The 69,142-nt window shown below is 36.8% G+C and overlaps 1 protein-coding gene across 2 annotated transcripts; it reads left to right on the top strand.

Annotated features, from left to right (window-relative positions):
- The first annotated feature begins 28,754 nt into the window (after positions 1–28,754).
- On the top strand, positions 28,755–68,772 carry LOC150085051 (sphingosine-1-phosphate phosphatase 2-like). 2 transcript variants are annotated; one of them, XM_090375737.1, is made up of 4 exons: positions 28,755–29,443; positions 43,412–43,501; positions 58,364–58,807; positions 68,701–68,772. In XM_090375737.1, exons 1-4 carry the CDS (start codon positions 28,778–28,780, stop codon positions 68,752–68,754), a joined length of 1,254 nt encoding a protein of 417 aa, XP_090231863.1. In that variant the 5' UTR covers positions 28,755–28,777; the 3' UTR covers positions 68,755–68,772. The 2 variants fall into 2 exon arrangements, with proteins under 2 accessions (XP_090231863.1, XP_090231862.1); XM_090375736.1 differs by lacking the exon at positions 68,701–68,772 and having other exon boundaries at positions 58,364–58,933.
- Positions 68,773–69,142: the final 370 nt, after the last annotated feature.

Raw genomic sequence — 69,142 nt, 5'->3', positions numbered from 1 at the left:
GAAGAGAGAAATCCCTAGAGCGACAAACAGGTGGCCACGTCCAGCTGAGGCGTCCCCTCAACAACACTGCCTTTTAAGCTTATGCAGAGAAGCCGAAGATAGCAAACGGGCCAAGCAGGACTCCGCCCGCTCTTCCAACTCCTTGCGCGAATTTCTCCCCCCACCACAAGAAGAACAAGATCATCTGTATAAGCTATCGCAGTAGTATCCTCAACGTCGTACAAGGCAAGGCATTCATCTAGAACAAAGTTCCAGACAGCAGATCTGAGGACAGAACCCTGCGGACAGCCTCTCTCCACAGATCTTTCAATATGGGCATAATTTGATCTCACAATAACCGTTCTCTGTTGAAAGTAGTCCTTCAAAAGACGGCAAAGCACACCGGGACAGCGGGAGGCTCTGATCCCGCGGAGGACGCTACCCCACCACGTACCGCCCCTCAAACTCATTGGTCCAAATAATCACCTTATATCCTCCGAAGAGGAGCCTTTCTTAAACCCATATTGATTAGGAGAAGAAAGACCCCGCGCGTCACAGTACTTGGCCAGGCGCGCCAGAATCAACCTCTCCAGAACCTTCCCCAATACAGTCAAATCGAGACTCATCCAAAGGCCTTTCTGGGCTGTTGAGAATCATTCTCAAAACCGCCTTCTTCCAGACCGAGGTACATACACCCTCAATGAGTTCATTATGTCTTGAACATAATGCTGATATTGTATTAACTGATTTGCATTTCTGGGCACAAAACTATAAGTTAACTATTAATCAGTGTAAAACTAAAATGATGCTTTTTAAAAGCAAATTGGACCCTGGTCGACCTCCACAAATAAAGTTAAATGGTATTCAGCTACCAATCACATCTGAAGCTAAATATCTAGGAATAGTAATAGATTATTTTTCCACATCTAACATATTTAGGAGCTAAAGTGAAAAAGTTCTCTGGTGCAGTTATTCGTGTTTCTAAGTCTGACTGGGGTTTATCCCGCAAGACTCTCTCATTATATTATAAGGCAGTATTTCTCCCCATGACAATATATGCAGCGGGCGCTTGGTTTCATCGTGCTGTGTTGGTAAGGTTCCAAGCAAAACTCAACTCTATACAATGATCAATGCTTCTCAGCATGTTGAGAGTGTGTAGGACCGTATCTACTGCAGCAATTCAGATGTTGGCCGGGGCTATTCCTTTGGACTTGTTCCTGATATACCGAGGACTATGTTATCAGGTTAAGAAGAAGATATTTGCTACGTTTCATAACATTACAATTGATACTCAAATAGATATTACAAGGGAAAAGAAGAGGTGTATAAAGGAAGATAATTAACCTATGGAAAACGAGATGGGACACTGGAACTGCGAGAAGAGTGACAAATTTATTTCTTCCAGAGGTGACGTTTCTCCTAGATAAAAGGGTAGCTGAATGGTTTACGCTGGGTTGGAGTAGCTATATAATAACAGGCCATGGCTCATTGAATGAGAAACTATGTTTCTCATTCAGTTATTATGTTTTTGTGGGGCCAAAGAAAATTGGTTTCACATTTTGTATGAAGGTAATATTTATGATAGTGCGCGATCAATAATTAGTGATCTCCTGGTGAATGTGATTCCTGGACAGCAATTTCATCTCTTGATGGAACGAGATAAACTTCAACTATTACAAACCTTTGCTAAAGCTGCATTTGATTTAAGAAAAAGTATGTTTCCACAGTTAAGAATTGGTTTAACTTTGGGTAATTAACTGGGACTAACATGGTGTTTGTAGTTACAGTTGGCGAGGTTTTTTTATTTATTTATTATTATTTATTTTATTTTATTTGTGGACGAGTATCTGGAAGCAGCCTTCCCGGCGATCGCTACTTCCAGGTAGCCAAGAGGTCAGCACATCACAACAACACCACATACATAAAATACACAAACATCACACTACTCCAAGTCTGGTCAAATGGTGCGTAAATAACTTCGGTCTGTAAGGTCCTGTAGAGAGAATGACGCGAATTAAAGAAATTAACAGAAGGTAATTTCTCTTCTAAGCCTTTGGTTACTTTTCTTTAGCCCCCGTGAGTAGCACAAATTCAAATTATTATATTAGGGCCACCCGTAATCTCTTACACATACCCATATATGTATTATGACCGTAAATTGCGTGTGTTCTCTGGTCGATTTGCCTGTTTTTCTGGACGAAAAAACCCCAGTTTCCGGGAAAAAAAACTTTCTATCTACGCCTGAGACCGACTAACTCAGCCACGCAGTGAAAAAAGACCACTCAAGTTCCCCGCGTCATCGACGGGATTCGAACCCGGGCCTTTTCCACCCGGTATGGAGAGAACGGTGACGATATCACTGTGCTACCCGCGCAGACCGTGATACAAGTGGAAGAATCACCGTCCTCTCCACACCGAGTGTGAAAAGACCTGAGTTCGAGTCCCATTTCATTGATGACGTTAGGAAGTTTAATAGTCTTTTCACAACGTGGCTGAGTTAGTCGATTTGGTTTTAACATCTCTTAGAAATTATAATACTATATTATATATGGAGCTCGCTATAAATCGCAGTAGAAATCACTTGGCACTCGCCCCTCCCTCCCTCACTAAGTCAATCGTTCTTGCTATTTTTGTAAGATCATCAGCAATCCGAAAAATTCCTCGCGTCATTGAAGGGATTCGAACTGAAGTCTTTTCCACCCGGTATGGGAAGAACGGTTAATAATACCAACTGTGACCCTGTTAATTAGTTTCCGGTTCGGCCACCATTTATTAGTGACATCAAACTTCCAACCGTTAGATCAATAATCAATATAGTCTGTAACTAAGGTTACAGACTATATTGAGGCTTGACGTAACCGACTAACTCAGCCACGTTGTGAAAAGGAGCCATTAAAATTCCTCGCGTCATTGAACGGTTTCGAACTCAGGTCTTTTCCACCCAGTGTGGGTAGGACGATCTCAGGGGAGGGTAGCATGACTTTTCTCCCAAAACTCTGGTTTTTCGTCCAACAAACAGCAAATTAACCACAGAACACACGCAATTTATAGGTCTATGGTGCAATATGGCCTAAGTTGCTGATTGTCTTAAAACTACAACAACCAGCTGGTACAAGACAGAGACGTATCCTAGAACCTCACGTGCAATCGAATTGTACATCCCAAAAGTGGAACTAGAGCATCTTGTAGCAGAACTACACTACACACCTTTCTTCAGCGATGTACAGTGGCGCCTTCCTTTGGCAGTATTTCGTACTGAGATCAAAAGCACCGTTCTGCAGACCTTGAGAGCTGTTAGTGGCTACAAATTAAATTAGTTAACATTAGTTTAGCAAAACCGAGGTCTCGAGTGACAGTTTGGCCTTAATGGACAAAACTGACTTCGTTGAATGTTTTCGCTATTACAAACTAGGTTGATTGTGGATATGTGAACGTCTGCAATGAATCTAGAAACTCAGATAACACACTTTCCAGAACTGACCGCTTATTTCTGGAGTTCAGAAATCTAACATCGTGGTTATTATCTAACAAGAAGCAATGTATGGACTTCGATATCGTGTAATACAAGACAAACTGTGACGCATTATTTGGGTTTGAAAGCTAGCTAATAATCCCTTGTGCACGTAATTTTAACGATGCAAACACTGTTGCTATGGAAACGACCCAAATCGTTCGTTACCTAAAGGAGCAAGACGCCAGTCAGGCGAGCCCTGAACCAAACACGAACAACGACAACTCCCTTGACACTGGCAAGTTGAAACAAGCTCTGCTTCGAGCTAATTTTGAACCCATTTATTCGAGCGTCAGAACCCGGTTCGCGGATAAGAGTACAGTACTTAATTACAAAAAAGTAAATAAATAAATAAAAGATGTTCGGTCTAATCGATTGAGAGAAAGATGGCTTTCAACGTTTCAGGGACAGTCAATCTTCTTCAGGGTGTAAATTGCTGAAATTTGCTGAAATTAACAAATTCTCTAGAACGCTACACCTTTAATTTCAGCAATTTTACGAATAGTGACCACAAAGGAAATGCAAATAAGATAATTCAAAGCTGTGTTTATCCTTAATAATAAATTGTAGACATAGGAGTAATAAATAATCCACCAACAGCACGTAGGACAATATCTTTAGCAATCAAATCCAAACTAAATCCGACAAATAGTCTTCAGCTATTCGCGACATGTCCCAAGGATACCAGCCTAGATCCACTTGGGGAGGTCTAAGTTCAAATCCTATCAGAGACTGATGGAATTCTAAAAGACCTCTTCATTCGGGACTGTAGTTACCAAACTTTTAATCAAAGCAACTTAGTTGCTTTGATGAAATAACGCAGAAACGGGAATCGATACTTCACGATTCAACATCAGTGTGGTACTTCTACAGTGAGTTGCCACTTTATTAGTTACACCTACCAAATAACCGGTCCCTTTGGTCCTCAGACCAGGTACACTAGAAATACCATGGTTTCACATGGCTAATTTCCAGTCTGAGGTAGTTTGAAATCAAGTTGCCTAAAGAGATTTTTTCTTATATCCCACTCTTACTGCCATCTTCTGCAGTCGCCTCACGTCAGACAGACTCAACGTCCATCGGAACTTGATCTGATTCTGGGAAATCTGTCACTGTCAGGTAACTTTTATTGATACAAAGAAAAAGCAATCCATATGTTTGGGGGGTAAATACAACCATCAATATACTAACCCATTATACGTAGGAGGTGTGGCAATAAAGTTCCCGGACTGGTGCTGTTGAGGTCATGTTCCATGAGTTTGAAAATAAACGGAAGTAGTATGTTGTAGTCCAGACTTCCTCCAACATATAGTGGTGCAGAGATTGTCCAATAGGATGACAGGTTGAAAGTAACAACCAGTTTCATTAGTAGCGTTGACATTCCGAGTAGCGATCTGCAATGGAACAACGAACGAGTATCAAATTTTGCTTTAAACTGGGAAAATCTGCAACAGAAATATATGAAATGTTAAACACTGTCTTGAAGCACAGATTCTTAAAAGACTATTGAAGCACATTTCCAGGGTGGCTGCAATCTGAAGACATTTCCGATGAAACATAGCATTGTACAGATCAACCATCCACGCTATTCTCCCGATCAAGTACCAGCGAACTTTTTTCTCTTTCCCAAGGTGAAAATTGTCCTCAAAGGAAAGAGATTCAGGACGGTTAGGATATGAAGAAAAACGTAACCGGCGAAGTGAACATCATCTCTGTGGATGCCTTCTTTTCAAAAACTTTTAAAACAGTGTAATATGTGGCATTCAGTAAGGTGGTGATTACTTTGAATAAAAATAAAACCATTTTTAGATCCTTCACTGTGTTCTTTTTATTGCATCAATCCGAGAACTTTATTGCCACACCTCGTATATCAACTAATTTAAATGGCATAAATAACTTTCCTTTTTTTGACGTGATGATGGGATTCCACGTGGAATGCAGAAACACCATTTCATAATTTGAATGTTTATTTAAGAGCCAGTACTTGGGTTACGATCTTACATTAATTTGATTGGGGTATCTATACCTAAGTACCATTAATAAACTCAATACTAATTAGCAGCACACAGCATATCATCTATACCGATTCTTTAAGCTCTATCAACTCAATGCAGAATGAAAAGCACAATTACCATCCCCTTCTGAAACAAATCAGGTCCAAACTGATCCAACTACAAGACAAACAATACAGTGGTATTCTGCTGGATCCCATTTCATTGTGGAATACCCGGAAATGAAAACGCAGATCAGGCAGAAAAACAACCAATAAATTCAAATCTAATTGAGAACATAGCAATAATAAACTTATGGAAATTAAAATCTAGCCATCCTTCTGGACTTCCATGCAGTAGGAAAACAAGAAAAGAAGAATTGGTTCTTGCATGAGCATTGAACACTCTCATATAACTCATCTTTACATTTCAGAAGCCAAGGTTCCCCGGTATACTCATTGCCATAACGTTCTCACAAAATATTTTACTCACTAAAGTTTACAGAAGTCTATAAATGAAGCACATCTTGGGAACTAAAGCAAACCTATATGAATTTTTCTCCTTTCTGAAGAAGATAAGGATGTTTTCTCACCTCTAAACACTTATAAACCTGAAACATTTTGAAAGGCACAATATGGCCGCTGTAGTCCTTGTGCCAAAACCTTCAACAACTAATAATTTTTCTTCTTTATCTGTAATAAATCAATCCCATAAACAATAACAAATATCAAACTATTATTACTAATAATCTCTTACTATTACTAACCTTGTTTCTTATGATGACGTTAATAGCCTCTTTTTAAATATCTTTATGAATATTCAGTCTATTACTCCATAAATATTTTAAATATTATTATTTATTATTAACTTTTCCAACCATTGCACGTTCTACTATGATCTTCTGAACATTGCTTATATCTTCTGTTCGACTGGCCCTCTAGTGGACGGTAAGGTACACTCTTCATACTGATAAGAAATTAATATTTCATTAATTTATTCATTAACTATTATTACTTTATTTATAATATTTTTATTAATTATTTATAAAATAATTAATAAAAATTTGATATTTAAAATATATTTATAATAATAATTAAAATACAGTATTAATATTTTTGAATGAAATATTAATATTTATTTATATATTATTCTGCATAGAAATAAGTGACATTTGTTACTCGACTGTATATGTTGATTAGCAATAAAGATTGGATATCTTGTACGCAAACCCTCGTTTAAACATTTGTATAAGTCAACAAGTTGTTGAAAAGTGATAGATTAATATTCTACCATTTATATAACAAAACTATCCCTAGATTGGAGAATGACGTGACAGAGGATTGTATTGACCAGACGCCTTTCCAGTCATCCTACAAATACTCAATAGAATTGAGGTCCAAAGATTGGAAGGGCCAGGACAGATGCTTGAAAGTCTTTCCCTTGTTTCTTCGACCACCCTTTTACAGATCTAGCCCAGTGGATGGTTGCATTGCCATCTTGAAAGTGTCTTCCTTCATGGCGGTAAACAGACAGCATTTTGGAATGCATCTGATCTGCAACGATGTTCAGATATGCTCTGGTATTCGTGGTGACCTTAGGTGGGATACCACAACATCTTAAGTGAGATACCACAACATCCTTTGCCTCCCTCTCTTCTCCTGGTGGGGCCTATCCCCATTGATAGGGACGCCTTCCCTATCGTCCCCTAATCTACTCAGTGTCGGCCACAAGCATGTTCAACCGGTTCTGTCGAACAGAACCCGGCACTCAAATGGTCAAAACAATATTGTTGATTAATGTAATAAATATTATTCGTATTTAAAATTTTTGTTCATTTATAATATAAAATTGTTTAATTATGTCTTAGTTACTGTAAAATTTGAAAAATTAAAAATAATCATTATTACAAAAATATCCCGCATAAATTTTGCACAGGACCCTAGGACCCCGCAAGTAATTCTTTAACAGAGTCCAGCAAATTTTGGGGTCGGCTCTGCCCGGCCCTACTCAACTTAGGTAGGGACTACCAGAGTACTTAAAAATTTTACTGTGGGAACCAAAGGCTAAATGGTCAAAATAACAACAAAACATAACACTACACGACATTCCACTCTCCACACGCTTTTAAATCTCTGGTCTCCACAGAGTACTGTGATACACAAACAGAGTATACAACGCGGAGGCGCCTCCGTAGCCAGGTGGGAAGGAGCAGCAGTGCGTAGCACACGCTTCTTGATTAGACCGGGGTTCGAGCCCGTCACCACCAAATACGGAGCATGCGGAAAGGTCAGGGAATGACCACCGCACCGGAGCAATATGGCCTTAGTTGCTAATGCTCCTAAAAACCAAAATAACAACGCGGAGATGGAGGAAATCCCTGGTACCGTCAGACAGCTAACACACTTTACACTTTTCTTTTACCACAATATCTCCCACAGCTATTTTCAACACATAACAGGATGCCTCTAGTGTCTCACATATAAATTAACACATGACACAGAAGCCTATGATAGATACAAGTTGATATGCAACCAAGTTACAAAGGAGGTTAGGCAGGCGAAGGCAGATTACGAGAAATCCTTGGCAAGGGATGCAAAGAAAAATAGCAAAGAGTTCTTTACTTATGTAAACTCTAGAAGGAAGGGGATGAATCAGATTGGTCCACTTGATATTGATGGGTCAACTGTTGATGATCCTGCTCAGGTAGCTAACAAACTAAATGAATATTTTGCATCGACATTCACACATGAGGAGTTATTCAGCGAGGGGAATGCCAGAGGTGTATTCAACTCTAGCAGTAAGCTACAGAATCTTGAAATAACTGGGAGTAAAGTGGAGGAGAAACTGTTGAAGATAAACACAAGAAAGGCACCCGGGGTGGATGGGATCTATCCAGTTATATTAAAGGAGGCAGCAAAGGAAGTAAGCAAACCCTTAGCCATAATTATGAGAGCTTCCTTGGACTCAGGGGAGGTACCCATAGACTGGAAATGTGCAAATGTGACCCCAATTCACAAAGGAGGATCAAAGGCTGACACAAGTAATTATAGACCTGTGAGCTTAACTTCTGTTCCAGGAAAATTAATGGAGGCACTGGTTAAAGAAGCACTGCAGGATCATTTAGACAAGACTTCAGATATAGCTCAGACACAGCATGGTTTTGTTAAGGGGAAGTCTTGCCTGACCAACTTGATTGGATACTATGATGCAGTCACAAAAGAACTGGATGCAGGGAATAACTTTGATATTATATACTTGGATCTTAGAAAGGCTTTTGATACTGTTGCACATGGAAGACTGCTACACAAATTGGAGCAGTGTGACATTGGAGGCAAATTGCTGCTATGGATAAAGGGGTGGTTGAGGGGGAGAAGACAGAGAGTGGTAATCAATGGACACTGCTCATCGTGGACTGATGTTATTAGTGGAGTCCCTCAGGGCTCAGTGTTGGGTCCATTATTGTTTTCTGTATTTATAAATGATATTGATCATGGTATATCAAGCTTAATGTCCAAGTTTGCAGATGATACAAAGGTTGGCAGGGTTGTCAAGGACACTACTGACACTATGCTGCTGCAACAGGATCTGGAAAGGTTGAGCAGATGGGCTGAGAGGTGGCAAATGAAGTTTAACATTGACAAATGTAAAGTACTACACATGGGAAACAGCAACCCCAGAGCAACGTATCAACTCTGTGGTACTACACTGACAGTGGTAGAGAATGAAAGGGACTTGGGGGTGGTTGTACAGGCAGATATGAAGTTCTCTGAGCAGTGCAGACGGGCTGCAAGAGTAGCTCATGGAGTATTGTCAATGATATACAGGAATTTTTCCAGCAGGGATAAGGAGGTGATTATTCCATTGTATAAGGCAATGGTCAGGCCACACCTAGAGTACTGTATACAGGTCTGGAGGCCTCATTTCAAGAAGGATGTAGAGCTGCTGGAACGAGTACAGAGAAGGGCAACAAGATTAGTGAATGGAACAAAGGGGTGCTCTTACGAAGAAAGGCTTAAGTTTTGCAAATTACAGTGTCTGGAGACTAGGCACCAGCGAGGTGATCTGATAGAGGTGTATAAAGCCTTGAATGGTTTAAGCATGCTCAATGCTGATGGGATTCTTCCTCTAGCTCAGAAAAATCACCTGAGAGGGCATAAATTCAAATTGAGGAATTTGCCTTTAGCCAGCGGGTGGTTGGTTGGTGGAACAGACTGCCATCCCTTGTGGTGGAGGTTGATAGCCTAAATAAGTTTAAGGCTCAGCTGGACAGGTATTTTAAACGAACAGAGGGGTGAAGTGGAAGTGGGGTTTTTTTTTTTTTTTTGGCTGATGCTGCATAAGCTTGCTTTCTTGCATCAAATGCCTCTACTAATGCTAATGCTAATGTGGTTTCCTCCATATGCGCACTCTTCTATTGGTCCTGTAAAGCGTAGATGAGGACTCGTGCGAGTTATGAGTAGTAGCAAAATTTGAACAGTATTCATTTGATTAAAATTAGAAGTTCAGTTATATACATGAGCTGAGTTAGGGTTACAAAGAGGAAAAACACGCGCACGGATACTTGCTTTAACACCAGTTCCGGGAGTAGAGTAAACAAATTTTATGAGTATTTGAAAAACCAAATAGCCACAAAAGAACATAAATGTTCCGCAAATATATTGGAAGATAAAACGTCTTCCATAAACGGTGGGTTAAGTCATCGCATGAGGACATTGTAGTGATATCGGAAATATGTGCCACTCGGACACAGGAGATGAAAAATTTAAACATGGTAAGTACAGTGCGTATACAAAGGATAGACAGGACAGTTGACAAAGCTGGAAAATATTGAATTCCTCTGGTGTGACATAAACACTAGAAAACAACAAAGAGATTAGGGGTGTGTTATAGGCCTAACGAATGTGGTGAGTATAACGAAGAGCTGTACAGGCAACTAGTACACACAACTCAGAATGTCTTATAATCGGGGACTTTAACTTTACAGATATTGACTGGACCCTGTAGGTTAGTTACTCACACTGTAGAAAGAGTTTTGCTGATTTATTGGATGAAGGTTTTCTAATGTTTCTCGTGACTCTTCAATGCCAGTTCTTGAGTACTGCATACTGGTCCGGAAGCCTCATTTTAAGAAAGATGGAGCTTTTGGAACTGGTTCAGAGAAAAGTAACCTGATTAGTCAGGGACACAAAAGGATAATCTTAACACGAAATACTTAATTTCTGCAAACTGTAGCATCTGGAGATTAGACAGCTGCATGGAGACATTGAGTAAACCGATGATAGCATCAGACAACGCACAGAAGGGAACCTAAATTGAAAAAGGATGACTAAAGGACAGATGTGCGCAAATATTTGCTTTTAGCTAGAGAGTAATTGGCTGTTGGATCAAACTTCCATCTGGTGTTGCAGAAGTGGGTAGTTTGAACAAATTTAAGGAAGAATTAGACAAATTATTACAGATGGTCGTGTTTTTTTGTCTCCTTCCGTCATTTGCCACTAATAATACTTATACTGTACTAATACATGACTTCTAGTTCTCCTACGACCATCCTTTGCGTTCCTGTCACCAATGTAGTTGTATTTTCCGGTTGGTGTCTGAGATCAGTGGGTGGCCTCCTTGAAAGTCTCCTACTCCCGTAGTCCATTCCTTGTAGAGTCTGTTGGGGTGTACTGAGAAAGAAACTTTTCCTTTTATCTTTATGGTTCTTTTTTATAGATTTTTATTGCTGTCTGTACCCTCGTTACTTTAATATTGTTCTTAGACGATAATTGTCAACTTTTATGGCAATTCATTTTTTTATTTGCAGCACTGAATGAAGTAAAATATCAAATGTATAAAGTGGAATACAGATCAATGATTTGGCTCCTCTTTCTGCAAGGAAAAACACCCAAAACAATCCACGAAGACATAGTCGCTGTTTATGGAGCAGACGGTTAGAGTGTTGTTGTGCATTGGTATAAGCAATTCAAATGTGAAAGAACCTCAGTGCATTTGAAGAAATCCCAACATCTGCTGTGACAGGCGAGAGTGTTGCAAAAATTGAGGCATTAATCCTAGAAGATACTGTATTAGCCTCAAAGAACTAGCTGCAAAGCTCTAAATTAGTGTAAGGTTTATGGAGAACAATTTCCACAACTGCCTTTTTCCCCAACATTATAAATTTGTCTATTCAATATTAACTATGAAAATTTTCCTTTCATTAATAAACACTGTTTTGTATTTTTTTTCTTTACCTAAGCAAGGCTGTCCTGTCCTAGACAAGATATGCACATTTTAAATCATAACTTTTTTAAAATTACATCATCGCCCTTCAAAATCAAATTGCCACACCACTTGGGTTCTGCAGACCAATTTCTACAGCAAGATTTGCATACATCTTTTTTTTTTTTTTTTTGTTAATTTAACAACTCCTCTTTACCCAATAGGAAACTGTTACTCTTGAGCGGCTGCCTTTTCCTATTCGTCTAAAACTTCAGTTTTATAAATATTCAAATTTCAGAGGAGTAGAAGGAAATCACCAAGAAAGAGAAGAATGATGATATTCAGCTCAGGACCCTGTGTGTGTGTCAAGGGGCACAACCCCTGGTTATGCTTTACATAATCCCAGGGGCTCCTGGGGTTATGTAACAGAAACAAAAAGGAAACAAAACAAAATGTAAGATAAAAAAATTATATTTACAATACATTATTGAAAGTAATTTATATTTGATTAATACATTATTTTAAAAAGAAGTTTTAGATTTTGTACTCTTCTGGTGTTTAGACATCAAGACAATCATAAAATGAGGCATTTCTTCCCGATGAGACTTCGAGGTTTATTTAAGAGCGTAAGCATAGCTCAGAGCACCTGCAGCACGTACTTACACTTTTCTGAACATGGCGCAACAGTTACAATCACCGTCCTCCCACACCTCCGGATGGAAAAGGCCTTTCCGCCCTAAAATTCGGTTGTTTCGTCCAACAAACAGCATGCTGACCAAAGAATACATAGTTACAGACAGATATACTGACACCTCATAGCCTTTGTCTCTTTGGCACTTAATACATGCCTATCACACAATGCCATGTCGTCTTTATATGCTCTAACATTACGTGATTCCTTCTCACCCAGTAGGTAAACACAGCAGTGTTGCCACTACTTCAGTACTGTATACAGGTCTGGAGGCCTCACTTTAGGAAGAATGTAGATTTGCTGGAAGGGGTGCAGAAAGGGTAAACAGACTGGTGGAGGGAACAAAAGGGTGCACTTACCTAGAAAGGCTTCAGTTCTGCAAATTACAGCGTCTCGGGACTAGGCATCTGTGGGGAAATCTGATTGAGGTGTTTAAATCCTTGAATGGATTGCGCAAGCTAAATGTTAATGGCATTCTTCTACTTGCTGAGCCTACACACATAAGGGGGCATAAATTCAAGTTCGGGAAGGATGGTTGCAGGATAGATGTGCGAAAGTTTGCATTCAGCCGGTGGGTAGTTGATTGTTGGAACAGACTTCCATCTGTTGTTGTGGAAGTGAATGGGTTGAATAAATTCAAGGAAGAACTAGACAAATCCTTGAAGGGTACAAATGGGTGAACCGTGTAGGTTTTTTTTTTGGCTGTGCTATGTAAGTTTGCTTTCTTGCATCGTTTGCCATTACTATTATTGCTTTTTAAACGACCCTCGTGCTAAATAAATTTCACCAGATGTCTGCGAGTTAATTAGCGCGGTCATTGGACCTTAACAGGGCTGCATATTCGTAATCAAACAAGCTAGGTAATTAGTTACGCATTGCATCACATTTCAGGGGCGTTTCAATTATCAAATAATCGGACCTTAGGTTTAATAGTTTCTGAACTGCATTCAAGAAATATTTACTAAAATCTTCATCAGGTGTCACTTGATGGCCTTGAAGTGAAATTTATGTAGCAATTCTTTTGGGCGAAAGAGTTGTAGGGAAAATGGATTAATCTATCAACATGAAATTTGGTACAAAGTCTTAGAAGCACATTTTAAATAAGTTCTGAATTTTGAAAACAAGATCACATATACACTTCATAAGTACTCAGCAATCAAAGGACTCTACACTTGCCTCTTCCTTGTCCTATTTACATCATTAGCTTTCTCAATAAATGTCCTACTTACATCATTATCTTACTCAATCATTCCCTCTTTTTAAACAGCTCACTGCAGTGTATGAATCAGATCCTATTATTCTTAACAACAAATTTCGCGATTCTACATATCTAGGACAGTACCTCATCACACGTTCAACGTCCTCTATTGTCCACAGGAACATAATGATTCGTTTTCTATCCCAAGTTCGAACACTCTCTTCTTCATGCCATGGCTTGTTACCGGCATCATTACAAATACACCCAGACCTGGCTAATTTCTATTTTCTTGGACTGTATTCATCCCCAGGCAAAAAGGCATAGGTGACATGACCCCATTGCAGAACCGTTTCATCTCTTCTACCACATTTTACTAATATCTTCTTGAAGTCTTTTCTTCTCAATATTCAAGTCTCGTCTACGATAAATCTTTCCCTCAATTGGACACTTGTAGAGCATCACTTAAAACGGTTCTGCAGGCACGTATCACCACCAGAAGGGCAAACCTCTGAGCCGAAAGAAGACTCCTCCTAACGTGACTATTAGTCACCCGATTCCCCCACGTCCCACGTGCATATGTAACAATAGGTACAAAAATACACTTATAGAGGAGACCCAGGACTTTGCCCTTCACTCCCCATTCGACTCTTGTGACCTTTCTAATCTTCGAATATATCATTTCTTGCTTTCTCTTTCAATTTTTGCACTTGAAGATAAAAGGACATCCTCTCACACACATAAACTCCCAGATATTTGCCCAAGGTGGCATATATTATCGAACTTTCAAAAATCTTTGTGGTAGGTCTCCTGCCTTCACTCATTTTTCATCTGAGCAAAATCATATGAGTTTTATTCAACGATACTTCCATCTTATGGAACTCTGCCCATTCTTCTACATGCCCCAAAGCTTTCCGTGATCTTTCCTCAATTTCTTTCTTAGACTTTCCATATACCATTATCAACTAATCATCTGCATACGCTATTGGTTCACCCCCTACTCCTTTACCAATAGTTCCTCTAGTATTATATTCCAGCTATAGGGGCCAATTATACACCCTTGTGGGCTCCTCTGCCTACCTCATGTGTAATCTTTCCATACTTAGTCAAGATAGTAACTTTTCTGTAGCTGAAATAATCTTAAAAACTCCATAAAACTGTCAGTACACCTCATTATTCTAATTCAGACAAGTAAACTCAGCCAACACATCCAATCAAATTCTGATCAAGTCAGTAAATATACGCAGTGCATACTTTTCAGGAGTCCCTGTACAAAAGATGTCATTCTCTTTATGGCATCCACACCTCCAGAAGCCATACTGTCTGGGCTACTCATTCCACTTTCCGCATAATACTTTTCGAGCCTGTTTATTAACAGACTTTCATACACTTTTACCATAACTGGCAAAGTACCACAGGCCTCTGCGGGCTTGGATCTGTTAAAATTTCATTCCTGCTGTAAAGAAGAATTCTAATATGAGCATCTTTCCAACGCTTTGGAAATACTTTCTCTTTGAAACAACTATTATATAATTCTAATAACATTTCCTCGTGCATTTTTTCGCTAAATCTTTTAATGACTTCTGGCAACAGGCCATCCTTTCCTGGTGCTCTCTTGACCTTAACCTTATCTAATGCCACTTTTAATTCATGTGAACAAAACGCTACCTCTTTCTCACCCTCTCCTACACATTCTTAATTTTTTTTCTCCTAATCTCTCTCTTCGCTCTCTACTTTCAAGATTCGCACGATCCTTAAGAAACAAAGAGGAGAACATCCCTTGCACTGAGGATTCCCAATATAACGTTCCTTGATTATTAACCACTATTGTGTGAAATATTTACTCCACGCATTTTTATTCCTTCTGAATCTTTCCAATCTCTTCTCTCCTCTTCTCTTCTCATCTGTAGATATTGTTCTTCAAAACTTCCACTTCCTCATCAATTCTCCTCCTCTAGCTCTCCTCTTTGCACGAAGGACATCACAATCTTTTTCATCCATATTCTGGCTCAATTGCAGAGCCACATTATATGAGTTTTGCCCATTTACTTGAATAATCTTGAGCTTACTAGTTTCATTATTTCTTCTGTCCATAATTTGTTCTATTGGACATTAAAACCCAATTCTCTACAGATAGTTTACACTGAGTGGACAAAAGTCATGGGATACCTACCTAGTGATGGGCAGGCCCACCTTCCGCCCAGATAAGAGCAGTAACACAGCGAGTCATTAAGTCCACTACTTCACGAAAGCGTTCCACAGGTATTTCAATCTATGCTTGCTGCATCGCTGTCCATAATTCTGTGGCATTCCTGGGTGGAGGATTCAAAACTCGAACGTACCTTTCCTCAGCATCACAAAGATGCTCCACAGGGTTCATGTCTCCTGAACGGGGAGGCCATTCCACGATGGTAAAATCTTCGAACCATGTTCTAGTCACCATGGCTCTGTGGGGAGGCGCATTGTTCTGTTGGAAGAGTCCATTACCCTGTGGGTGCACAATGACTATGAAGGAATGCAGAAGGCTGATGGTCTGTAAGGTTGGACGCATAACCTGGACCTTTCAGAAATGCGTCTAGACGTACCAGAGGTTCCAACGTGCGCCAGTTGAACAGTCCCCAGACCATTACCGACCACCCACCTGCCTGAACAGTTCCTTGTTAACATGACGGATGCAGAGATTCGTGCGGTTTCTGCCAGATATGCACCCTCCCGTCCGCTGGAAATAACTGGAAACGGGACTCATTGGACCATGAGACCCGGCTCTAATTATCCAAGGTCCAGTGCTGATGTTATTTTCTCCCAGATGAGGTGTACAGTCCTGTGTCGTAGTGTTAGCAATGGGACTCTGGTGGGTCGGAGGCTTCCATAACCTATTGCGGCTAATGATCACTCGATGGTCTTGGTGGAGACATTTCTGGCACCTCCTTCGTTGAGGTCGGCGGTGATTTGTGCCACTAATATAATATTGCGAGACAGACGTCGATGGCCACGTTCATCCATCACCTTTCTCCGCCCACAGCGCTGTCCACGATAAGATGAGATGATATTCCGGAAGTGGCGTATTTCCGATACATCTCTTGATACTGTCGAAGAGTGATCCATGGGTAGGGCACCCACTATCATTCCTCTTTCAAAGTCGGTTAACTCACGACGTTTATCCATACTGACATCGAATTATCATCTACGTGAATGCAATGTACCTATTGCATCGGTTAGTGTTATTACTGCAGTTTCTCGTGGTCGAAAATAAACTGAGTGCCCCTACGAGAGCAAATTAAACTGATTGGAGGGTACCTGTTACAGTTCCTATTTCCTCAGCGGACTGTGCTGCTTTAAACCTATTTTTTTTTTCTTTTTTTTTTATCGCCATCAAAGATAAGCAATATGTCTGAGGAGAAGAACAAATTGTGCAACCCTGTAGTCGTGCTGTTGAAGGCAGCTGAACTGGGACCTTCGGATGAGGAACTTAAAAAAAGAAGAATCACTGCTCTACCCCCAAACGCACATTACAAAGTCTATGGCAAAGAAAAAACAAAACAGGCCTGTTTTTCAAATATCTCCATCCAAGGAAGAAATATTGGAACAGCACGAGAACGACTCTACCCAACAAGTAGAAGAGACTGACCAGCCCTGCAAACCGACCTTTCGAGCGCGCATTGATACAGACACTAGATATCCTAGTGTCCTTAAGAAGGTACTAAGGGCTACAATGAATCACCACCACCAGAGACAACCCAACCATTAGAGGCCAATTTACCTGGCATCATCTTTGATATGTCCACCCACCCCGAGGGATCCATTATGGATCAAGTTTTTGCCCTAAGGTCAGAGATAGAAACACTAATGGCGAAATCGGACAATCAAATCATCATTACTGTTAGAGGAGAAATAATTCAAATCTGGGGTAAGATGGAACTCGTTTTACTAAATTCCCACATTGAAAACGAGAAGGCTCAGGGCAAGTTAGAGGCCTATCAAGTAGAGCGGAAATCAAAAAACCAGCAGCGCTCCTGCTCTTATGCTAATGCGCTGAGGAATTCAAAACCCAGTTCACCTAACATAAATAGGGCACTAATAACAAGAAAGAAGACTCTCATAAAGGAACCACACTTGGTTGTTCTCAGGCCCACACACCCAGAATCTACAAAACCCAGTGAGGAAGTAAAACAGACAGTAATTACAGAATTGATCACAGACTTAAAAAACACTAGGATCAAGTCAATTAGAAAGACCCGAAATGTGGGGGTAATCATAGAAACTGAATCTGGCCAAGAAGCTGCTGATATTATGAACAACCCGAAGATACCAATGATTGGGTTCATCGCTGCGCCACCAAAGAAAAGAGGACCCTCCATTATCGTCTTTGACGTTGACAAAGATCTCACCCCTACTCAGGTGCTGGACGAGCTATATGGAAGAAATATCCAGAGAACACTCCCAGACGTCAACCCGGAGGAAATTATCACTCCAAAGTACCATACAAAGTCTAGGAATGGAAACAGTGTAAACTGGATTTTTGAAATTGCCTCTATTGCTTGGCAAACAGTCATTCACCATGCTTTAAATGCTGCAGGTTTGGGCACACCACTCACACCTGCACCCAGGCTGCTGCTAATTGTGGCCATTGTGCTGAAAAGGGCCACGACTATAATACGTGCCCTAATAATGAAAAACTGCCCATCTGTGCAAATTGCAAGGGACAGAAGATGCCTCACGAACACTCCATTCGTGACAACAAATGTCCAATATATTTAAAGACGAAGAGTTTGCACCAATCAAAGACCGATTATGGTCCAAGGTCCTAAACCATACAACACCAGCGTCCTGAAGATACTCCAAATAAATGCACAACGGGCAAAAGCTGTAGCTGAACAGCTAAGAATAAAGGCAGATGAAGACAACTTTAATATTCTGATCTTACAGGAACCATACACCTATGCAAATCAGGTCAAGGGGTACCCTCTCACATATAAAATTACTCAAGTTGATGAAGAGGCCCCCTGGGCTGCAATAGCAACTAGGAACCCTGACATAACTGTCACCAAAATCCCCCATTTATGCACAGCCTGGGCGGCATGTGCCCACATCATCAGCACCCTGGGAAATTTTTATATAGTCTCATTATACTGCAGACCGGTGGTTGATATACTTCCATATACGAGGTATCTGGAGATCGTCCTCACAACTCTCCCAAATGAAAAGATCATCATCGGTGCTGACGTCAACTGCAGGTCACCTGTTTGGTTCAGCACTACTGCTGACAGGCATGGCTATAGAAACAGCCAAAAACTTGAAGATCTTCTGGCAAATTCTCAGCTTACTGTTCTAAACAGGCCGAACGACCTTCCCACCTTTTGTAATACCCTGTGGGAATCCACAATTGATGTCACCTTGGTTACGAGAAATATATCAAACTTCATCGTGGGTTGGGCAGTCCAGGATTCCTGGACCACCTCAGACCACAGGGCCATAACATACCAGATAACAAGATCCTTGGATAGAATCCCATTCCAAGATTCACCCCTCAAAGGTATGCCATCTCCAGAGCAAAATGGGACATTTTCCCGGAGAAGCTGCGCTTCTTAGCCCAGCAACTGCGCCATTCCTAGGAAGATGGTGCTGTCCCGTGGTGGTGCCCAGAACTCCAGCGCCTCCGGCGGGAGGTCAACTTCAGAAGAAGAGCCTTCCAACGAGCACGACGGTCCTGGCCAGCTGCAGAGGTAGAGGCTCTCGCCAGCAATACAGAGAGACTAGAAATATATACACGGCTACTATCAGGAAACGCAGGCAAACATCATGGGAACAACTAGTTTCCACAACCGGAAACACCAATCCCTGGGGTGTAGTCTATAAAATCATAACCAACAAACTCCCAAGAGGGGAGGTAATGACAGCAACAATAACCCCTCAAGGTAACATAACAACCTCATGGGACAGATCCATCAATAACATATTGGATACAATTATCCAACCAGTAATGGATCCTAGTACAAGTCAACAACAACAACTCTGCCAGGACAACAGTATATACAGTCCAGAACATCAAGAGCCGCCCTTCACTACTGAGGAGTTGCACACCGCAACTGATAGACTCCGCAACAATAAATGTCCAGGACCGGACCTACTTGAACCACAGATTATAAGGAAGACTGTGGAGCATTCCCCATACCTCATCCTCGACCTGTTCAATCACTGCCTGCAGAAAGGAGTCTTCCCATCCGATTGGAAGATAGCTAACATACGCCTGATTCTGAAAAACCCAACCAAACCTCCAGAAATCCCATCTTCTTATAGACCGATTGCCTTGTTATCTGTGCTAAGCAAGCTTTTTGAATACCTACTACACAGTAGAATTACAGTACATTGTAATGCAGCAAATTTATCCTCTACAAGCCAATATGGTTTCAAACAAGGATGCTCTACAGTTCACGCACTCCAGAATATCCTTACAACTGCCACAAACTCCAATAGAAAATATTTCCTGATTATTGTCATAGACTTTGCTGGGGCGTTCGACTCACTCTGGTGGCTGAGCATCCTCAGCCACCAGAGTGAGTGACCAGACTAAGAGGGGCCTGTTTTCCCCGGAAACCTTTATAACACCATAAGAAGCTACCTCACAGCCTGAGAAATAATTGTCAATGCACCATATTGCAGAGTCAAACGCCAGGTTTACAGGGGTTGTCCCCAGGGCTCGGGCCGCTGGGGCCACTCCTTTGGAATGTACTTGATGACTTCCTCAACACTAACCTGAATGAAATTATCTCCCAGGCCTATGCAGATGATCTGATCCGGCCGTGTCTGCAGACTGCAGAGCTCAGCTAGAAAATTCTGCAAATCAGGCTCTCTTGATATTACAAAATTTAGCAAGGGATCATAATCTTCAAATCTCTTTAATGAAGACTAATTCTATCTTACTGAAAGGGTCCCTCAGAAGACGTCCACAAATCAAGATAAACGAGACCACAATATGTTTCACTACTGAACTGAAATATCTAGGAATAATCCTGGACTCAGGACTTACATTCCTCCCACATTTGAAACACCTGCAGACAAAGTTAAGGAACTATACTGCCTTGGTCGCCAGAGTTACGCGTCGGGATTGGGGCCTGAACCGCCGCACTCTCTCGCTGTTCTACAAAGCAGTATTTCTACCGGCGATTACATACGCTGCAGGGATATGGTATCCGAGAGCAAAAATAGCAGTAAACAGAAAGAAGCTCGAAACTATTCAAATAAATTTATCCTCCTCACCATTACCAGGGCCTGCCGTACTGTCAGCACCCATGCCCTTAAGGTGCTGGCAGGCGCCCTTCCTTTGGACCTGGAGGTGATACATTGCGGGCTCCTCTACCAACTATCAAAAGACACATCGGTGACGTTCATGGACCACACCATTGATCCCACTAATAACTTGATTGCTGAAAAGAAGCGCCTTAGCCTCCATTTACAGCAGATATGGCAAGATAGATGGGCTAACTCTATTAAAGGAGATATCACTAGGATATTTATGCCACATATCAGCAAGGTATATCCCAAGTCTCCTTCATGGTTCTCTCCAGGCCTGTACACAACTTTCACGCTAACAGGTCACAGATCCATCAGAGCCAAACTCTCAAGTCTTGGAATTATTGATGATCCCCTCTGTCATTGTGGAGAGCTGGAGAGTTGGTCTCACCTAATGTATGACTGCCCTTTGTATGAGGACCTTCGCTGCATTCTGATTAACAGAATTAACTTCAATCCAAAACTCCAGGAGCATTACTTGTTGGACAGCGACAGAGAGTACAAGGCCTTTTCGCAATACTGCCAGGAGCTCTTCACAAGAAGAAGATACCTACCGCTAGAGCGAACGTACACCTGATTAACTCGTCTTGCCCGAATTCAAGCTGGACTGTAAACGACTACCATCGTTAATGGGATGGGACCTCTGTTCCATGAACGACAACACTGTTTTGGATCTTCCTGATTTAGACTCTTTACAAATTGTGATATTATGCAGTTCTGCTGACCCAGTGACCAAATGGACAGAAGCCCTGAAACCGCCCCCAAGTCAGACTGCAGTGAACATATATCTCTAATTTTGACTTTACAAAAGGGACAAATCTGCGCTGAGACCCGTACTAGTGACACAATCTAGTGATAACCACACATTTGACGACCAGACTTGATAAGCTCCGAACTCGTAGTGACAAGTATACATCGGGTAGGACACATTACGTACAGTCCCAAGTGTGACAGCCTTGCCAGACTCTGAAAAAGAAGACAAGATGGGACGGGACCTTCGTCCCAGATATGACACTCCAAAGCACAGCTCAGCTGCTGCCATTAAGCTTTCTTTGCCACGCTCCATTGCGTGGTTCTTTTTCTCCACCACCCAGGCAGGGGGGAGGTTAACCCTGGTCGCCTGCCCCCTCACCTGCTCCACTGATTTGGGGGTCATCTTCTCTATGGACCCCTTATCTCTGTCTTTTCCCCCAGCCTTCAGTCATCCTCCCTTTCTCTAACTTATAACCAGCGTCTGAACCATCTCTAAATTGCCTGAGCCCTACGCTCAAAAACTTAATAACAACATCAGTTGCATAAACAGTATTCCTTTTGGCTGACCCCTATCTGTAGAGTTTTTTTTTTTTTTTTTTTTTTTAGGTCCTAGCCACTGAAATCTCAGGAAATTAGGTGGCAGGACCTGCCAGATTAAATAACTATAATACTGGTGTACCTGGTCTGCCTCCACGGGGCAGAGTGTGGACAACGTTGGAACCCAATTAGGGGCCCAGCGGCTAAATGACCAGAGTAACAACGGTACACGACACTACACATATACAAAACCCACACACTTTTAAACCTCTGGCATTGACAGTGTTCTGTTCCACACCCACAATGTATACTACGCGGAGTTGGGGGAAACCCCTGGTGCCGTTTGACACTAAACACACTCTACACTCTGTACCTATATACCTGCCAAGCGTTGGGTTTGTCCACTAGCGAGAGGGGTGGCGAGAGGTGTCACGCTGCCCAAGAACCAGGTATCCTATGAATTCTGTCATTTTAGTGTACACACAGTACTGATACGTGTCAACCATGTGCAAAAAATCGGCGTCCCCAATTACCAATAAAAAAATTGTATACTTACTTAACGTTTGTGTTTAAGTATACAAATTTTCACGCCATGGGCCGGCCCTGAATACATATGGCACATTATGGCCTAACTCACTGATATGCCTACAAAACGGAAACAACCTAATATTGTACTTTCATCCTTCCATAGCTTCTTTCCCAGTTGCAGTGTTCATGTGAATTTAAATTCAACCCGAGTTGCGATGACATCAAAGTTGTGCAACTTCCGTTTTTGGCCAGTACATTTATCACATCTGTCTATAGATGTGTCATCTATATATCTTTGATATACCATTGCATATCACTGATGATGTATAGGTGACCTATCGAAATTATTTATTAAAAATTTTGAGAAAGGGAGAAAAAATTGAGATTGGACAGTAATCCGCAATAGACTCTGAAACTTTTGTAATTGGGACTACCTATAATTTTTAAAAAATTGAGGAAACAATCCAAAGCAAGAGAATAAGAAATACAATGCATCAAAGAAAAAAAAAAATTTTTTTAAAGGGGAACAACGTTCGATGCATTTTCAATAGCCATGACACTCACTGGCCAACAAATTAGAAATCTTTTGCAACTGGCGTCAACAGATGATTAAATGTAAATTATCTGTCGACGTGAATCATGGGGAAGATTGATGATCTTTCCAATTTTCAAAAAGGCGTTGGAGCACGTTTAGCAGGAGCCACAATTGAGAAAACAAAGGAAATTACTGATGTGTCGAAATCAACCATCTCAAAGGTATACAATAAGTGGAAGAAGGGAGAATTCGGCAGAAAGTCGGCACTCCAAGGAAGAAACCTCAGAAATTTAAAGCGAATTGGGCGTCAAAATAGAAGGTTCAATATGAAGCAAATGACATAAAAATTAAGGCAAAGAAAGACCCATTTCCTTCAGAACTATCGGCAGCAGTTGAACAATCTGAGATTTAGTAGATTTGTGTCCATACGAAAGCCACTTCTTTCTCTAAAAAAATCAAGAGATTCGATTGGAGATTCGACTGCACACGAAAAACCTGAATAATTAACTGTGACGAATCCCTTCCACAAGCATATTGCTTCTCCTTGAATAGGAATGATGAAAATGAGGTCCAGCATAGTCGACGCTCCCTTCACTGAATAAAACTGATTATTTCATTTGGTTTAGAGTTGGGCAAGAAAAAAATATGTCACGTATTTTTAATAATTAAATTTTAAAACCATTAAATGGCGATAAAAAAAATTTAAAACCTGAGGTAAAATTTAAGCATGACTGTTAGAAATATAATAAGATCTAATAAGATAAGTATAATAAGACGGTATTTAATGCTACACCGTCCTCCCAACACCAGATAAATAGAAAGACCTGCGTTTGAATCCCTTCAAAGACGCGAGAAATTTCTATGGGTCTTTTTTACAACATGGCTGAGTTAGACGGTGTCAGGGAACATTTTAGACGTTGAATCACCATTCAACCTATAAAAACAAATGAATGCACCTGTTCATAGAGGATGAAGCATCTTCTACAAACAGGTGCGTGTCCTTGTCTATAGAAGCTGAGAATGCATAACTATCTTCCATATGAGACATACCCTGCCTTACCATTAATATTCGGACTTCCAATACAGGGTGGAAAAGACTAGAGTTAGCATTAGCAGCAGCAAATGACACAAAAAAGCAATTGTTTTAAAATCACCGAATCTGGTTTCAAAATCATCCACAACTTTCTCAATTTCAGAAACATATTTCTCACTATTAAATTCAAAAACAGGATATTTTTGCAAATGATCTTGCATATTTGCAAAATGATCGATTTTTTTCCTTTTAGATCCTTAGCCATTGCCAAAAATTTATATTTATATGCAGAAATACTGATCATGTCACCCACATTTTTATTTGTTCCTTGTAGTTCCAAATTCAGATTACTTAATTTACTGATAAAATCTACCAAAAAGCCAGATCACACAACCACTCCGTATCTTTTAGCTGCTGATAATCATCTCCCCAAAAAATGGTGATCAACAAATTTTTTAATTTCATTCAGCAAATTTCGAAATCTCTGCAGAGACTCCGACTCAGCCACCTCACACCTATGTGTAATGTCAGATCTGGTTCATTTTAATCGAGTTTCATTTTGACAAATCTCCTTTGAAGAGATTGTCCTCTGATGGAATTCACGAGTTTGAAAGCTATATCCATAACACTTTTAGTATTTAATCTTTTGCTGGCTAACACTTGGTGGATGATACAGTGGTAACTCAAAAAATCTAGGAATTCATCATCCTTTTTGACACAATGCGATGAATCCGTTAAGATGCCCCATCATTGCTTTAGCTCCATCTGTTGTTATTGATGGGAGCTTAAATAGTGGTAATTTAATTTTTTCAATAAAATTTTTGAATGCGTTAAATATATCAGGACCTCTAGTTCTTTTGACGAAACCATACCCAGCAGTTCTTCTCCAGTGGCAGAATCATCGAAAACCATATGAATAAAAACGAGCAATTGAGCTGTATCACTGACGTCTGTAGATTCTCCAGTTGTAAAGAAAAGGCCACACATTTAGCAATATGAGCACGCAATTATTCGCTCACATTTTTACTCCTTTTTTCGATGCGTCACGTCACAGTGAATAGCACTTTTACTCTCATTTTTGTTCTTAAAATTTTCAAAAAGAAAATCTGTTATTTATAAAAATGCGTCTTTGACGAATTGACCATCAGGAAATGGTTTGCATTTTTTTGCAAGAAGATGATTCACTTTAAATGATGTTACAGTTAGATTGTAAATTAGGTGTCAAGAAGAAATTTTGTTGTGCGAATAATCTGGATTTAAGTTGTTTTAATTTATTTTTTCTAAGGTCACTATTAGGTGGAAAATCCGATTGGTATTTACCATGGAGTGCGTTAAAGTGCCTTTTTAATTTCCTTTTTTGGGCATGTACATGCTCTCCACAACGTAACTGCGCGAATTTTCACTAGACAAGCTTAGCGGTTGCGCGGCAACAAGAGTAGTCACGTGGTTCAACAGATTTTAATAAGAGAGAGAGAGAGAGAGAGAGAGATAGTCAGAAGTAAGTAGAAGGAAATCACCAAGAAAGAGAAGAATGATGATATCTAGCTCAAGACCCTGGGTGTGCCAAGCCCATACTCACCAGATATGAGCCCCTGGGGATCTCTTTTTATATATATTTAAAATTCGTCATGGTCGACCAAAATTAAAGTCACGATCGACTGGTAGATTGCGATAATTTAGGAGCATCAGCGACTAAAACCTTACTACTATTATTACTAACTGCTAATTTTCCTATTTTAGCTGTATCATGTCCCCCACTGAGAATTTTCCCTCCAGCCTCAGGCAATACACCACCTGATTCACTTCTTTAGAGCTGTATTCATTATTCAGCTTCTACAAACAAGTGCATGTACCTGGTCAAAGAGGTTTGATGCATCCTGTACAAACAGGTGCGTACATGTGTCTATAGAGGCTGAGAAAACATAAAACTCATATTTCCGATATGAGATATACGCTGCCCTACCATTAAAATTCGGACCCCCCCCTCCATTCATAGTTAATCATATCCTATTCAATCACACCCTATGCAGTAGCACAGATGGTAGAATCACGTCTCCACACCAGGGTAGAAAAGACCTGAGTTCGAATTTTGTCGATTACGCGGGTAATTTTTATGAGCAATTTTCATAATGTTTCTGAGTAAAAAAAAAAAAACAAACAAACTATTATTTTTAGGTCACCCAAATAATTCATCTGCCGTGCTGTGTGTCTTATGTCTGCTAATTGCGTGTGTTCTATGGTCGATTTGTCTGTTTTGCTGGGCGAAAAACCTTGCTGTCTACGCCTGAGACCGACTAAGTCAGCCACGGAGTGAAAAAGAGCCCATTAAAAGTTCCTCGCGTAATCGACGGGATTCGAACCCGGGCCTTTTCCATCCGTTGTGGGGAGGACGGTGATGAGAACACACGCAATTTACAGACATGTTATATATATGTTGTAAGTGCCCTCGTAGGTAGCACAGGTGGTAGAATAGCTGTCCTTTTCCCACGGGTGAAAAATACTTGAGTTCGAGTCCCGTCGATGATGTGAGGAATTTTTATGGGCATTTTTCACAACGTGGATGAGCTAGTCGGTCTCAGGCAAGGGTAGCATAGTTTTTACCACGGAAACTCAAGTTTTTCGTCCAGCAAAACAGAAAATCAACCTCACAACACACTCAATTAACAGACAGCATACACGGAGCAATATTGCCTTAGTTGCACCTAAAACCCTACAACAACAAAATAAAGCTCAATACGGCCTAAGTTACTAAAGCGCCTAAAGCCCCACAACAACCATCAAACTAATCTCCGCATACAAAACAGCTCTGTGTTCTTTAAAAACGCTCTGGTCTGTTTTGTAGATGTTAAAGGGAAAATGAGCTCGTAGAAACTGCTTTAGGATATGCTATTTTTCTGGAGGTGCCACCTGCTTCTTTTTCCAGCCAGATCAACAAAAAAGCGTCGATTCTCCAAGAGACAGTGGATTAAGCACGACAGGTGGAACTCCTTGGTGAATATGTGAACCTTGTGCAGAAGCAGGTGCAAGCAAACTGTATGTAGGTCTACAAAGGCAGGCCTGCTGATTGATGAGCTTCTCTTCAATGTCATTCTCAATAAATTGAGTCAACTTGAAGAACTTGTTCTAAATCTTGCCTGTTCAGGAATTAAGATTTCGTCGATTTCAGTTTGGATTCTATTAAGGATAAAGCCCTCATTGATCTTGAAGAGACTGCACAGTAAGCGAGATGGGTCTACAGTTCTCAACGTCATCTGGCATTTTTCCAGGTTTAAGAAAAATCACAATCCTTGCATGGTGCCAGAACTTTGGAATGGTTAGTCTTTAGGTACTTGTTATAGAGTTACAGGACCCGTAATTTATCTTTCTGACCGAAGTTAACGATCTGTTCATTGCGGGCATTGTCTAAGCCAGCTGCTTTTCCTGTTCTCAGTGATTTAAAGGCTTCCTCCAGTTCAGATTGTGTGAAATTGCAAGCGTCTTCCAGAGGTGTACAGTGTATTTTACCAGGGTGCAGGTTGATTAGGGTTTGGAGTATCAGTATCTGGTGGAAACTTGATAAGCCGTAATTTTATGCTGTTCAAGAAATTTTGTATGGTTTCTGTTAATTCTATTGATAACGTTACATGCCTTCCTGCTGCTGTGGTTCATGTCTAGGCTGTTTATTGTGTCACTTAATTTCTCAAGTTCTGCTTTGCAGGTGACGTCTGCAAGAGCTTTCTCAGCTGATTTTGTAGCCACCGAAAAAGAATTGTCACTGAAAGCTTTACGTAATTTTCATTTTCCTTTTGCAGTTTCTTTGGCTGGCCTGTGGCACAGCGATTATAATCACCGTCTTCCCATCCTGTGTGGAAAAGGTCTGGGTTCGAATCCTGTCAACTTGGGTTTATCGCAATGTACTGGCGCCTTATAGCCTTAGTTGCTTTGGCGCTTAGCAACCACCTAACCATGACTAACTTTTTGTAACTATACTCACTAATGGAATGCTTTGTATGATCTTTTAAATAAAATTCGCTATTTTTATCTACGTTGGACAGTGATCTCCTTATCTTCGTCTTCATGAAGTCACGTGAATAATAATTTCCCTTTCTTAGTTTATCTAACTTTAAAGCCAACGGTCAGGTACTTCACAAAACTTATGTCTGAGGTGTCTTTTGTAAACTATTTGAAGAGTATTCTGTATTAATGTTAGCTCAATATTGTTACAAAACTTGAAGCTTACATCTTAAAAAACAATTAATAATAATAACTATGTAATAACAAAAATATGAAATTAAACGAGTTTTTTTTTCACCTTTATATTTCCAACTATGTCACACATGCTCTAATCCAAAATAAACTACGCATGCGTCATATTCTTGATACCACGTGCCTCTCGTTTCCTCATAGAAGGAGTTGCTAGTCGTAAGCCATGAATTAAGCTAAAGCTTTTGAAATTTGAGGTTGTACCTCGCAGTTTTTGTGAATAGTATTTACTTGTTAGCCGTATATTATTTGAAATTTGTTTATCATTTATAATTATTCATCTAAGTTAACATGAAGAAAGCGCAATTATTACTTTATGATTTATGCAACAAGCTTCGTGATCCGTTTTTAGTTGCACGTTTTCAGAATTTTTTCGGTGTTTACCGGTTAGATGTATTTAAAAATGGCGATAATTGTAACTTATGTAGAACTCACAGGAAGATTGAAACTCCAGTCAACTCAGCTTCTGAAATTAATGCTAAGCTGCATGTTCTAAATGGGAGTATAAATGGGCTTCGTCACCGACGAGAATGCAGCTGCTGCGTCGATGGCGATCTTGCGACCACTCCAACTACGTCTGATACTGAAGATATGGTTTCTGATGTTGATTCAGATTCTGAAGTTCCAGTAAAGTGTCGAATTGATAATCTATTTTGGTATTATGTCTTCAGTTTTGGGGCTAGTCTCGGGTATGAAATGTTTTATGCAAGTTTCTTCCCATTCTGGTTTTGGAACATTGATGGAGCCGTTGGTCGTCGAGTTGTTATGATATGGGTACTAACTATGTATATTGGCCAGTCATTGAAAGATGTTATTAGGTGGCCCCGTCCATCGTCACCCCCGGTGGTTCAATTAGAACCTGGTTATACACAAGAATATGGCATGCCATCGACACATGCAATGGTTGGTGTTGGTGTTCCTTTTTCGTTATTGTTTTTCACCATGCACCGATATGAGGTATGTTGGTATGTATTATAGTAATTTGACATTTCCCTGAAGGTTGTTATATAGTGATTCATAATATTTAACCCTCTTACAACGTTAATTATAATCAAACTCGTATTGTATACCCATTATTTGATGAGCCGCAATTGCTACAAGTGTGTGTGTGTGTGTGTGTGTGTGTGTTTTTTTTTTTTTTTTACCTCTTTCCTACATGATGAATTAACTAAATAGAGATTCTTAGCTGCCTTATCACTAAGAATTCTAAAAGCTACTTTGGATTTTGCACTCTTGTAGAAACAACATGGGCCCAGTTAGACAGTGACCCTGTTACTGCTAGCCCGATGCCTTTTTTAAACATTTGTTTATTTTCTGCCCAAAAGGTTGTAATTGCCCAATACATAATTGCAGACAACCTCTCAATGTTATTGAATATAGTGCAAATAGACAGAAAATTGGTGACAAGAGTATAAAATTCCTGCTGCTACAAATTTACTGATTACAGAATAGAATATTCTTAATATTATTTATGTAGCTGCTGTGCATATCATGGAAATGGATAATTGGGATAGTAAGTTGCTAGATTAAAACAACTGTTAATGGACAACAAGGGATCCAAGATATCCTGTTTTCTGGTAGCCAAATTATTAATGGAAATGCTAAATTTATGCCCCATCCTCCAACCTCTAAAATATTATGTGATAATTGTCCCTGATGAGTTGCATTTTTGGCAGAATTACTAATGAAATGATTACAGAGATGGAATAGAATTCTGTATAAAGAAAGAACCTAAATGAGACTGGCTTCTAGCATTATGTCATATTGCATTTAGAGAAATAACTTTTCAGAAGGGTTTCACTTGACCAAAGACTGCACATTACCCAGATGTGTTTAATGTTTTAAGAATCTTAGCTGATACATTATATGATAAATATATGTGCAGTATACGTCATAAATGCGTGGCCAGTGGATTGTTTGCTGTTGAGCTTCTATGTGTATTGGAGAATTAATATTTAGAACATTTTTGAGGGGGGGGGGGGGAGGAGCATGTAGGTGTAATTTATATGCATTTTATGCTATTAGCATTTTAAGGACTATGCCACAACAGAAATTTCTGTTAATTTTTATTTTATAATTGAAAGAAAAAAAGCATTTTTTTTCTTTTATTGTTTATGATATTTTATTTCAGATGTTTTATTATTTTTAATAGCTGAGAGCTAACAATATTCTGCTGAGTGTTGGAAATAATGAAAATAGGGGGGATTTTAATCTGAAAATAAGGAAATAATTACTGCCAGCATATTTTTTATACTCCACAATATTAAGTAGAAAAATATGCAGGTATTTATTAACATTATGAAAGTATAGAAAAGATAAACGATTCAAGTGAAAGAAATTAAAGGTTTTATTGCCAAGAACAGAAAATTTCAAATACTGCCAGTCACAGATTCCGTAGCTATGACTTGGCAGTATTTGCAGATATGTTGTAAAGAATAAATTTGCTTTGAAAAGAAAAATTAAATATAAGCCTTAATTTAGCATTTCCAATGTGGTTTCACCCTCCCCACCCCACTGCCTGCTTTCAGAGAGTGAAAAGTGGATAAAGCACACAAGATTCTCTTAACCGTGACTGTTCACATGTATAACATTTGCTACTTCCTGGAAGAATTTCTACACTAGGATGAACATGAGACAAATTACACAGAAAAATATTTTTTCCTTATCTTAATTTGTTTTATCAGTTCAAAAAATCAATAAAAAAAAAGAAAATGTAAGAAAGAAAATTTGTTTCAGAAGATTTGGTTAAGACATTTATTATATTATGCTGTAATTTTCATTATCTTTAACTTCATAATGTTTTAAGGACCATGCCATTAGAGAAAATTTTAGCAAATTTTTTTTAACTAAAAGAAGAAATGTTTTTACTTTTTTTATATATAATATGAATATTTAATTTTCAGTATTACATAATATAAACGAAAAAACATTGAATCCCCTTGCAGATGAATCTTTATTTAACAATAAATAATTCGTGAAATATTAGCATTACTTATTTGGTGTTTTTGCGTGTATACTATGCCATGTTGTGTAGTAGTGCATCCCGTGTTTGTGAAAGTTCTTTATATTTGGAATGAAACAGATGTTAATTTCTGAAGATTAATATTCTTTAAAATATTATCCTTAAAATAATTTGCAAATTTCTTGAACATTAGCATTACCATTAGTAGAGGCATATGATGCAAGAAAGCAAGCTTATTCAGCATCAGCCAAAAAAAAAAAAAAAAAAAAACACACCCCTCTGTTCGCTTGAAATACCTGTCCAGTTGAGCCTTAAATTTGTTTAGGCTATCAGCTTCAACAACAAGTGATGGAAGTCGGTTCCACCAACCAACCACCCGCTGGCCAAAGGCAAATTTCCGCACATCTATCCGACATCTGTCCTTCCTCAATTTGAATTTATGCCCTCTGAGCTGATTATTCTGAGCAAGATGAAGAATCCCATTGGCATTGAGCATGCTCAAACCATTCAAAGCCTTATACACATAAATATATAGCACATAGTTATTAGTTAAGATAATGCTACTTTTTATTTTGCCTAACTGATTTTACTCAGATAAATTCAACAAAGATGAGCTCCACAGAAAGAAAATCCTAGAGAACTGTTATCAGCTGTTGTGTGCTTGTATCTGACCAATGAATGCTTTTCTACGAATAATTTTGTTTACCTTCACACTAAATGTTTAATTTTCCAACTTTGTATATAATTTCAACCTTTTATATATAAGTAAAATTTTGTGTAAATATCCTGGTTCGAACCCACATGTACTCTACTTTTAATCCATCATACATATGGTACCTCAGTCTACGCTTTTATGGATACTTTTACTGGTCTACGCTTTTGTGATTAAATAAACTGATAATGATAATAATTGAATTCATGCCCTCACAAGTTAGATAATTGTTTAGGTCCCATTAGCACACCCAATTCATTTTCTGCTGCATTAATTACATTGTATTTTGAAATTAGGAGCATAGAAAGTTCAAATTTATCAGGATAAATTTGCCTTTCAGCAACAATGGACAAATCACATTGTAAAATATTAAGTGATGGTGATACTTATCTGCAAGTACCAGTTTTTAAATTTAACTGTGTATAGAAATGACAAGAATGGAAGTGCAAGAAAATCTATGCATTATGACAAGCAATTTGAATAACAGATAATTTTTTTGTAAAGATATTTTTGAATCTAATTTCTATTTCATATTATTTTTTCATATAGTTTTATAATGATTGAAATTAATCAAATGAAAATTAAGTGAATAGTGTATTTTTTATCCCTCTACTGTTCATAGAGTATATATTTACTGTTATTGATAAATAAGTGATTAAAATTTTTTCCTAATAAAATTAAAATCAAATTACTCTGCCTATTCAAGTACTATATGCATATTGTGTTTAAGGATTAACAAACAGTGGAGAAAACCTTCTGATGCAAATAAAGTTTCTGTTTATACTCCAGAACAGCCACAAGATCAGAGGCATTCACATGATAGAGGGAATGCACAAGAACCTCACTGTATTTAGTAGTAACGTGAGTTTGAACCATGGTCACTCAAATGCATATGCTTGTGTACCTTTTTACTTGACCACTCAGCTATGGTGGCCTACTTGATCTGTTTTTATCTAAACTTCGAACAGTATCTCTTAGTTGCTATAAAACACTTAGTAGCCTCTATAGTGACCTATCTTTCCATTTGTCATTCTCTCACTTCCTATTTGTCATTTACAGTTTTTTAACAACATCAGTTAGTCCCACTGAAAAGAGTTTAAAAAATATCTGAGTCCATTGTAATCACCTTTGTGAAAACAAAATTCCTTCCTATTATCCTTGACTGTTGTTATTTCTTTGAATAAATCCCACAGCAATATGCAATGATCACTGTCACTTCGAGGCTTCTTTATTTGAAGATGCTTGGTACACGATTAGCATTAGGTATTAGTAGAGGCATATGATGCAAGAAAGCAAGCTTATGCAGCATCAGTCATATAAAAAAAAAAAAAAAAGGGCTTCCAGTTTCACCCATCAGTGAATTGCTGCTGATAACCACATCAAGAATTTTGCTTTTTCTTGATAAAGGTTAAAATCAAATGTGCAAATCTCTAACATATTGGTACAGAAAACAGTCATCCAGCAAATCAAGAAATGTTCTACTTGAGATATCCATTTGATGTATGGAAAGTTAAAATCCCTTATAATAAGATATTCTGATTTGCTGGCCCACTCTCTCGATATAGTTGTTCATTATACTCTTCATGGTCATTTCACCTATAATAGACTCCTGCTGTCATCTTTGTTTTCTCAGTGTTTATGTCACATTAGACTGATTCAACATTACACTGTCAACCTGTGCCCCCTTGTTGTTTTGCTTTAGAATGTATATACTTCTTAACCAAAAGTATATCCACTCCTGTCACAGAATCTCCTTTCTATACACATTATAATTGCCATATTCAAATTCTGCATCCTAGATATCAGAGTGACACCATGTTTCTATTATAACTACAGTGTTGACATTTGATGGATTCACCAATACAACTTATTATTTATTATACTCCCACCATTAGTATTCAATGGAATCTCTGTTTTCTGTGCTTCTGTCACATGCATTCTGTTAACCTTGCCACTCTCAATAGTGGTTGGCTTTGACCTTGAAGACATGTTTGTGCCTATACTGTAATACAACTGTGAGACTATTTTAGAGACAAGTCATCTGACTTGTCTCCATGGGCTGTTATTATTATAAAAGTGATTTAGTGAAAATTCTTATCTTTGTGCGTATGTATGTGTAAAAAAAAAAAAGAAATACCATAAAATAAAAAAAAGCACAATGTTTTGACATTATATGATAAATTTGTTGATTGAGTGCAAAATAGATTGTTTATAGAAATTGGCTGTTGAATATGATGTGGGTCTATTGAGAGTGAGGGATATTTTTAAAAAAACAAAATGACATGCCACAATTTGTGTCATCATTAGTATGTTATTGTGCATGTAAGAAAGGAAAATGATGAAACAAGCTGCATTCAAAGGATTGGATTCTGCAGTTTGTGTGGTCCTCCATCAAAAACATGCCAAAAGAACTTTGATTTCTGGCCCTTTGCTATTGGAAAAAAGCCAAATGGTTTAACAAGCAGTTAAAAGTCAGTGAATCTTTTCATACCTTCCTATGGTGGCTGGTAAAACATCATGGAATCTGACAACTTGAAATGCAAGGTGAAAAGCTGAGTATTGATCAATCAACAGCCATGTTATTTCAACAGGAATTATCTCATTTTGTTGAAAAATGATTTATCTTGTCAACAAATATACAATGCTGATGAATCTGGTATATTTTGAAAAATGTTTTCATCAAAAACATTTGCTAGAAAGAACAGCACCTGGACATAAAAACAGCAAGGAATACATGAACTATAATGATATGTTCTAATTTCACCAATACACACAAGTTAAAACTGCTTGCAGTTGGAATAGCTAATCAGCCAAGAACTTTCAAGGAAACAGAAGCAGAGTTCTTGCTATATTACATAGTATTATAACCAACCTAAAGTTTGGATAAATAAAGAAATCTTAAAAAACTGATTTTTTAATAACTTCATTCCATCCATAAATGAACATTTGAAATCAAGGGTCTCCCAACAAAAAAAGTCAGTCTTGATCAACAGTGGACCATTCAAATGAGTCAGCATCCCAAACAGATGATGGACAAACATTTGTTCATCATTGCTTTAATGCAATGCTTTAATGCAACCATTGAACCAAGGAGTGATTGAAAATTTGAAGTGATGATATATTTTAAATGTTTTCTTTGCTTCACTATAGAAGACACCATAAAAGGGTGTTTTTTTTTTTTTTTTTTTTTTTTTGCACTGCAGAAGCATGAAATTGTGTGAATTGCAGCTCAGCAGTCATTGGGCAAGATTATCCAATGGTGTTTATCAAAGTCAGAACAGACAGTTAATGAAAGCAGTGAGTAAACTGACTTAAAATTGTAAAAAATGTTTCAAGGAGTTGATGAAATGGATATGGGATTGGATCGACCATACAGAACTGGATTATGAAGCCTCAGATGATCATGCAATCAAAGAAAGTATTAAAACATTTTGGTTTTAATGAAGTAAATGAAAAAAAAAAATGTGAATTATTGATTTCAGAGGAATATGTTGACATACTCCATGTGCATAAAATACACAACTTTTTTTTTTTTTTTTTGAAAAAATAATTTGAAGAAAAGGCAATGTCTAATGACTGACTATTTTTCTGTATAATAACCAATTTTATTTTTGTTTGCTTATGGAGTTGCAGTACAACACAGTAAGTTGATAAATTTACTACATTATCTGCATACAGTAGTTTATAGTGTGTTTCAATGTTTTGTTTAAAATGTTTCTAGATTTTAAGTTAATTTTTGTGTGTTGGGAACTTTAAAGTTAAAAATATATACACCTTACTGTAAGTAGTTCTGATTTTGTACTCTACCGATATTCAAATAAAATGAAATAATTCTCTTTATGTGCTACTTGATTATTTTTTATTGTAGTCTTCCCAGTCATTAGCATGGATAATAGAGATTTCACTGTATAATCAAGTACTGTAAATGTGTGTCATTTTGTGTTGTTAATAACTCTTACATAACCCATGTAATTGGGTTATGTAAGAGTTATTGCTAGTTCTAATGGACCCCTAGAAAGCCTTGCAATGTCCCTCTCTTGTTTTTCACAATTAGCATTAGTTGAGGTATATGATGGGACTACATATCACAATTAGCATTAGTTGAGGTATATGATGCCAAGAAAGCATGCTTATAGAGAATCAGCCAAAAAAAAAAAAAAACCTTCCCTTGATTTAAGCTATTAAATTCTACAACAACAGATGGAAGTCTGTTCCAGCAATCAACTACCCACTGGCTAAAGGCAAACATCTGCACATCTATTCTACAACTGTCTTTCCTCAATTTGAAACTATGCCCCCTCAGGTTTGTAAGCTGAGCAAGAGGAAGAATCCCATCAGCATTGAGGTTGCTCAATCCATTCAAAGCCTTATACACCTCAATCAGATCACCTCGCAGGTGCCTAGTCTCCAGAAGCTGCAATTTGCAGAACCTTAGCCTTTCTTCATAAGAGCATCCCTTTGTTTTCTTCACCAATCTTGTTGCCCTTCTTTGTACTCGTTCTAGCAACTGTACATCCTTCCTAAAATGAGGCCTCCAGACCTGTACGCAGTACTCAAGATGTGGCCTAACCATTGCTTATACAAAGGTATAATCACCTCCTTGTCTCTACTAGCAAAATTCCTATATATCATTGACAAAACTCCATGACCTGCTCTGCCAGCCCATCTGCACTGCTCAGAGAATTTCATATCTGACTGCACAATTACCCCCAGGTCTTTTTCGTTCTCCACCTCCCCGATTATAGTATCACAGAGGTACATTTCTCTTGGGTTACTGCTACCCATATGCAGCACTTTGCATTTGTCAATGTTAAACTTCAATTGCCACTTCTCAGCCCATCTGCCCCACTTTTCTAAATCCTGTTGCAGTAGCATACTATCTTTACTATCATTAATATCTCTGCCAGCCTTTGTATCATCTGCAAACTTGGACATTAAGCCTGATATACCTTCATCGATATCATTGAAGGTATGGGCACAGCACTGGACTCTGTTTTCTGTGCTTCTGGGGGACTCCACTAATAACATTAGTCCACATAGAGCAGTGTCTATTTATTACTACTCTCTGCTGTCTCCCAATCAACCATCCCTTTATCCATTGCAGCAATTTGCCCTTAATGCCATACCACCCTAATTTGTACAGCAGTCTTCCATATGCAACAGTATCAAAAGCTTTCCTGAGATCCAAGTATATGATATGATATCGTCAGACAAGACGATACAAACCCTTAACAAACCCATGCTGTGTCTGAAGTATTACTGCAGTCTTGTCTAGGTGATCCTGCATGACTTCTTTAGGGGCGCCTCCGTAGCCAGGTGGGCAGGAGCGGCAGTGCGTAGCACACGCTTCTTGATTAGACCAGGGTTCGAGCCCGTGACCACCAAATACGGAGGATGCGGAAAGGTCAGGGAATGACCACCACATATCCCCGGAGCAATATGGCCTTAGTTGCTAATGCTCCTAAAACCCAAATAACAAACATGACTCCATTATTTTCCCCGGAACAGAAGTCAAACTAACAGGTCTATAATTATTTGTCACCCTTTGAACCACCTTTGTGAATTGGGGATACATTTGCACATCTCTAGTCCATGAGGACCTCCCCTGAATCTAAGGATGCTCTCATAATTGTGGCTAAGGGTTTGCTTACTTCCCTTGCTGCCTCCTTCAATATAACTAGATAGATTCCATCTGCCCAAGGTGCCTTTTTTAAGTTTAACTTCAACAGTTTCTCCTCCACTTTGTTCTCTATTATTACAAAATTATTTAGCTCCCTTAGTGTTTAGTAAACTTCCATCCTTCCTTTCCTCGTGTGTGAATGTAGATGCAAAATATTCATTCAGTTTGTGAGCTATCTAAACAGGATCATCAACAGTTGAACCACCAACAAGTGGACCAATCTGATTCATCCCTTCCTTCTAGAGTTTACATAAGTAAAGAAGTCTTTGTCCAAGGATTTCTCGTAATCAGCCTTCTCTTGCCTTTGTGACTTGATTACAGACTAGCTGATATATACCATAGAAGACAATAGAGGAAATGCAAGAATCAGTTCCACCTATGCTTATGGGCATTATTAAAATAGCAGTATGTATATTCAAACACCTGCTACTCTTCCTTAAATATAACAGTTTACCAACCTACATAACACTGCCATGATAGAATTAGCAAATGTCCTTGCACACCTCTCCTATTCATTTCTATAAAAACAGTGGACAAGAAACTGCTGTGTGGCATAAAGTGAACAAAGCACCTGTGGCTGTTGGAGTATATCCAATTATATTAAAAGAAGCTGAAAAATAGGTAGCTAAACATTTAGCAATAACAGAGAAGTCCTTGCAGATTTGAGATGTGTAAATGTATCTCCTACTCACAAGTGTAGTTTAAAAAGCAAACCAGATAGCTACAGACCTGTAAGTTTGACCTCTGTGCTAGGTAAAGTAATGGAGTCAATAGTTAAAGAAGAAATGCCAGATCACTCTGATAAAAGTGGAGCTGTGGGGAAGTCATAGCATGGATTTGTTAAAGGGAGAATTGACAATTATATACTTAATTTCACTAGAGCTTTTGTACCATATGTACAACTGTATAAATTGGAACAATCTTGTATAGGGAGGTTACAAATTACAGTACTGTTTAGCTCTTACTATTTTTAATATTTATTAGTGTTATTGATGTAGGTTTTCAACTTTGGTGTCTAATTTTGCTGATGATACAATATAGATGCTGAGATTGGATGAATTAATAAGCACATGAAAAATGGAAATTGTAGTTAACATTGATAAATGTGAAGTACTACATTTGGGTGACAGTACTCCAAAAATAACAACCATTTTGGCCATACCAAACTGAAAGTAGTGGAATATGAAAAAGATCCAGGGGTAATTGTACACTCTGACATTAAACTCTCTAAGCAGTGCAAATAGGCTGCTAGAACAGCTCGTGTGGTTCTTTCAGTGGTAAATGGGAGTGTTTCCAGCTGGGAGCAAGAGGTAATTATCCCTTTTGAATAAGGCAATGGTTAGTTGCCTTATACAAAAGTATAATACTGTATACAAAACTATAATACTGTATACAGTTTTTTCCAAACTTCATTTAGGAAGGACATAGATCTGTTAGAAAAGGTGCAGAGAAGAGCAACAAGATTTAGCAGTGGCGCAAAAGGATATTCTTACTAGGAAAGACTGGGGTTCTGTAAATTGCAGTCTCAGAAAACTAGGCATTTGCATGGTGACCTAATTGAAGTGTATTAGGCTTTAAATAGGTTAAGTAAACTAAATGCTGATGGCATCTTTATCCTCTGTCAAATGACACAATGTGGGGAAGTAAATTAAATTGAATATTGATGGTTTAAGATTAGATGTGCAGATATTTGCATTCAGCCAAAGGGTAATTGGTTGTTGGAATAAATTTCTACTTAGTTTTGTAGAAATGGACAGTTTGAATAAATTTAAAGGAGGGAATGAGCAAATGAAGGAGGTCATTTTTTTTGCTGATAATCTTTGCTTTCTTGCATCATGTTACTAATACTGTTATTCTTTTAGAACCCTGAATTTTTGGTAATTTTTTTTTTCTGTGTGAAACTGACTCTAAATATGTCTTATTCTTAAAAGTACTAGAATGTAGGTAATGTTCTAGGCTAATCACTAATGTTAAGCTGCTATGTGGCATTAAATCCCCCAATTTTTATATGTTGTAAGTTGCCTAAATTAATGAAATCAGTCATTGCATACTAGTTATAGTTGATTATTTAAAAACAAATACAAATTAGATCATTGAGTTACTTGCATGTAAGAAATTTCTGGTATTTATTTCAAAAATATTAAACATCTTTAGCAATGGCCCTGTCTACCCATACATGGATATAATAAGAAGAAAGTTGTGAATAAAGGCAATGATATATATATATAATGATATATATTGTTGAAAACACAGTTGGGTTGAAGATGAAAGGAGGTCAGACTTATATAGCATCAACCTATTAAGGTGTATTTTTTTGAACTTGTACCCAAGATTGAAAAGACAATGTCTGGTTATGTTTTCTAAAAAAATTATAAAAGATAAGAGATCATTGTTTACAAGTGGCAAAGGGACCTATAAGGAATTTGCTACTTCACTTATCACTTCTTTTCCAGACATGAATATCATATATAGCCTGTTGAAATGCCATTTTTATGCTGCTTACATTTATTTAATACTATGCAAAAGATATGATATGGCTCTGTAGCATGAAATACTAATTTATTTAAAAGTCTTGTGTCTGTACAGTTGGTAAAAATTGCATTGTTTTAGTTTTTATCATTTTTGAGATTATGGGGGATGAAACTGTTAAAACTATTCTACCCATAGGGCTGCCACTAGCATTTGTGGCACCTGGAGCAAAACCTTGTAATGGCACCTAATTCATATCATATCTTAGCACACATATATATGCAGTAATGGATCTAGCATTGCCTATTTTAGGTGGTGCCTGTGGCAGGTGCCTCACTTGCACACCCCTTAGCGATGGCCCTGTCTACCCATACATAGATATAATAAGAAAAGTTGCGAATAAAGGCAATGATATATAACATGATATGTGGTGATGATATATATTGTTGAAAACACAGTTGGGTTGAAGATGAAAGGAGGTCAGACTTATATAGCATCAGCCTATTAAAAAAAAAAAAAAAAAAAAGCTCCCACCTAAATTAGGAGCTGGACAGATACACACATATCTATCCAGTCCTTCCTTCAGTTTTACATAGGTTGTCTAGTTTACAAGATTAGTTGTTCCAACGCTTAAAAAAAAAAAAAAAATCTGTTTATACTGCAGCATCATCACATAGGTTAGAGGAGTAACACCTAATCATTTTAACAAGAATATATCATTAGCCATGTTTAGCAGTCACTGAAAATCAAGGTCAACTCGAATGCACTTGCTGCTGCACTCCTGTGTTTGATCACTTGGCTGTGTCAGGCCTACTAGTAATACAAGAAATGAAGTTGCTGATGTCTGGTTTACTACTCTCCTTAAATTAAATGCCCTCCTTCCTAAGTGGCTTACTATACCATCATGGAGGACCCTTGTCTATCATTTTACCAGTCTTTCATTTACCACAGTTCCTTCTCACTTATGGTACATTGTTCCAGTTATTTGTAAAACTAGTTCCAGTTAATACAAAAGATGTTTATGTGGAACTGTATTAAAATCTCTGAGTCTAAATACTCTTTAGCCATTTTTGTATCCGTATTTTGCCTCTTGTGACAGCCTCATAATACCTGTGAAATTAGTTATACCTGATTTCTTGTTAAAAAAAAAACCTGTGCTGAATTTTTCATATAATCCCATTCCTGTATAGATTTCTCTGAAATATCTTTTGCCATGGATCCCTTAATTTTCCCTGCTACAGATGTTAAATTACAGGTGTAATTACTCATTCTGTTATTGGAATCAACTTTTCAAATTGAAAAGACATTTTATTGTCTCCTCCAGTATGGAGTACTACATTTGAGTTGCATTAGCTCATTATATTAGATAGGGGAACGGTATCTTCGAGCTTTTCTATAATATCACCGGAGAAACCCATCTCACGCCCTTTTCACATTTATGCTGATGATTCTTGTTATCCAGTTTTAAGGTCATACAGATTAGCCTGTCTGTAATCTGGACTAACAGTGCTGTCATGTGTAGAGTAGGGTTCACACAGATTGTAATAAAAAAAATGTTTAGCTTAATTATTAATCTGTTTAGAGTTGTAAATGATATTACTAAAACTATCCTATAGTGATCAGCCTGCTTTTGAGATGAACAGCTTACATACATTATTGATTGTTAATTCCACAGCAGTCAGCATCCTTTCTATAAGCTTTTCAGGCTTTGGTTATATCATCATTCTTCTCTTTCTTGGTGATTCCCTTCTACTTCTCTCTCTCTCTCTCTCTCTCTCTCTCTCTCTCTCTCTCTCTCTCTCTCTCTCTCTCTCTCTCTCTCTCTCTCTCTCTCTCTCTCAGGGTAATTCAGAAATTTTTTTTTTTTTGGCTGGTGCAGCATAAGCCTCAGGCTTCCTTGCACTATATGGCTAATAATAATTTCCAATTACACTTTGAAAGTCTTATGATTAACCAAATTCTTTGGTAACGTCTAAATTCCAAAACTGCATGCATCTAACTGTAATATATTTATTTTTAATTTTATTTAAAACTAAATATATATCAGTAAGAATCATGATTATTTTCAAATATTTATTGTTATGGTACATAAATTCAAATTGAGGAAGGATGGTTGCAGAATAGATGTGGAAGTTTACCTTTAGCCAGCAGATAGTTGATTCCTGGAACAAACTTCTGTCTATTGTTGTAAAAGTGGATAGCTTGAATAAATTCAAGGAAGAACTAGACAAACTGTTGGAGGGAATGAATGAAATGGGAAGGTTTTTTTTTTTTAATTTTATTTTTTATTTTTTTTTTGGCTGAAGCTATATAAGCTTGCTTTCTTGCGTCATTTGCCACTGCTAATACTAATTACTGTAGGTTAGATTATTTTAAAATTTTGTTGTTATTTACTGTAATAAAAGGTTTTGCATAGAGAAATGTTTATTTTTTAGCATAGTTCTCTGTATGCATGTGAAATGCACTTCAGTGAATTCATTAGGTGACCCGATATTGCTGATATGTATTGCTTCTATAAGTAGAAAAAAAATGCTGTATACAGGGGAACTGTATAGATTCCAGTAGAGATTAAAAAGAAAAATTAAAAATTGATGCAAGCTCTGCAACCAACTGTTTTAGTTATATTTAAATTATGCTCTGTATAAAAATTTAGCCAGTTTTTTTTTTTTTTTTTTTTTGATTTCAGAGATTTATGTATGAAGTTGCTGTTGGGAAAGAAAAAGAAACAGAGCTCATCACATGAAAAAGTTGTGGCATGTTAATAAATAGCTCCCAAATCTAATTAACCCAAAGCATTTTGAATAACAGGCATGTTTTTAGAAATCATGAATCATCAGTAGAATTTAAAAAAAAAAACAACTCAATATGCATGTGTAAATAAGTGACCTCTGTGACTATATTTATAACACTGAATTTGCACTTTTTAGTAGATGTTAATAATTTTCTTGTAGCCATCAAGATTTTAACTAAAAGTGCAATTCAGTGTTAATTAGTAAGGTCACCTTTATTGCCCAAATCCTTTGTTTTTTTTTTTTTTTTATGTTTGTGATTAACAATAGTTGTTAGTTAATTTTGGTAATGCCTTTTTGTTTTTACTTTTAGTATCCTTTTGTAGTGGGTCTTCTCATTGCACTTACTTGGTGTATTCTAGTGTGCTGCAGTCGGCTTTATATGGGAATGCATACTATTTCTGTAAGTGGTACATACTTGTAGTTATTCATATTAGATTTTCATAGCTTTTTAACACAGTTCTTTATTATGAAAATATAGCTAATGTTAAAAGATATACAAGTTTATAAAAAATGTTCTTGAGACTTCTATCAGGATTAGACATTTTTATAGATTTTTTTTTTTTTTTTTCAGCAGGATACTTTATTATAGGTGCACAATACTAAGTATAGATACAAATTGACATTTATTATGATTTTTATATATGGAGGGACAAATTGCAATAAGCATCATGTGTCATTGGAAATTTATTCATTATATAATTGCCCCATTTTACTTCACCAACATTTTATTACTACTGTGTATAAAGAAATGCTTCAGTATATTACCAAAGCATCCAATTTTTGACCATTTCAAAAAATAGTAAAGCCTTACTAATTTGGAATATTTTAAATATACACAATATATATATTTAGCATTATTTCTTTTTCAGGAGAAGTGGTTATACTAATTTGTAAGTTACAAGATATGTATTTTATAGTGAATGGTTATTTGTTGAAAATAATTATACAGAACTGTATAATAAACATCTAGTTTTCACAAATGAACAAAGAACTATAGAAATATGTATAACATGTAGGTGCACATATTACAGTCACACAATATGTATGTGTTTTATGTTACTTATTATTATGTGTCTCAATTGTTGAAGAAATTGAGGTCCTATTTATCTTCGAAAAACTGCTTATTTGGTTTGGATTTTTTAAATTGTGCTTCTGCTTTATTTCTTTTTATGTTTTAGGATAAGATTGAATCAGACTCAAAGATATGTCTCTTGTTTGTTGCTTCTAATCAATTGACATCTTATTAATACTGTAAATTTCATTATGAACTTCATGATATGTTCATTAACTTAAAAATAAAGAACTGTTTGTTTAGTTTATGCGATATACAGTTTGACTAACAATAGCTGTTAGTTTTCATTAGAAGACGAGAAAGATAGCATGGAGGAGTTCTATTATCAAAGAACCATCAAATTGTATAGTATGGGTTTAATTGACACTGGGGAATATGCTGCTTTTGGAAGTTATAGCAAAGTTTCTCATGGTTGTGTTGACAACCTATTAATATGGTTAATTGTATCAGTAAAGCAGCTACCATGAAGGGTTTTTTTTTTTTTTTAAGTCTTGAGTGCATTGTGCAGAACAGTTTCTCAAAGTGAGAGAGACACTAATTGATGTGTAGCAGTGTTGTTTTGATGATCTGTATACAGCCACTCCCCAACTTACATAAGGGTTGCATTCTACGGAAGTCAAATTTGATGTAAGTCAGAATTTCCCTAAATGCTTTTGCAGCACTCGCAACTATGCGTGCTGAATTTGATTGAAGCAAAAAAGAAATGTTCGATGAACAGGTAAATAAAATTATTGATTCAATTTTTTTTATCTCATGCGCAGGAAAAATTAAAGTGTACAAAATTACAAAGAGAGAGAGAGAGGAGACAGGCATAATGTCAACAAGTTTTACCTTTCGAGCATCATTGCCAGAGTTAACTCCAGCTTATAAGCACACTGCTGCAGAAGTTGAGGGCTATGGAGATTTATAAGGGGTTTTTCCCAACACATCACAAAATTTCTATGCAGCTGCAGAATCGGCACTGGCGACTTCACCACATACTTTGTTTTGGAAACCAGCATGATACTTGAACCTATTAAACCACCTGTTACTTGCCATGAACTTGGCTTGGGGTTCACTGTACTTATCCTTAATATCTTCATAAATACTTCTTGCTTTTGCTTGAATGGCCATTGGACTCAGGGGCACTTGCTTCTGAATATGATTTTCCATCTATATTATTAATAGCTTTTCCATCTTCTATATAGCACCTGAACACTGTATTCTGATCACTGTTGATCTTAAATGCATTGATTCTTTAACATATTCTTTTATATGTGCACTGTCCCTTAAAATAGTATTCACTGTTGAAGCAGCGAGACCTAATTCCGTGCAATAGATGACAAACTTTGTCTTGTGTCATACTTCTTAATTAATCATCTTCCTTCTAAATCAATTTTTGTTTCGTAGCACTGCCACTTTCTGTTCACCATTGTAATAAGTAAACTTATTACAACACTTGCACTTTCTGTTCACCATTGTAATAAGTAAATAGGAATAAAGAGAAGATTCTGAAAATTTACTTATGTTTTTTATACGATTGAAGATTTCAGTGAAGGGGAACTCATTTCACCATAATACCATGACGTAAAAACCCACACAATTCCAGGTATCTGTATTATCGCAAATGCAATAAGATCGAATTTACTACCCGTTTATAATAGATTGTTCTTATTGTTTTATGGTAGTGACCTCCAGAAGGGTGTTTTAGAAAAATAACACAAAGGCATTCAAAATCGAACATATGATAATGATGTAGTGCAATTTCCATTATCAAAATGACCTTTTAGAGAGATAAATAGCTTAGTTATATAGCGAAAATTTCAATTTCTGAGGTCTTGAAACGAATTACCAAAAAAAAAAAAAATGTATTATTGGGTTCAACATTACGATATTTTTACGATACCTCCTTTTATTCCTACGGGATGCAATATACATTTCCACTGTTTTTTTTAAGTTTTGCGCCGGCCCGCAAACACTTACGTAAAGTCGAATTTCCATAAGTTGAGTACAGAAACAACCCCGACTTATGGAAATTCGACTTTACACAAGTTTTTGCTGGTCGGTGCAAACTTAAAAAAATTGTGGAAACGTATTTTGCATCCCATAGGAATAAATGGAGGTACATATTGTGAAAATATCGTAATGTGAACCCAATAACACATTTGGTGGCTTTTTTTTTTTTTTTGTAATTCGTTCCAAGTCCTTGGAAGTTGAAAATTTCACTATATAACTAAACTATTTATCTCTCTAAAAGGTCATATTTATAATGGAAATTGCACTACCCTTTCATTGTTTTCATATGTTCTCATTATAAGAATCAATTTTGAACACCTTTGTGATATTTTTCTAAAGCATGTTTCTGGGGGTCACAACCAAAAAACAAAAACAATTTGCACTTGCCCGTTTATTGGGCATTTCTGTTAGTACATCTAATTATAAATGGGTAGTAAACTCGATCTTATTGCATTTGCGATAATACCAATAACTGCAATTGTGTGGGTTTTTACGCTATTATGGTGAAATGTGTTCCCCTTCATTGAAATATTCAATCATATAAAAAACAAATTTTTCAATGAAAAATATTGTAAAGACAACAACGTTTCTTTCAAGATTTTGCTTCTATTAGATAATGCACCCGGACATCCTACACATCTAGATTTCAGTTCGAATGCGAGAGTCATATTTCTACTACCAAACATGACTTCACTTATCCAACCTATGGATCGGGGTGTTATTTCGAATTTAAAATCATATTATTTATGCACAACATTTTTTCAGCCATTGTCTGCAGTAGACGATGAGAAAAATTTTATAAGAGACTTGGAAATCTTACAATGTTTACCACACCATCTTAAACATTAATAAGGCCTGAGCGGAAATTACTAAAAGTTGTTTAAATAGCACATTAAAGAAAATATGCCCACGGCATGTAAAAGGCTTCGAAAGATTTGAAAAAGATGAATCATATGAAGAGGTTACAGATAAGATTGTAAAGGTTGCAGAGCTACTTCAATTGGAGGTTGATGCCAAAGACATGGAGGAGTTAATAGAGGAAGAAGAGAAGGAATTATCTAACGAAGAACTTATTGACTTGCAGGCAGTGATAGAGAAAGAAGAAAATGCTGGCGAAGCTCAAGATGAACGAAATGAGGAGCCGAGCTGCTTCATCACCAGAGAGATGGCAATGGCAAGGTTTGAGAAGATGGATCCTGACAGCGAACAATTCTTAAAAGTTAACAAAGGGCTGAATGATATGCTTGCTTGCTACAAAGAAATCTATGATGAAAAGAAAAAAGCCACCGTCCAGTCATCCATTAATTCATTCTTTCGTAAGGTTGAGCGGCCGACTGCTTCTAAATCTCCACAGCAGTGTACTTATCAGCTGAAGACATCGATTCTGGCAACGATGCTCGAGAGGTAAAATTTACTGACATTATGCCTGTCTCCTCTCTTTTTTGTAATTTTATAATTTTGAAATTTTTTTAAATTGCACGCTTTTGTATTTTTTCCTGTGCACAAGATAAAAAATTAAATAAATACAATAAATAATTCTATTTACATGTTTGTCAAACATTTCTTTTTTGATTCAATCAATACATCGAGCACAGTTGCACGTGCTGCACAAGCAGGGGGGAAATTCTGACACGTAAAATCCAACTTACGTAGTGTTCTTCAGAACACAACCCTTATGTAAGTCGGGGAGTTCCTGTATTACGTAAGCCAGGGAGTGCCTGTACATTACTAGGTTTTAAATATCTGACAAGGGACAAGTCCTAAATAAGACGTGCAACCCATTTTTCAAGACAATTAGAAATGAATAATTATTTGCCTAGCAATTGTAATATACAACTGATCACAATGTGATGTATTGTATATTGAAGAATATTCTTCATTCCAGAAGGCCTTTATTTCAGAGGAGGGCCTGCAGAGGGGGGGGGGTCTAGTGTGGGATTGAGGAACAGAAAGCACCATTGTGCTGAAATTATTTTTATTATTATTTTGCCACAATGAGGTTACATTTCAGTTATAATAAGGATAACAACATATTTGTGGAAATGTATTTCACGCTTCTCAAGTGGTTGGGTTGTACCTTGTCCTTGACTGGAAACAACTAAAATCCCAAATTTGGGGAGGAGGGTTTCAATCCAGATGGAGAACTCTTTTTTTTTCCACAACATTAATTCTCACATCTGTATCCCTTGAACTCTAGGCTTGGTCCTAAGTCATATGTCCCCAAATGAACTTATTTATTATTATTTCTGGACATGCCTCAGTTTCTTCTTCTCCTTAAAGCAATCTACAACAAACTTCCTAAGAAATTTCTTCAGCTACTACTAGTGTATCCAGTATTCTGCCATAAAACAGAGAATATGTTTTGTTTCTCAAAAATTCAACAATTTTTGAGAAATTTTATTCTACTTTAGATATCACATTTTAGTACCTTTGGTACTAAAATATCTTGTATATAAATTATGAGGGAGTTTGTCTCAATAGCTCATTCATTAAGGCAGTTGTTCTGAATATATTTTTCCATAAAAACAGTGATATAAGTAGCAGGTAGTTTCTCACATCCACAAAAGCCTATTTAATCCATAATGTATCTAAAATAAATTAAATACTTTGAGTCTGAGGCAAGAACAGCCTTGGGGCTCCTAAATTTTTAAAGTATGTAGGTAAATTGCAACATAAGTAAAATTTATAGCCTCTCTATTGCACTGGGCTACAATCCCTCCCCTCCCATCAAAATGGGCATGGCTAAAATACTATACTGTGCCACTCTAAAACACTTTTTATTACAATAATTATTTTATAACATAGACATGATTGTTAGGTTGTGTAATTGCATATTGTTATACAACAGTACACATACTTCCACTTCCCACACCTTTTAAATCTCTGGCCTACACAGAGTTCTGTGCTACACAAATAGTACACAATGCCGTCAGACAACTAACACACTTTGCACTTTGCCTGTTGCTATGATATGAGTAACTTTATTTGAGCTCTATGACTGCTGATGGATTGTTGTTTTTAACTGTTTATCTTTTTGGAGGTTACTGTGGATTTGTGCAATGCGATGATTGGTCTCTGGGATATGATGCTCATCTGTGGACAAATGTCTCTTACCCAGCAGTTTCTGTTGTAACTACTGGTATTGATTGATTATATTGAATTGCTGCTTCTAATTGAATGTGTTTGAATGCCTACTTTGATGTTGACTTTGTGCGTGTTGATTCCATGCAGTTCCTTGTGATGCGCTGCTAATACACTAATCTTTTCAATTGTATTTAAGCAGGTTATTTTGCTGCTTTTGAATTTATTTTGTGATAAATTTACAGCTGGTGGTGCTGTAGCTTTGCTATAATTGGACTCAGCTTAATTATACACATACAGTTCGTGCCGCTGTAACTGTTGCTGTGCAGTTCCTTGTGCTGCCCAGCTAGTGGAATGACTTTTGTATTTTATTTATCCTTCTTGTCCAGCTCATTGTGCTGTGACTACTTTTGGGTTGAACATTGCGAAGTATACTTAGTTCGTCTTCAGTAATCATACAACTTCTTGTGGTACAATGGAATCAGAAGAATGGGTTGCCTTGTTGTGCAGTTCCTTGTGCAGTGCAGTGCAGCTGTTGGAGTACCTTCAGTATTCTAATTGTCCTGTTTGTCCAGCTCGTTGTGCTGTAGCTGAGTTCAGGATGACATTGCAAAGTGTAGTTGGTTTGTCATGTCGTACTACTTGAATTCATTGATACTTTACAATGTATTTATGTATGTAAGATGTTGTCAATAATTGTATATTGTACCACATCTATAATATGTATAGCAGATTTGCCAGAGTTTTTGGCTAGGAGCTGTTTTACTCAATAAATGAAAAAAAAAAAAAAATTAAATGCCTGTTTCTATACTGGAACACAGTTAATGGAGTTTAGTATGTTGTACAACACAACAACAATTAAACCTGTTATTAAAATTAAATTAATATTAAATTGAAATACACTTAGCAAGATGTACAAAGGGCACATCTATGCTTGTTCTGCTTCTTGGCAGTCTCCATTCATTTGAATGTGTGGACATATTCATTACCTGTAAATCAAGACATGACATATCATTGTCATGCCCTGATTTTATAGTAAAACAAAATTTCTCTGCATTAAAGTGATGTTATCATTTGGATTATTTTTAGTTTATGCATTTCAAAAATAGTGTACTTTTGCTAGTAGTGTACATGACTCTGTTCTGAAACTTGCTAACCCCTTCATTTTGTTTTCATTTAGAATTGTGGGAATGTAATTATAAAGCAATCATGTAAGTATTATATCAGAATTTGGTGTTGTACACTGAAAGGACAGAATTTGTGGGATACCTGGTTCCTGGGCAACACTACACTGTCACCCCTCTTGCTAATGGACAAACCCATCACTGGGCAGGTCTATAGGTACACTACATTCACATAGTTGGTAATTCAATTCAGTATGGATAAACATCATCAGTTAACAGACTTTGAAAGAGGGATGATAGTGAGTGCCCAACGCATGGGTCACTCTGTTGCAGAGGTGGTACAGAAATTGCACTATCCAGGATTGGATTTAAGGTTTTGTTGGCCCCTAAGCTATAACTTTTAAGAGGTCCCCTCTACTGAGCAAATTTTAGGTTTAATAGTATTTCATGCTCATCAAAGGGTGCATATAAAATGCTACATACATTGTAATACATTTTTATTAACAATTAAACATTTTTGCTTTTCTTTCGCTCTCGGCATTACATTTCTTCCAAACAGCTGTTCACCCTGTACAAATCGCAAATCTGCCCTACCATGGAATATTGTTCCCACATCTGGGGCAGTGCCCCCAAAAACCTCTCTCAGGCTTCTAGATTCCATTCAGAAGAAGGCAGTTAGGTTAATTAATGACTCATCTCTAACAGATTCTCTCCATTCGCTGTTGTCTCATAGACATACTGTTTCTGCTGCATGCCTTTTCTACAGATACTTCCATGGGCACTGTTCTTCTGAATTGGCTTCTATAATTCCCACTCTCTCTTTCCAAACAGTCTGAACACGTGCTGGCACCAGTCAACATCCATTTACTGTCCAACTTCAAACTCACAGAACCAACTTTTCATCTTCCTTGTTTATCCATTCAACTGCCATTTTCTGGAACAACCTTCCTTCATATGTCTTTCCTGAAAATTACAGTCTACAGGAGTTCAAGTCTAATGTCAACAGATATCTTCTCTCTTCTTCTCAGCCTCCAACCCAAGCACGGTACTAAGTACTATAGGTTCTAATACCTCTCGTGTTTGGGGTTTTTATAAAAAAAAAAAAAGTAATAAATTTAAAATAGCAATATCAGTTATTCGGTTTGGTTTTTTACATCTATATCTGTAGATGGGCTATAAAAGATGATCATGTTAATTCTGTTGTATCCATTGGTGTAGTAATAGAAGAGCTCACGTTGCTCCCAGTGAAGAAAGAAGACAACTTCGGAATTGTGTTCTTTTTTTTTTCCTCCCATTCTAAAAAGAAATTATAAAGCAACAGATAAATTAGTAAAAATTTTCTTACATGTGGTGCTATAGCATTACATATTATTGAAGTACAATGTTCTTTGCAGTTTTTAAGTTCTTACATTCCCTCTGCCTGAAAATGAAATTTACACAGCTCACTTAAATAATAAACTACCCTTAGTGCACAGCTATGAAAAATGCACTGCTACTTTCTGCCTTCTGTATCATCAATTTTCTTGAACAGCAATATTCTCCAATTCTGAAAACTAAAGGTCTCTTCGGCTTTCTCATGCTTCGTTTGTATTACAATGCGAGACGCATTTCATTGTCACTGAATTTGGCTGTCAGCGTGCATTTACAATATTTACCAAAATGTTTTAAATAATCACCATGTAATTTGCAGAGCCAGTTCTCATATTTAGTATCTTTGATCCATCAATCACAAAAGTGTTGAATCTATTTTTTGCTCATTTTCACAAAGGGGCAAAATTACACGCTATAATTTAATATGAAACTTCACAAGCAAAAAAAAAAAAAAGTTACCTACTCAAAGTAATTGAATCAACACAAACAAAAAAGGACAAGTTTTCATTAACACTCTGTTAAACCTAATCAGAACAGTGGTTTGCATGCAGAAATGATTTAAGTTACTGCATCTACGTTTTGGGCAGGATACTCCAGTAATCTGAAAAATGAACCAGTATAAAGCAACCCTCTATATTAGGAAAGTTAGACTGCAGAAAGTGGAATTTCAAAGAAAGGAAGTGGAAGCGTTCTCAATGATTTGTGGAAATTCATATTATAATATCTTTCTCTGGTCTGCAAATGATCCAGTCACAAATTTTCATCAAAAAAAATTACTGACATCAGAGTAATAAAATTAAGAATCATTTTATCAAATTGTAACAATATTCAAATAATAAAAAAACTATTTATTAGGTCACCTGGAATGTTAAGCCAACTATCCATGTGTATTGTATCTGTAAATTGCATGTGTTCTTTGGCCGATTTGCCTGCTTTTCTGGATGAAAAATCTTGGAATCCAGGGGGAAAAACCTTTCTATCAATGCCTCAGACCGACTAACTCAGCCACGGAGTGAAAAAACCCATAACTTCCTTGTGTCATCGACAGGATTCAAACCCAGGCCTTTTTCACCCGGTGTGAGGAGGACAGTGAGGATACCACTGTGCTACCCATGCAAACAAAATGCAAAAAATATTTAAAAAAAGTAAATAAATCTACGGCAATGAGTAACATATATTAGTATCACAAGCTGTACACCGTTTAACAATTGCCAATGCCATGTACCATTAATAATTTGTGAATGGTCCATCATGTAGGAAAACTGGAATAATAAATTCACTTGCATGGAATAATTAAATCGCTTATTACAGAATCACTATAAAGTTGGGATTGCATTGCACACATAAACCAAGTCAATGCATAATTCTCTATTCAGAGGTGTGCATTTGCTATTCACTGAGCGCAAAAAGAAAAAAAAAAAGTGCGGACAAGAAAAATAACTTTTTGAAATTCATATTATTTCTTTCTCTGATCTGTAAATGATCCTAAAACCAATTTTCAATAAAAAAAATTGGTGACACCTAAGTAATAAAATTACAAATCGTAAGCTATAATGGAATTAAATATTTTCTTATGTGGAGCAAGTGTGCACCCATCTACCCTCTAATAATTTAATTTCATTACATGTGTATCTTGCAGACTGCATATTTTAGTTACCTTAACTTTATCTTATTGTTCACTAAAAAGAATAAATGCACAAAGTGTAATAGGCTATGGATTGGTAATTCACTATAAGAATATCAGTGATATATCACCATATTTTTCCACAGTAGTAAACTACAGAAGTAGTGTAAATGGCATTGATTTAATTGTATCTCATATTGTGACTACCTTCACGAGTTACCATGTATAGCACTACCTCGAATAAGTAATATTTCACCAACGGAGAAGACTATTGTTACTTATTCTGTGGGGAAACCACCACCCCAGACGGCACCGTTTCAAGGCTTGTTGGCCTATCATCGGTGGGTGTCACAAACACTGGGGTACCTACCTGCCCACTGACGATAGGCCAACAAGCCTTGAAACAGTGCCATCTGGGTGGTGGTTTCCCCACAGAATAAGTAACGATAGTCTTCTCCATTGGTGAAGCGTTACTTTTTCGCGATAGTGCAATACATGGTAACTCGTGAAGGTAGTCACAATATGAGATACAATTAAATCGATGCCATTTACACTATTTCTGTAGTTTTTTTGCTGTTGTGGAAAAATATGGTGATATATCACTGATATTCTTATACTTATTGTTCACTGAAAAGAACCTCTAAAGAGAAATCAGTATATAGAGTGAAAATAAAGCTAGTTACAATGCAGTGAATTGTTTCCTTTTCTTTTTTTAATAACTTAGTATATTTTTACAAGAAACAAATTAAATATTCTTAAAAAAAAAACAATTAAAATAATCTCACATGTTGGGCATTACATTTGTGAACAGAGAAAGAGCTTTCATATCAATAGATGTGATTGGACAGTTTTGTAGCATACCATTAACAGAAATTTGCACCAGAAGGAAGAACTACACTGATATGTCTCCATTAATGGCATCATGCTGCAAACACTGTCCAGTCACAGCTATTGATGTCAGAAGATTTTCTCTGCTTTGGACACTGCTCACAACTAAAGAACTGTGTAAAGAAGCACAAAGTATCTTAAGAATTTTGATACTATTTACTAAACAGGAAAAACAGTAGTTGTACCGACAAATCCAAAACCTGAATAATAGCGAGGTTTGGGCACTCATTTCAGTTGGATATCACATTCTGAGAATCCTCACTGCAAATAGCATCACTCGCATCACAGTGAAAGACTGTCTCTTTGACATCCTTGAAGTGTTGATGATAAAATGAAACAGTTTTAAGCCAAGTACCCCATCTTTTAATTATACTCTTCCATGAATAGAGAGGTGAATGAACATTTAGTCTATTTGGGGAAACTCTTAAACAGACAAAATATTGATTGACTCATTTCTTTTGTGTTAAATGACCTCTATACTGACAACTCTAAATATTGCAGGGATAAATTTTATGAATCTTATTAATCAGTTCACTGTGTTAATCTAGTTTAGATTAATTTCCGCTATGCTGCAGTTAATTCTAATTCATATAGATCTTTAATCGGTAATCATCATCTTTAACCTCAATAATAAAGTATTTGTTAGGCACCCATTTGTAATAGACTATTAATCTGTTGACCAACTATTTTAAACCTAATTAACATTTGTTACCTTTCATTTCAGTTGCTGACAATGGTCATGTGCATGTGGCAGTCTAAATTTTTGCCGGTACACACACAATTTGTGTTCAAATCTGGATACATGGCCCCAGCTTGTTGCTAATTGACTTTAATTAAAAGATTGTTTTAATTAGATTTGTTGGACTTAGTGGATTTTTATACTTTTTTGGCTGGACATTACTGGATCATTCTTGGCTTTGGACTTAACAGATTGACTGAATGCTTGGATTTAGACTATCTTTGACATGTTTTGTTGATTTAACTTTGTTTTGCCACATTCTACTTTAATCCTTGTATTAGGCTCAAAGTGTTACAAGACTGCTAGCAGCTGTAGATATTGCACTACCTTGTGTTTTTTTTTTTTTTTTTTTTTTTTTTTATGAAAACCCCAAACACGAAAGGTATCAAAACCTATAGTACTTAGTACCGTGCATGGGTTGAAGGAGAAGCATGGGGGGAGGGGGATGCCGGAAACTTTGCTCTAGAGACTAAACATGGGTTTCACCACTTCAAGCCTCCAATAAACAAAGTGGTGGTATTTCACCGGTTGATGAAAGTCATCTACCACCTGTGGATTCAAATTTATCCTCATAAAACAGTACAAAATCACTTATTACCCACCTCCTTATGACTTGTATAGGTACCAGGAAACAGCTTCCTTGGCAATTGTTACTTCCTGGTAGCAGTGACAGATAAAACACTTCCAACATAACAACACACATGCTAAAACACTTCCAACATAAGCAACACACATGCTACTCAAACAGTGCATACGTCTGGCCCTTTTACAGAGCTTTGTGTCATCACAGAAGACATGGGGAAGTTGAACAAATGTTTAAGAGCCATTGCAGACAACATTTACATGTCCATGTTAATTGAGTGTCATGTGTAGCTGCCATAACAATAATGTTATTAACACTCCTATAATTGTCTTACAGTATGAACAGAATTTCTTCCTACATCCGCAGTAACTGCCATATTGCATTATGTTTGCAGTCTCTGTAATATATTTCCTCCTTACTGTGCGTGTTGAGAAGTTGCAAGTTGAGCAATGAACAAGCATATTCTGTGTACATTTGAGGAAGTCTTTTGCAGGTGAAAGAATTGTTTGCTCCTTAAGAAATAAACTACTCCAACATTTTATATGCCACAATAAATAATTATTTGATATATATTATGGTGTGTAAAGTGTTACAATAGTTTATTTCTTGATGGGCATCATCTGCAAAGAAAACACTGCTTGCTCATTGTTCAAATTGCAGTATTTACTCTGATGGAGCACAAATGTGCATGTTCATACACACATCTACTTTTCCTGGCTTTGTATTAAACTGACTGAGATCATTTACCTAAATCAGTTTTGACTGCATATATCTGCATGCTATTGGCATGAATATCTAGACACGGTCTGCTTCCTTTGGCATTTGTTATGGAAGTACAAGCTAACATTAGCATTAGTAGAGGCACATGATGCAAGAAAGCAAGCTTATACATAGCATCAGCCAAAAAAAAACAAAAAACATGAGTTTATATACTTTCAGATATTTATTATAGAATATTTTGTTGGCAAGAGCTAAGTTCGCTCATATTATTAAAAATAAGTGGGACTAGAAAAATGTCATGTAAGGCCGCAAAAAAACAAGAGTGGACCAAAAAGTAAAAAATGTTAATGTAATTGTGCAGAAATGTATTAGTAGTAGGCTATGTGCATCCTGTCATGCATACCTGCTTATTTTGGTAAGTGATTCTAAGAAAACGAGGTTATACTTCTAGCATTTTATTTGATTATCTGACACAGCTTCAAATTTAAGTTATTGTTCAAAATATGATATATTAAAATGAAATGCGAGAAGGTTCTACTGCTATCAACTCTATGAATTAAAGATTGCATCTGTTGTTAGTTGAGAGTGGAATCTTTTTTCTTTTACTGGCAACCCACTGACATCAAATTGTAATACATTTGGATTATTAAGGAGTCTAATAGCTCAACAAAGCAAAATTAAACTAGTATCTTAATATCACAACTGCTTTGTATTATGTGTGCGTATATACACTGTGTTACCACTTTATTAGGTACACCCCTGCTGTGCACACAAATGGTTTATCCTACAACTTGCAAGTCACATGACCACAGTTATGGATATAAATGCAGCAGAACAACCTTTCTGGTATCAATTAAGCATACAAACTATAGCAAGAATGGGGAAATGATATAATGGACTTCAAATGTGGCATGGTAGTAGGTGCAAGACGTGCTGGACAAAGCATCTCTGAAACAGCAGTTCTCCTAAACTTTTCACGCACCACAGTTTCAAGGGTGTATTGAGAATGGTGCAACGAACAGAAAACATCCTCTCGATGGCACTCCTGTGGAAGAAAATTGCTTGTTGATGAGAGAGGTCAGAGGGGGATGGCTAGAATTGTGCAAGCAAACAGACGGGCCACAATGTCACACATCACGTCATACAACCTTTGTGCACAGAACAAAATATCGCAACGGACCACTAGTTGCACTTTGTCGCAATGGGCTGTTTGTCGCAACAGCCAACGGCCACATAGTGTACCTTTGTTATCAGTGAAGAACAAGAGAGCACGCCTCCTGTGAGCACAGAAACACCAGCACTGGACTATCGAGGATTGAAAAACAGTTGCTTGGTCTGACAAGTTGAAGTTCCTGGTGCATCATGTTGATGGAAGGCTCAGAATTAGGCAAAAACAACATGAATCCATGGATCTGCCATGTCTGATGACTACTGGGCAATGTGGTGGGGGCAGTGTTATGGTGTGGGGAATGTTTTCTTGGCACATGTTGGGTCCATTGATACCCATAGATTCACATCTGAATGCCATATCGTTGCTGACCAAGTGCATCCATTCATGTTGACAGTTTATCCTCAGTCAGATGGTTGCTTCCAGCAGGATAATGTGCTGGTGCACAAAGCCCGAATCACTATGGAATGGTTCCAGGAACATGACAGTGACTTTTCTTTGCTGCAGTGGCCCACTCAGTGCACGGATCTCAATCCTATTGAATATATTTAGGATGAGCTGGAAAGGGCTATTCACTGCAGGCCTACACCTCTGTTGAATCTCAAGGAACTGCATGACACACTCATGTCTGCATGGTACTCCATTCCTGCACAACGTTTTCAGCATCTTGTTCAATCTATGCCTAGACGAATTCAGTCTGTTTTGAAGGCTAAAGGAGGCTCAACACGCTACTAGATAGGTGTCCAAATAAAGTGGCAACACAGTGTATATGTATATATATATTTTTAGTGCAAATGTTAAAAATATATTTTAAATCTATATTTGATATAGATGGGCTTTACTAGATTCCAATTCCATAAAATAGAATTTTATTTATTTTTATTTTCTATTTTTCAGGATATCATTGGTGGGTTAATTCTGGTCATTGTTGCTATGATCATATTCATTCCTTTTGTTGACCAGATTGACAACTTCCAGCTGACAAATCCATACTCGCCACTTGTTACACTTACAGTTTTAATAGCACTAACAGTTGTTTACCCTGAATCAGACAGATGGACACCTGCTCGTGGTGATACAGCTGTCATTCTTGGAACTGGAGCAGGTCTATTAATTGGATCTTGGCTAAACTTCCAAACAGGTATTATTAGAGGACCTGGTCTTCCCCCACCATATCAGATTTTATGGCCAGACTACAGTGTTATTGGGCTCGCCTTATTAAGGGCTTCTATTGGAATCTTGTGTATTGTTGCTACTAGAGCTTTCTTTAAGAGTATTACTTATGCAATTCTCTGTTACTCTCTACATTTAAACCCTCAGGATCTCCAAACAAAACAGAAGGTAACTGTTGAAGTTCCACATAAATTTATTTCCTATGTTTGTATTGGTTTTGTAGTTACATACATCTCACCAATTGTATTCCGTCTTTTGAACATTGAAAGAATAACCATGTTTACAGAAGTATGACCATTTCTTATTATAAAATTATTAATTATTTCTGTTATTTACATTACAAATCAGTTTTATAGTATAGATATAAATTTATGTGTAATATATAAATTAGTTTTCAACAGAGCTGTATTTTCATAATGCATATTATGCATGTTATAATTAATTATATAATGCAGTAATATACTGTAACACTGATAAGAGTTGTCAAAAATATCAAAAAATTTACATTGTAATTTTCTGAAGAAAGAACGTGGCAATGCATGCTGTCATATTTTATCTGCTATACCTAGTAGATTTTTCAAATAATTTTAGTTATGTATTTCAAGTACTCTATAACTACAAAAATGTATACTGGCATATAGTAATAGTTTAAGAATGTTTGAAGCAAGCACTTAACATAAAGATTTTTTGCTTAAAATTTTAAAAAGATTTTGTGTACTTATATGTAATTAGGAAGGGAAACTAAGTCAATGGTTCTGAAATTGCCATTGTAGTACAAACTAAGGAAGACTACCATATGTAAATTTATTCTCAGTCATGACTAAGTTCTGATTTTTTTTTTTATCACACGGATGTACCAGTTTGAAAATTTTCACACTTTTAGGGTAAATCAAAACCATTTGTTATTTTGAAAGTTCTTGGTTTCATTTTCTTATTTCAGAACAGACTGATCATTTTAGTTAAAAAGTATTATACACAGTTAAGTTTTTCTTTGCACCCTATTATTCAGGATGTAATTACAAAATTTGTTAAATTAAATTAGTGTTTCACATTTTTATTGCATTTGTTATAAAATGTGTTGACTTTTAATATATTTTTTATTTACTGAATTTAATGTAAATTGCTTTTATGTCTGTGCATTTAAAAAAGTGTTTTCACACATACTTGGAAGTTGCAGATAATTTATTTAATAGAGTAGTGTAACATTTCAGTTTTTCAGTATTAAAAAATCTTACTAATGAAACTTCTAAATCTGTTTATACTGATATTATTCGTATCAGCTACTCAGGTTTTCGATCATTATTTCAGTTTTCTAATATGGTACTGGTATTTTACTCCTTGTTAACAGTTTTTTAATTTAATTTGCTCCTTTTTTCATTCATGTGCTTTTCTTTTTATAAATACCATAGTTCTGACTGATAAATAATAGTTAATTTTTTTTAAACATTCAATATCTCATCAATAATATATTCTAATGAATAATTTATGCTGCAGTGATGTGCAGGGTAGGGCACAATTAAGTATGATCAGTTTAAGAAGATAAATGAACAATTTGAAAAAAAAAAATTGTTTATTTTAAAGCTAAAATAAACAGGATTTTAAAAAATTTTCATTACTTTACAGATTAACTGGTGACCCATTGAGTATGGAGAATAATCAACTAACACTTGAAGAAAGGAAGTGCATTACAAAATAGTATTAGAATTATAAAAATGTTAGAGGTTCAGTGTGGATGGGAACATCAGTATGGGACAAAGATGCCAGTGCATCAAAATTCATCAGTGGAAGGTAAGTAGACCTTTGGACACAATTATGAGACCATCCTTCGATTCATGGGATGCCCCTATAGACTGAAGATGTGCAAATGTCTTATTCACAAAGGGAGGTGGGGGATCAAAGGGTGAAGTGAGCAATTACTGACCTGTAAACTTGACTTCTATGAGATTAGTGGTCAAAGAAGTAATGTAGGATCATCTTGACAGGACTGCAGTTATATAGAAATCACAGCATGAATTTCTTAAAGGGAGATCCTGATTTGTTACTGTGAGATAACTCATGAAGGAAATGGATGTAAAAATTTTTTTCAGACGTCATAGATTTCAGTAAAGCTTTTGATCCTGTTCTATGTAAATGACTGCTCTGCAAATTGGAGCAGCATAACATTGGGACAAGTTTCTACTATGATAAAGGAATGGTTGAATGACAGAAGATGGAATAGTTATTAATGTCCACTCCTTTTCATAGACTAATGTTATGAGTGGGGTCCCTTGGACTTTGGTGTAGGCCCTTTACTGTTTTTAATGTGTTAACAATATTGATGTAAGCATATCAAGTTAAATGTCTGAGTTTGCTGAAGATGCAAAATTGGGCAGGGTGTGTTTGCTATTCCAACAAGACCTGAATAAATTTAAGCAAATCAATTAAAAATGGCAATTGAAATATAATATTGATAAATGCAGAGTAATATGATAATGCAGAGTCATTTGGTAGCAGTAATCCCAGAATAACATACTATTTGAATAGTATCAAACTCAAGTTAGAGGAGAATGATAAAGACTTAGGGATAATTGTGCAGTCTGACATAAAAGTTCTTTGAGGAGTGCAAAGAGGCTACTAAGATAGCCCATGGGGTTCTGTCAGTGATACATAAGAATTTTGCCAGCAGGGACAAAGGTGATTATCCCATTATATAAGGCAATGGTTAGCCCACATCTTGAGTACTGTGTACAGTTTTGGAAACCTCACTTTAGGAAGGACGTGTACAGAGAAGAGCAAAAAGATTAGTCGGTGGCGTGGAAAGGTATTATTACCTGTAAATACTGAGTTCTGTAAATTGCAGCATCTAGAAAATTAGAACTTCTAAGCAGACCTGATTAAAGTGTTTAAGGCTTTAACTTTTAGTTATGAATAAACAACACACCCAAGAAGGTGACATAAATTTAAATGGAAAAAGGATGACTGCAAGACAGATCTGTGTGAAAATTTGCTTTGTCACTGAGTAATTGACTGCTGGAACAAACTTTTATCTGGTGTTGTAGAAGTCGATAGTTTGAATAAATAAAGAAGAATTGTACAAATTATTAGAAGGGATGTGCAAATGAAGTGGGTAATTTTTTTTTTTTAGGCTGATGTATAAGCATGCTTCCTTGTATCATTTTGCCGCTACTACTGATAATAACCTACATCTGTGATATGGTTGAAGAACATGGAATTGTTCACAACATTAATAAGGAATGCTTGTGGGAGGAAAAGAGCATCAAAGTTATTTTCCTCCCATAAAAAAACCATCCTGAAAAAAGTTATCCTAGCTAAAAGAAGTCAACAATAATAGTGTTCCTGAGAACTACATTTGAGTCAATTGAATATTATGAGAATCTTAAGGATATAAAGTTCAAATCTTTCATATTTTGGCTATTGTGTGTAGTTCAGGAAGACTCCTGATTGATGGGGACAATTTTGTGAATGGTACTGTCAGAAGAAAATTGAAACTGAAGAGTTTTAGGATGTAATCGTATGGTCAGATGATGTGATGTTCAAATTAAATGGTCATTTCAAATTGTCACAGCTGAGTTTACCCTACCAGCAACAGTCTTCACCTTGCTGTACAGAAAATGTTAACTTATCAGGGATCAGTGTGCGGATGGAACACTTCTCTCATGAGATAATTTTACAGATCCAGTGATACTGTCACTAGATTGAGTTGTTAGTGAATGATGCAGTTCCCACAGTAAATACATTTCCAGATACATTGATGTACTTTTAACAGAATGGTGCACCACCACCTTTTCACTCTGATGTATGTGCCTATCTGAATAGTGAATGCTTGCTGATGTGCCAAAAAGTGCTTAATATGCGTATGCTGATATGCCAAAAAGTGCACATAACTGTTGAAGGAAACATAAAAAATTGAGGGCGCCTCCGTAGCCAGGTGGGAAGGAGCAGCGGTGCGTAGCACACGCTTCTTGATTAGACCGGGGTTCGAGCCCGTCACCACCAAATACGGAAGATGCGGAAAGGTCAGGAAATGACCACCGCATCTCCCGGAGCAATATGGCCTTAGTTGCTAATGCTCCTAAAAACCAAATAACAAACAAACAACAATAAAAAATTGAGAAAATCTGTTGCATGCTTACTTCTCCCTATTACTGTGCACTATAATATAATCTTTATTGCAGTCAATCAAACAATAGGATAATGAAAGAAATATAGTGGTATTTACCATATAAACATTGCATAACCATTGGCGACTTCTCCCAATTTCTGTTTCTTCTCTGGCGCACAGCTTCCTATCAGTTTCACTTCTGATACTGCTATGCTGAACAGGAATTTCAAATTTTGTTTGTAGTTCCATGCATTTTTCTGTTTATTTTCCATTCTAATGAGCATTTATCTTAAAATGCACCCTACACATTTTCCTATGGAAATGAAACCTTGAAATAATTTTTAGAAGTACTGTAATTTTCAAGTGCATGCTCTGCAACAAATATGCCTGCTCTTACATCTAAATATTGGCTGCCGACCTACCAAAGTGTAAACATAAAGGCAAGTTCAAGTTGGTGCGTTTTCCACACTCCAGTCACATAACCTTGTTTCTATAACTTGGAAGAAAGAAAACATCATTGCACATAACAAGTAACATTTAATAGTGAGTAAAATTAAACAAGAGATGCAAAATTCCAGCAACATTCACACAAAAAATTACATTAATATTGCAGTTCAAAGTGCTCATCATAGCAATAGTTTCATATTTATACTGGTTATTACTAGAATTTTCCTATATTTAACATTATTAAACTTGATTGTACATTAATAATGCTCATTATACCAGACTTCTTATTATAGGTTGCCATGGCCCATTATAACCTAGTCATTTTTGCACCATAAAAATCAAATCAGATCTCATTATAGATTGTACTCCTCATAACTGTATTTGCATTATATGTTTTGTATTATATCTACTGTTGTTACACTCTAAATAGCATGTACAAATAATAAAAAGGCCAGTTTTGTTATAATGAATCATCTAAATTCTGAACAGTGTGGTTAGCATCACATTGATGACATGACTGATTATTTGATTACATGCTAAGATAAGGTAAATGGTTATTTTTATGGTAATCCCAGAAGGTTGTTCAACTTATAATGCTCTAGTACTATGGCAAGCTTGGGGATGACATTGAACCAAAGTATCTGTAAATTGTAATTTTCAGGAGCTATATATGAAAGAGGATTAGTTCAGAGATGCAGTGGTGTTTTAACGGGTTTAGAGAAATTACCAGAAATATTAGTGCTAACTTGAATGAAAGGTGACTGTGCAAATCTGTAACAAGGGCATGCAATGTAAACTGTAAATCTTTGTGATAGGGAATGGAGTGAATGATTAACCTAATTGTTTTATTATGAACGGGGAACAAAGTTGGGGATCATTTAGGTACATCCCCACTCCTGTCCTTCTATTATAATAAATTATCATTTATATAGGTGAGTAGTTCAGAACAAAAATAATGTTGGGATTGAAATTGTAAAGATAAAAAGTGGTCTTTTGTTTTTTTTTGATGCTGAATAAGCTAATGATGGAATATAATTATATAACAAAAAAAGTTTAATGTTAACTGTTATTCTGGATATCTGTTCTGGCATAGTGATCTTGGTATTGAAAATACCTGTTCCAACAATCGAGTTCGGCCAATGCATCAGTTATTTTAGCTGTATTCTGGTAGAAAATAAATATTGGTGAATGTTAGTGTACATCATATTTATTATCACCATGAGCAGTGGCCGATCCAGAAAAAAATAACAGGAGGGGCACCATTTTGTGCACAAACAAGGCACAAAATAATAGACAGAACAAAACAAATATGATACTCAAACATAATGTGACTGGTGGACACAGGCACACAGCTGAACTCTGAATTACTTTGAAGTAACATTACGCACAACTAAACTGCATGACACCTCAAACTAGAAGGGTGATCACATTAGCATCGGTGTTGCCAACTGTAGTCACTTGAAAATAGCTGAGCCACAATGCAAAAATAGATAAAATCCTGTTAACAATGAAAAAAAAATTTTATTGTAGCTAAATGGAATTTAGAAGATTGGTGTATATTCTCTGAAAAACAACAGGGGGGCATGTGCCCCTACCCTGAATCCACCACTGACCATCAGTGTTCTGCCTTGGAGACAAGTCCTAGCACATGACTCCACCACTTCATATTTCTCTATTTGTATACACCATCCCCTTCTCAGTTCATCTAACATAGTTTTCCTCAGTCTTCCTCTAGGTCTCCTCTCCTTAACTTTTCCCCCCATCACATCCTTCATCAATCCCTCAATGCAATACATTCAATCCAGTTTCTTTTCTGCTCTCTGATTATTTCAGTCAGACATCCCTTCTCAAAACCTCTTTTCTCACTTTATCAACCCATCTTATGTTTTCCATCTTCCTACATACCAATATCTGAAAACTTTCTGATCTTCTAATATCTTCAAATCTTGGTGTTCTCTTTTCCATAAACCAGTTTCTAACCTCCCTCTTCAGTGCTTCTCAAAATCTTTTTTTACCCAGTGCTATTATTCTTATTTCTCTGCTGCTCCTTGCTTCTTACACTATTAAGCCTCCCAAATACCTATACTTGTTCACCTGTTTCAATTCTTTCTCCTCTTATTTCAGTATTTAACTCACACATTTGTCTTCTTAATATTTATTCACATTGCAATTTTCCTGTAACCTATTTACCAATTTCTGCATTTCTTCTCGAGAATCTGCCACCAGTGCGCCACATCTTCAAATCTGACACTCGATAACCTTTTCCCCTTTTTGTCTCATACAATTTCCTTTATTTCCTCCCTCATCCAATTTTTCCTTTATCAAATCATCATATATTATCGAACAAGAAAACTTAAACTTTAATTTACAAAAAACTGTGATATGAAGTTGTATGCATAGCATTCAGTGACAAGCACAGTTTATGCTCTCATTTGTTGTAATTATTATTTCTCAATAGCAACAGATGTTTCTCTATCTACAAATTGCTGCAAACTTCTGATTACCAAAAATAGTACAAATCAGAGTGATCATCACTATTATCAGTCATCTTCCTATTTTTAATGGAATGGGACCCACATCCTTTTAAAGAAAGCTATAGCACCACATTAAATGTCTTCGGTCTGAATTTATATTTTTTACTTTTCGTTAATTGTAACACAATGGCGCCTCCGTAGCCAGGTGGGCAGGAGCAGTAGTGCATAGCACACGCTTCTTGATTAGACCGGGGTTTGAGCCTGTACCCACCAAATACGGAGGATGTGGTAGGTCAGGGAATGACCACCGCATATTCCCAGCCCGGATAAAGGATGAGGGTTGGTGTCAGGAAGGGCATCCGGCCGTAAAAATTGCATGCCAAAACAATAAAAATGCTGACCCCATATAATAATGGGAAAATGCGAGGACAAGAAGAAAAAAAAAGTTAGTTGTAACACAATGTAAAATCCACTTACAAAATCGGTGTGTGTTGTGGGGTCTTTGATTCTGAAAGGTTAATAGATATGTCAGCCTGCTTAAAAGAATTTGGATGATAACATTAGCAAAAGTCTTTATATTCACTTACCATATTTTCCTATGTTATGTTATGTTCATTAAAACATTTTTATTTGTGAAAATCTACAGTTGCAATATAATTTCATATATTACAATTAATTTGTATAAAAAGAATAGTTTGGACATCATGCATACCAAAACTTCTGATATTTAAGTTGTGATATAGCATTAATCAGTGTTTGTTCAAGTTCCATTGAACTTTTATTTACAATTTTGAATGTTAAATTGTTTTAAAATAGACATAATTTTTTTTAAGAATATTCTGGAACATTGGTGTATGTTTTATGTAGAAGGCTACAGCACTGATCTTAGCCATGCAGTATTTATTAATATTGCTATACAGTAAGCAAGTTTATAAATAAATACTCATAAATAAAAAAACCGTTGGGTTTATTTTCCCCTGTAACTATTAGTAACTTATTTATTTCTTGAAAAATGAAATTCTTAATGCAGCTTCCAAAATTAGGCATGCCCTGCACTTCTCTTTAACCCTTCAATGGACCTGCACATTGTTTTTAATGTAGGTTTATTGCATGTGCAGATCCCATCTTTAGAAGCTTATTGAAAGATATTGGGAATATTTTTATTAGAAATAAGTATTAGTAAAGTATAAGCTTTGTAAAATTACTCTGTTTGTGCATCATGGCAATATTTATTTCTGAAAAAAACTTTATAATCAGAAAATTTATTTTCTTACCAGTGCATTTTGCAATAGTATTAGGTGCACATTATGAAACCACCATTGATTTGCACTTATTTTCAGATTCACCTGCAATGAATTTTCCATTGAATATTTCATGTTTGTTTTCTTACATTACTTCTGAGAACAAAGAGAAATAAAAACATACATCTTTAACATACAAAAACAGAAAAATATCACAGAATTATATAAAAAAGGATTAAAACTAATATTGTTAATCACATGAAGTTTATCACCATGTAAAGCACTTTAATTCCATGAAAGATAGAACATGAAAAGCATTAGTAGAGACATGATGCAAGAAAGCAAGCTTATACAGCATCAGCCAAAAAAAAAAAACCTTCCCATTTCACTAATCCATTCATTCCAAATGTTTTAGTTCTGCCTTGAATTTATTTAAGCTATCAATTTCCACAACAACAGATGGATTGTTCCAGCAATCAGCTACCTACTGGCTAAAGGCAAACTTCCGCACATATATTCTACAACTGTTTTTCCTCAGTTTGAATCTGTGCCCCCTAAGGTTTGTAATCTGAACAAGAGGAAGAATCCTATCAACATTAAGCCTGCTCAATCCATTCAAGGCCTTATACACCTAATCAGATAGGATAGCCTTGCAGGAACTAGTCTCCAGAAGCTGCAATATAAGTAGTGAAGATTAGAGTAGTAGTAGCAGTAGTAGCAGCAAATGATGTAAGAGAGCAAGCTTTTATAGCATGAACCAAAAAAACACACTCTCTCTCTCTTTTCCAAGAATTTGAATTTGTCTAGTTCTTCCTTGAATTTATTCAAACCATCCACTTCCACAACAGATGGGAGCCTGTTCCAACAATCAACCAACTGCTGGCTAAAGGCAAACACATCTCCTGCAACCATTCTTCCTCAACATGAATTTATGCCCCCCCCCCCACTCATGTGTTGTAGTCACAGCAAGTGGAAGAATTCCATTAACATTCAGCTTACTCAATCCATTCAAGGCCTTAAACACCTCAATCAGATCTCCTCGCAGGCACCTGATTTTGAGATGCTGCAATTTGCAGATGAACCTTTGATTATCATCTAGTTAATCTATTGGTCTGTGTATCCCTTTTTCTGATTTGCCCCTCCTAGCAGTTTTCTGATTCACCCCTCACTTCCTCGATAGCAGCAAACATTGCTCATGCTATCGAGCCATCCCTGTAAAAAAACAGTCTCCTGTTAACAAACATAGACCACACTGAGAAAAATTCTGCCCCATGAGCTTTGGAAATCCCCCCCCCCATGCCAAATTGATTAACAAGCCTCTTAACATATACTCCCTCCTATGTGTCTGGGCAGAATTGCAAGCACTTCCAAATTCAATCCTAACTCAACTTTTTCCCAATATTGCCCTGTTCTTGTTAAATAAGTACTCTGATCGCCTACTAGTAGAATCACACAATTCATGCTTTGATACATGTGAGCCAACACTCCTTATACCATATCAATTTCAGCTCTGCATAATGTCTCAGTAACTAAATTCATAACGCATTGTTATTGCATATTGTCACTTGAATAATGTTGTATTACTCAAAAGTGGCAAACAGTTGCAAGATATTTAACCCTTAAGTACGTGCATATCAAAAAATCCTGTAAGTAGCACTGTACAGTGTGTGTGTGTGTGCGTGTGTGTGTGCGCTTATGTTTAACACAAATGTTTCAATTGAATAAAAAGACTAAAAATGAATTTTTTATAATAAAAATATATGTTATGGTAATATGTAAACATTTGTGTTCGTTTAGGGATATATGGCCCATAGAGGATTAGTAAAGGCCAAAAGAAGCAAAAGAAGATAGGCTTGGTCTGCATCAGCCAAAACAAATAAAATAAACTCGTCTATACAATATGTATCCATTCCTGCCATATGCTTCATGCTGTGAGTAGGTACTGATCCAGTTGTCCCTTAAGTTTTGTCAGACTGTGAACTTTGGCTATTCACAAAGATAATTTATTTCAATGTTTGACAGCACTACTGAGGATAAATTCTTCAAGGTCCATATATTACTTTCCTCAATAGCTTGTATTTATGCCCCCTGGTTTTTATAAAAGGTCCATCTTTCATTTTGCTCCCCTTGTGCAGTTCCTCATACACCTCAATGTCTTTCTTTAAGTGCAGTCTTCAGAACAACTTCTGTAATGGCAATATAACTTCCACCACCCTAGAGGAAAAGTATTGTAAATTAT

This window comes from Mastigoproctus giganteus, chromosome 6 (genome assembly GCF_048544385.1).
Source record: "Mastigoproctus giganteus isolate SK-2022 chromosome 6, ASM4854438v1, whole genome shotgun sequence".
Taxonomy (NCBI): domain Eukaryota; kingdom Metazoa; phylum Arthropoda; class Arachnida; order Uropygi; family Thelyphonidae; genus Mastigoproctus; species Mastigoproctus giganteus.
The sequence above is the reverse complement of the archived record's forward strand: the minus strand, read 5'-3'. Positions and strand labels throughout refer to the sequence as shown.

Coding starts and splice junctions, on each gene's coding strand:
- LOC150085051 (XM_090375736.1), top strand. CDS start 28,778: ATGAAGAAAGCGCAATTATTACTTTATGATTTATGCAACAAGCTTCGT. Junction 29,444..43,411: donor TCACCATGCACCGATATGAG/GTATGTTGGTAT, acceptor TTTTACTTTTAG/TATCCTTTTGTAGTGGGTCT. Junction 43,502..58,363: donor TGGGAATGCATACTATTTCT/GTAAGTGGTACA, acceptor TCTATTTTTCAG/GATATCATTGGTGGGTTAAT.